Source organism: Malus sylvestris, chromosome 5 (assembly GCF_916048215.2).
Source record: "Malus sylvestris chromosome 5, drMalSylv7.2, whole genome shotgun sequence".
Classification (NCBI taxonomy): domain Eukaryota; kingdom Viridiplantae; phylum Streptophyta; class Magnoliopsida; order Rosales; family Rosaceae; genus Malus; species Malus sylvestris.
This window is the reverse complement of record NC_062264.1, coordinates 36,967,188-37,034,781: the sequence shown is the minus strand read 5'-3', so window position 1 is coordinate 37,034,781 and position 67,594 is coordinate 36,967,188. Positions and strand designations below refer to the sequence as shown.

The 67,594-nt window shown below is 36.1% G+C and overlaps 7 protein-coding genes across 8 annotated transcripts; 3 read left to right on the top strand and 4 right to left on the bottom strand.

Annotated features, from left to right (window-relative positions):
• Nucleotides 1-7,100: 7,100 nt before the first annotated feature.
• Nucleotides 7,101-13,682, top strand: LOC126624836 (copper-transporting ATPase RAN1-like). The gene is made up of 9 exons (XM_050293961.1): nucleotides 7,101-7,537; nucleotides 8,898-9,512; nucleotides 9,937-10,366; nucleotides 10,666-10,991; nucleotides 11,226-11,284; nucleotides 11,393-11,735; nucleotides 11,944-12,144; nucleotides 12,230-12,487; nucleotides 13,009-13,682. Exons 1-9 carry the CDS (start codon nucleotides 7,238-7,240, stop codon nucleotides 13,483-13,485), a joined length of 3,009 nt encoding a protein of 1,002 aa, XP_050149918.1. The 5' UTR covers nucleotides 7,101-7,237; the 3' UTR covers nucleotides 13,486-13,682.
• Nucleotides 13,683-21,902: 8,220 nt separating this feature from the next.
• LOC126624838 (VQ motif-containing protein 22-like) lies at nucleotides 21,903-22,956 on the top strand. Its single transcript, XM_050293963.1, has one exon. The coding sequence runs from the start codon at nucleotides 22,133-22,135 to the stop codon at nucleotides 22,832-22,834; it is 702 nt and encodes a 233-aa protein (XP_050149920.1). The 5' UTR covers nucleotides 21,903-22,132; the 3' UTR covers nucleotides 22,835-22,956.
• Nucleotides 22,957-30,994: 8,038 nt separating this feature from the next.
• On the top strand, nucleotides 30,995-34,447 carry LOC126623728 (choline-phosphate cytidylyltransferase 1-like). The gene is made up of 8 exons (XM_050292706.1): nucleotides 30,995-31,348; nucleotides 31,670-31,783; nucleotides 32,038-32,133; nucleotides 32,221-32,263; nucleotides 32,706-32,861; nucleotides 32,963-33,043; nucleotides 33,833-33,943; nucleotides 34,073-34,447. Exons 1-8 carry the CDS (start codon nucleotides 31,227-31,229, stop codon nucleotides 34,202-34,204), a joined length of 855 nt encoding a protein of 284 aa, XP_050148663.1. The 5' UTR covers nucleotides 30,995-31,226; the 3' UTR covers nucleotides 34,205-34,447.
• A 1,073-nt stretch (nucleotides 34,448-35,520) lies between these two features.
• Nucleotides 35,521-36,438, bottom strand: LOC126623729 (RING-H2 finger protein ATL74-like). The gene has a single exon (XM_050292707.1). The coding sequence runs from the start codon at nucleotides 36,406-36,408 to the stop codon at nucleotides 35,734-35,736; it is 675 nt and encodes a 224-aa protein (XP_050148664.1). The 5' UTR covers nucleotides 36,409-36,438; the 3' UTR covers nucleotides 35,521-35,733.
• Nucleotides 36,439-43,053: 6,615 nt separating this feature from the next.
• Nucleotides 43,054-45,993, bottom strand: LOC126623726 (polygalacturonase QRT3). Of its 2 annotated transcripts, none has more exons than XM_050292705.1 (3): nucleotides 45,680-45,993; nucleotides 45,344-45,568; nucleotides 43,054-44,216 (listed from the first exon to the last, which is right to left on the bottom strand). In XM_050292705.1, the coding sequence occupies exons 1-3, from the start codon at nucleotides 45,854-45,856 to the stop codon at nucleotides 43,170-43,172; spliced, it is 1,449 nt and encodes a 482-aa protein (XP_050148662.1). In that variant the 5' UTR covers nucleotides 45,857-45,993; the 3' UTR covers nucleotides 43,054-43,169. The 2 variants fall into 2 exon arrangements, with proteins under 2 accessions (XP_050148662.1, XP_050148661.1); XM_050292704.1 differs by having other exon boundaries at nucleotides 45,677-45,992.
• Nucleotides 45,994-50,536: 4,543 nt separating this feature from the next.
• On the bottom strand, nucleotides 50,537-53,095 carry LOC126623725 (polygalacturonase QRT3-like). Its single transcript, XM_050292703.1, has 3 exons — nucleotides 52,578-53,095; nucleotides 52,187-52,423; nucleotides 50,537-51,937 (listed from the first exon to the last, which is right to left on the bottom strand). Exons 1-3 carry the CDS (start codon nucleotides 52,824-52,826, stop codon nucleotides 50,879-50,881), a joined length of 1,545 nt encoding a protein of 514 aa, XP_050148660.1. The 5' UTR covers nucleotides 52,827-53,095; the 3' UTR covers nucleotides 50,537-50,878.
• A 4,193-nt stretch (nucleotides 53,096-57,288) lies between these two features.
• On the bottom strand, nucleotides 57,289-58,344 carry LOC126622850 (uncharacterized mitochondrial protein AtMg00810-like). The gene is made up of 3 exons (XM_050291549.1): nucleotides 58,317-58,344; nucleotides 57,572-57,903; nucleotides 57,289-57,393 (listed from the first exon to the last, which is right to left on the bottom strand). Exons 1-3 carry the CDS (start codon nucleotides 58,342-58,344, stop codon nucleotides 57,289-57,291), a joined length of 465 nt encoding a protein of 154 aa, XP_050147506.1.
• Nucleotides 58,345-67,594: the final 9,250 nt, after the last annotated feature.

Here is a 67,594-nt window from a genome sequence, read left to right as displayed (position 1 = left end):
GTAGTCCAACTAAAAATTGCCCAATTATAATACATTATGATTTTTCAATTTTACCCTTAACTTTTTTAGTTTGAGTTCCATATTTTCGTCGTTAATGGAGTTCATCGTTCGTTTGCAGACCTTCTTCTTTTTCTTTGAAACAAAAATATAGATCCTCATGCTATTTAATTTATATTTTGTATTATTTCGTTGAAATGTAAACGTCGTTGTTCTTCATAATATATTCGAGATACTGTTTTTCAATTTTCATCGTTTGTTTCTCTAGAAAATAAATTTGAGATCTGCATGTTATTCAATAATAATGACGGATCACTGTTTCTGGACTGTAAAAATAAACTGGTTCTAGAATCTAAGTCACTGTTTTTGGAATCTAAGTTACTGTTTCTGAAATCTAAGTAACTGTTTATGGATCCAAGTGAAATAGACACACTGTTTCTTAAATGTAAGCTAGAAAAGAAATAGTGAAATTCACTGTATTTGAATTCAAAACAAAATAAGCACCATGTTTTTTAAATATAATCAACTGATGCATGAAAGAAAAGAAACAGTCAAAAGTTAAAACATAGACTGTTTCTGGAACTAAATCACTGTTTCGAGAATCTAAGTCACTGTTTATGGAATTTAAGTCATTGTTTCTGGATTTTGGTTCTTTTCTTTCCAGATACAATGTTTGTCTGATTTTTTTTTTCCAGAAACAGTGTTATGTTTTAGGTTATCTAGAAATAGTTTTATGTTTTGGTTTTTTTTTTTCCATACACTTTTTCGCTGGTTTCTGCCATTAAACTTCTTTGAACTTGTTTAGGCGGCTTTGTTCCGATGAATGCTTTCTTTTTCAACTTTGATTTGGTTGTTTTTAAATGGGGGAAATTCGATTTGATAGGAAGACAGGAAGTTATTATAACGGTTTCGTGTTGGGTTGAGGTTGGTGAAGAGTCAAGATAATATCAAATCATTTATGAGTATTTATGGAAGTGTAGATTTGTAGTGGGTTGGGCTTGTAAGTTTAACTCTTGGACAATAGTTTTGGATAATTTTTTATTAAACTTTAAGCCCTTTTGGTTCAATAACATTTTGAGATGGTTTTTGGTTAAATATTTGTTGGCTCAAACCCTTTTCACTAAAACTTCCTAATTTTAAACGTTTAGCTAGCCAGTTAATTTCTCTCTCCTCCTCCCTAAATATAGCGAGCCACAATACTAAAAACTAAAATAACTAGTATGTTGGAATTGTTATTGCTACCTTTTACGTTAAAGTAGCCAAAACAACCTATTTTAGAGAAGTTGTTGGTGATGCTCTTTGATTTCGTTTTAACATTAGTTAGTTTAGCTAGTGTGTTTGGTTAGGTTGCTAACATTGAATCTAGGTGTCATGTTAAATTCCTATTTTGGTCCTTTTATTAATTATATTATCATGCACTTGCACTTGCAATATTATATGCCGAAGGTATCCACAAATGACCAAAGTTAAAATCTAACCTAACATTATATTATCGTGATTTGATCTTTATTAGCAATGGTTTGATGTGGTCTTAGTTGCTAGTATGTCATTATATATGCGTTAGTATAGGTCTATCTCGTCTTCTGTTTTGTGACAAATTTGTTTTATTGGTGCTTGTGCTAGTTTCGGTGATGTTTGTGGTTGTAGCCAGTTAAGAGATTACTCATTACACTTGTTTGTTTATCTTTAGATCAGTAATTTGGTTACTGAAGAATATGAACTCATGTTACAACATTGTATTTGCTTTTGTATTTTAATGAAAAATTGCTATCGCTTCTTGTAAAAAAACATGAGAAAGAAATCATTTTTGAGGATGACAAACTAGCTAGTTTTCTAGATCATTTGATATCATGATATTATTATTTGACAAACCCTAGCTTAGATTTGGTAGGAGACCAATTAGCTAGTCTAGTCACAAGTCACAATTGTCCATAACTAATATGGGGTGTTGATCATAGACGACGTTGCACCAACTATATAGGCCTGTTTCAGATCACCTGCTATTCACCAAGAACACAAACATATATTAAAACCCTTCGATTAGGACATCCCCAGTTTGTATGTCCCAATCATCCATGGAGGATGGCACAAACTTAAAGCAATTCTACTGGGTTAGATTTTGATGGATTTAGTTGTTCATCTAAACCTAGGGATATCACCTAATTCTACTGTGCTAAATTACCATATCGCCCTCTCTCGATCATACGTTACCGTAAAGTTCAGTTTGTATTCCAAATTTGCCACGTCGGATGGGCAGAGAAGAAGTGGGTGCCACGTCAGTCAGCTGTGCCATTAGGAGGTCGACAGAGCTGTGTTTAGGTGGAAGGATGAGCTGTCTTCTTATCTTGCTAAATTCGAGCATGCATGCGTTTGTAGTAGTGGCGTAGCCACCCACAAGGTTAAGGTGGGTTGTAGTTCATGAAGGTTTTCTATAAGGATAGTGTTATCTATGTATTCATTTTTACTTCTTACACATTTTTTTTAATTGTCAATTGTTTGGATCGAATGAATTGAAAATGATCACTGACAAAATATTAATAAGGCTGTATTGGAAGTAAAAATAGGTTTGTGAATAGATCTATTCTTTTGTAAACTCATGCTTATAGCCTACTCAATTTCAATACATATTATTATTTAATGTATATTTATTAGAGGAGAGGTAGTAAATAATAGTTTTGTTCTATGCTAAAAATTATATATTAGTTCTATCTCCAGTCCCCCTTTATTCTATTCTTTAAATAAAAATACCATTTACCTTATATAATTTAGCATTTATGCTTCTTACTCAAGAAAAGATTAATAAGTTCTTTAAATACACAATTAAATCTCTATCTCCGCAATTCCTGACTTTCCGTTGCAATTTTTCAATGAATGTCACATTTGGTACGTTCTTAATCTCTTTATTTACTTATTCTTGATTTAATTAGTAGGTTAATTATTTATATGGTCCTTGAATTTATCGGTTAAGGTTATAATTTTGAGAATAGTTTACATTATATTGTTGTTCTTTTATATTGATTATTATATATTTTATATAAGCAAAAAAATAAATATATGATTTTATGATATTATTTTCAACTAGCCTACTCAAGAAAAAAATTCTGGCTCTGTCTTTGAGTAGTGGATCGTTATTCATCCCTTAAATTTCTCTGTATTTTACACCACTTTTTCTTCTCTATCAAGTATCAAGTAAGTGGAAGCAGGTCATCTTTCCAAAATGAACGGCTCTCGTTTGCATGGCAACATGGCAAATATGGCACGCCTGCCGAAGTGAAAGCAAGTGATTTTTATTCATAGGAACTTTGTTTGAATCTGAAAAAAATCTTATGGAGTCTGTTTGATAATTATTTCATTCAATTTTTTTAGGTTTTGCTTTTATGTGGAGATAAAAAAAAAGTACATGGAAAAAAGAAAAAGAGGTAATTGCTACCTAAAGGAGTATTAGAAGAATTAGAGAGATGTGGAAGAAATTAACAAAAAAAAATACACAAAACAAAAATGATTTAAATGTTTTTTCTTTAAATTATTTTGTTTTTATTCATCTATCTTGTTTTTTTTTCACTCTCTCCGCCATCATTCTTCATTCATCTTTTCTCTTATATACTTTGATTTATCTCAAGCATAAAAGATAACAATTAAAAATGAAATAGTTATTGTACGGATACCTAATCCTCTGATTGTTAATTAAGGACGGAAAATGATCTGCATTTGCATAATGATACATGGAATAAAGAATGTTGGTGGAGAGAGGAAAAAAAAACTAATAGATTGCACAAAGTGTACATCAATTTTATGCTTGAGGTAAAGTGGAGTGTATAAGAGTAAAAAGATGAATGAAGAATGATGGTGGAAAGTAGAGAAAAAACAAGATGAATGTATAGTTAATCAACTAGTCTTTAAATTTGACAAAAAAAAAAATAAAAAACTAGTCTTTTCCCAAATGATAGTTGTCTCTACTTAGTTAAAGGAGATTTCAAATTTGATTTTCACGTATGAGAATGTGGGGTACGTTGGCAGCGTGTTAGATATCTTGTTGCGGTTAATTATACAACTATGACGATAATATATATTTAGACTATTTAGTCAAAATGATATTAAGATTGACATAATTCTTCAATTTAGTCTCTATCAATGAAAATTGATATAAGTGATTATTGAATTTGTTCACAGTAAATCATTTTGATCATTTTGTGAATAATTAGTTAATATGAACGACCACGTAATCACTTTTTAAAGTGTATTTTTATCAAACCAGCTACTCCACTTAGCAAGGATATTGACAAAATTTTCATGAAATGACCAAAATAATTTATGATCAATGGATAAACTCAGGAATCACTTCTATCGATTTTCATTGTCAGAGACCACAGTAAAAAGTTATACCAATTTCACTAACCATTTTGAATAAAAAAAACCTATACATTTTTGTAGTGCTGTTTGTTTAAAAGCATAACCAAAAGTTTGTTAACCTATCACCTAGAATAGGGAAATTGATCATTTCCGGATCCCTTACACCTAATCCTCCTCATCAAACAATTCGGATTCTTGAAATTTGATCAAACAGCTAAAGTTATTATAACTTTTAGATTGTGCCCGCGTTTGTAACTATTGGATCAAATTTTAAGAGTCCAGATTATTTGATGAGGAAAATTAGGTAAAATGGATCCGGAGATGATCCATTCTAGTACAATGCATTCCCAATCTGAAAAGTAGTTACTATATGAAGTAAATTCCCTAAACCCTAACCCTAATGAAATTCCCATCCGCAATGGATTAAGCCAAGGTGAGAAAGCGATCTGCGAAACCAACTTACCATGGATTTCAATGCCGGTCACAGCATCCGACGGCTGCCGTCTCCGCTGCAATATGCCAGCAAACTATCGTCACGCTTTTTCGTTATATCCAACAAAGACTCCAAGCAAATTCACTTTGTAGTTCCCAAACTACCCTCGCACAAGGTCGCACTTCTTTTCTTTTCCCTTTGAAAACTGAGGTAGGCAGCTCCGGACCAAGTAGGCAGTAAATTACACGTTTTCGACGGAAAGGGATCCTCTTTGGATCCATGGGATCTTAGAAATCTCACATTTTAATCGTTTATCGTATATCGTACGATTAGTTTTTGTCAGATACTATTTATATTTAATTTTAAATAAAAAAATCAAATTATTTCTAACTACACTATAAACGATGAATGATTAAAATGTTGAAATTCCTAAGATCTCGACAAAATGGATTCCGACCGTTTTCGACGACTCCTAGCCAAATAAACGTGTTCCTTTTGTTTTTTGTGTTTTGACAAATTCTAATTTTAATTCCGGATTTCATGGACAAAAAGAAAGAATAAACGAGAAGAACAATAGACCTTGAAGGGAGAAAAACACATGGCCAGGTGAGGTGACGAAAGCAAAAACTGTGGGTGCACCTGGTATTAACAAAATCTGGGATACCTATTTTAACAAGGTGCGAAAAGACATTTGTAGCCCAACTAGTTCTAAAACCCATAGTGAATTGAGATATGATAAGGAGATCCCCTTAAAAATAAGAATTTTCATAAAGTCTATGTCATCTCATGTTTTTTGCATAATGATTTATAATGTTGACACATGAATCGATTTTAAGTTGTGAGTGTCAGAGAGCCATATTTTGAGAGTGTCTCCTTAACATTCCTCATGAACTTATGTCCACAAGTTGCACAATAGCAGTAATATAATAATCTGGAATGTGACTTGGCATACTTGAAAGGCCTAAAAAATGGAATGAGGATCCTCTTTGTGAAGATCTTGGGGATTATCCAATCACGTCCATTCATCGTATATCGTGCGGCCATAAATTATTGTAATTTTTTATTTAAAACTGAATATAAACAATACCTGACGAAAACTGACTGCACAATGTACAATGAATGAATGTGATTGGAGGATTCCGTTGATTCTCATAAAGAGAATCCGGAGAAGATCCTCATTCTAAAAAATGCATTAGAAAGAAGGTCAGATTAACCCAAAATGTATAAGAAATGCATTTTGTACTGCTTGCAAACAATTTGAGTTGTTTTGACCCTCCGCTTCTCATGATCTAGAATCCGTAATGCTGTATGTTTGGTATAATTGTTAGGAAACTAATTTTCATTCCAATTTCTTTATTCTTTGTATTAATTTTTTAGATGACTCTTAAGAAGTTTCATAAAACTTTTCCCTTCATATAAGTCATAAAGGTCAAATAATTAATGTTTTTTTTTGCTAATAAAAGTTGCATAATTACTAATAATAAGGTTTAGAATATACCTAGGAAAAGAAAGCAAACAAACTTGATGTGAATGCATTTGGTCAAAGTCTAATTTGTTACCTTTAAAGTAAACAAGATATAATCATAAACTTTTTTTTTAATGGATATCATAATTTTCTTCGGTCAATAAGATACTATCACATTAGTCTAGTAGAAAAGATAGACCATCATGAAAATTTATTTTTGAATAAGTTATGTAATTAATCAAGTGATTCTTTTTTCACTGTGTAATATGTCAAACAATTTTGATACATAATCTCATTGTGCTACTAATTTATGGTCTGACAGTAAAATTATCGGTGTAATAAGAGGAGGTTGCAGAATGTCCAATATCTTAGTGGATATGATGTTGAGTTTCTACTCGTGCGACCTGAGTTTGAAACTCCTTATCTCTTAAATTATTGTAATAATTTCAAATCATGCCCCATTAATAATTACATTTACACATCCTGACCACTGGAATTAAGATTTTTGTTCTCGAAATTGTGTTGTTTTTGTAATTCGTCACGGGAGAAGAGAGACATACGCAAACAATTCAAGTCCAATTAGGATGTAGACAAGTTGAAGTTTCCCGACGAACTTAACCAAGACACGTCTTGTTGTACATACGAATACACACGCCACATTGGCCTAGAAGCCACCTCCTTCGTGCAGTACAAAGACCACCCAAGTAGGAAGTACAACTCCCAGTAGGGTAGTACCTACTCCTCGTATTTGTAATTACTAAATTACCAGAAATACACAAGGGCAAAACCGTAAAAACGCCACCCTCCCTCCCCACCAGCTCTCTCAAGACTTTGGTTAAAAAATTGCTGTCTCAACCATCTCCCTCGGAAAAGTCTCCTCCCTCCTCCCCTTCTCTCTCTACAAAAACAATCTCCGTTCTCTCTCTACAATTCGCTCCATTTTTTTCGTATAAATTTCTCGGTCTTTTTTCCTGTCGGCTCGGTACCTTACAATGGCGCCGAGTCCCAGAGACCTCCAGCTTTCCCAAATCTCCGCCCGAGCTCCGACGTCGATGGTTGCCGCCGGCGACTTCGGCGATTTGGAGGACGTGAGGCTCCTGGATTCGTATGAGAATTCGGAGGGAGTTGAAGAGGGGATGAAGAGGGTTCAAGTCAGAGTCTCTGGCATGACGTGTGCTGCTTGCTCGAATTCTGTCGAAGGTGCTCTGCAGAGCGTCAAAGGGGTTCTCACGGCCTCCGTGGCGTTGCTCCAGAGTAGGGCCGATGTGGTTTTTGATCCGAGATTGGTCAAGGTTAGTCAATTTTAGCTCTTGATCGGATGTGGTTTCTGAATGCTGGTGGGTTTTGCTGGGTTTTTGGGTGTTTCTGACTGAATTGGGCAATTGGCTTCGTGTCCGTTTTCGAATTTTTTTTGAGCTTTTGGTAGTTGGTTTTGGGCGTTGTGAAGTATGGTTTAGTCCTGCTTGCTTAATTTTTAGAAAGTTTGGTTTTTTTTTTCTTTTTAAATTGTATTTGAGTGTTGATCTTAAGGCGGATGGTATCATGGGTTAGTGAATTTTGAGCTTTGGTAGTTGTTTTGGTGTTCGAAAACTACTAGTTAGTTGTTTTGGTGTTCCTTAGTGTTCGAAAACACTGAGGATTAGTGTGGTTTTCGAATAATCCTAGTATCCAGTTTTGGTTGATCATGCTTGTTTTTTATTTATGATTTATGTTGGACTGGATCATGATTAAGGGTTAATTATTTGGTAATTCAGTTATTATGTGGTTTTACTTTATATACTTGGAGCTGCAATCATGATAGGAATTAGGCTAAAGTGACAGATTATTCTTCCGCATCCCCTCTTTAATGATGGGCTTTCTCTCTCTCACACACACACACACACATTAACTTTTTGTTGGACTCAAATTATGTCTTATATGGTGCATTTTAAAAAAAAAAATAATTGTGATTGGTTTGGTGGTACACTTTTCTTGTAAATTTTGCATAAGGATGACTCAGATATAACATATGCCCGATTCCGGGAGGCAGCCATACCCAACTGGATCAGATAGCTTATGTAGATACGGGTACTACTAGTTTTAAAAATTAAAATAATGTAAGGTTGTTATTAATCCAGATAATGTAAGAAACCTGCATTTGAATCAGCAAGTGTTGAAATCAGTGAAGCTGCTGATTACATGCCATTAGTACTATAAATGTGCGAACTTTCTCTCTGAAATTCTCCTTGCTCTTATGTCATTTGTACTTCAATAAATCAGGCCTCTTTCACATTTTTACTTTCACTAGTACTTGCTCCAAACAGTTGGATACCAGGCTTTGCTTGTTATTTTCCTGCATCGTATCTGCACTTGTTGGCTGAATTGGTTATTTTCGATCATTGTAATGGGTGATGTTCCTATGAACTACACAGAAGCGTTCAAACGATTTATATGATTGGTAGGTTGCCAATTTAATGTTAAATATTTTGTTGCCCTTCCTTGGAAATTTCTCGAGTAAAGTTCTGGCCAACTTTCTTAATCCTTGATCTTCCTTGTGTGTTCTTTGGTTGATTGCTTGAGGGGATAATCATGATTGTATACTGCTTACCAACTTGTTTTTTAGAAGTACGGAGCTTTTTAGTTACTGAGACAACTTAAGCTCTGTTCATTCAGGATGAAGACATCAAGAATGCAATTGAAGATGCCGGGTTTGAGGCAGAGGTTATACCTGAGCCCAGTGCAAGTGGAACAAAGCCACATGGTACCCTGTCTGGTCAGTTCTCAATAGGAGGTATGACCTGTGCTGCCTGTGTGAACTCTGTTGAAGGTATTCTAAAAGGGCTTCCTGGGGTCAAAAGAGCTGTAGTAGCCCTGGCAACTTCACTAGGGGAAGTGGAGTATGATCCTCTGGTAATTAGTAAAGATGAGATAGTGAATGCCATTGAAGATGCTGGTTTTGATGCATCACTTGTACAGAGTAGTCAACAGGATAAAATCGTACTTGGAGTTGCTGGCGTATTCAGTGAGATGGATGCACAGACTTTAGAAGCCATAATTAGCAATTTGAAAGGGGTGAGACATTTTCGTGTTGACAGGATTTCAAGAGAACTTGAAATCCTCTTTGATCCTGAAGTTGTCACTTCTAGATCCTTGGTGGATGAGATTCAGGAAGCAAGCAATGAGAAATTTAAACTACAAGTGGCAAACCCTTATACAAGAATGACTTCTAAAGATATCGATGAAGCCTCAAATATGTTTCGGCTGTTTCTTTCCAGTTTGCTTCTCAGTGTGAGTATATTTCTTTCTTAACATGCACATGTTTAAATGCTTTATCAATAGAAAAAATGACCCATGATTATGCTATATGTCATACCCTTAGTTTTTTCCTCTTCCCTTCATTCTTGTACAATTCTGTTTGCCTAATTTGCCTGATAGCAGTACAGTATTGAACAGCTTGGTATTGAACAGACCACTTCTATCATAAGAGAAATTAAGTTAATTAATTTTAAAGTTCAATTTTCTAAACAGAAGCATATTGTTTCTTAAGTAGTTCATTCAGAATGCATCGAGACACTGGTTATCGGGAGCTCCTTTAGACACTTAGTCCTAATATTTTCTTATGCTTTTTATGTATGCATGCATAAGTACTAAGTATAGATATGTAGATATTACTTTTAAAATCTGTTAACTGACATCAATAAATTGTCTCCAGATTCCTATCTTTTTCATTCGAGTAGTTTGTCCTCATATCCCGCTTCTTTATTCGTTACTGCTCTGGAAATGTGGGCCCTTTGAAATGGGTGATTGGTTGAAGTGGGCATTGGTCAGTGTTGTTCAGTTTGTTATTGGGAAGCGCTTCTACATTGCAGCTGCCAGAGCCTTACGAAATGGTTCAACTAACATGGATGTTTTGGTCGCATTGGGAACTTCGGCCTCTTACTTCTATTCTGTATGCGCACTTCTATATGGTGCAGTCACTGGGTTCTGGTCTCCAACGTACTTTGAAACAAGTGCCATGCTAATAACATTTGTACTTTTGGGGAAATATCTGGAGTGCCTTGCAAAAGGAAAAACATCAGATGCCATCAAGAAGTTGATAGAACTTGCTCCAGCTACAGCATTGTTAATTGTCAAAGATAAAGGTACATTGTTCCGTTCCATTTGTTTGTTTTGTTTTTCATTTTTTATTTTTCTTCCTCCATTACCAATTGATATTCCATGTCCCTGTGTATTAATATTTGATGTTGTTACCATAATTTAACCAATCGTTCTGTTTGTTTGTTTTGTTTTTCATTTTTCTTCCTCCATTACCAATGATATTTCATGTCCCTATGTTGTAATATTTGATGTTGTTATCATTATTTAACCAAATCAAAGTTTATGGTGGAATTGAATATAAAATTCTATATAAGTGGCTAATTTGATTAATTTTGTTTATTAGGTGGGAAAGTCATTGGAGAAAGGGAAATTGATGCCTTGCTGATTCAGCCCAGGGATGTGTTAAAGGTTCTTCCTGGTACCAAGGTTCCTGCTGATGGTATGGTTGTGTGGGGTTCAAGTTATGTCAATGAGAGTATGGTGACCGGTGAAGCTATACCTGTTTCAAAGGAAGTAAATTCATTAGTTATCGGAGGAACGATAAATTTACATGGAGCTCTTCATATACAAGTTACAAAAGTTGGATCCGATACAGTTTTAAGTCAGATAATTAATTTGGTCGAGACTGCTCAGATGTCCAAAGCTCCTATTCAGAAATTTGCTGATTTTGTAAGTGCTGGAAATGTAGTTTTTGAATTAGTTTGTCTATGTGATACTAATGCTATATATGAATATCATTTTCAAGGGTATTGTGGTATTATTTCTTATAAAGTTGCTTGTGAGAAGTTGCCAAGTCCCCCTATATTTTTAGCCCTTCTTTATTTCCACTAAAGCTAATTCACTAACTTCTGTAAAGTTTAAAGTAAAGTGCAACTAATGTCTTCCATCTCTCCATAACTGCAGATTGCTAGCATTTTCGTCCCTACTGTAGTTGCCTTGGCATTGTTGACATTGTTGGGTTGGTAAGTTCACCGTATTTATTATGATCTTTCGCATAATTAGTGAATTTGTAAGTTGAGAATGTTTAGGCCAGCTATCAATAACTTGTATGTTCTATTGATTCGCTTTAGGTATATTGCTGGAGCCTTTGGAGCTTACCCAGAAAAGTGGCTCCCTGAAAACGGAAATCACTTTGTATTTGCCCTTATGTTTTCCATATCGGTTGTGGTAATTGCATGTCCTTGTGCACTGGGCTTGGCAACACCAACTGCTGTCATGGTTGCGACGGGGGTTGGGGCTAATAATGGTGTGCTGATAAAAGGAGGAGATGCTTTGGAAAGAGCTCAGAAGATCAAGTATGTGATATTTGATAAAACTGGTACCCTGACCCAGGGAAAAGCGTCAGTTACTACTGTAAAAGTTTTCACGGGAATGGATCGTGGAGAATTTCTTAAATTGGTGGCTTCTGCAGAGGTAACTTTCTATTACCTCTCCAGAGAAACCTTCTTTCTATATCATTATTTATTTTAATTTGAATATTTTCTCTGGTAGCCCTTGGAAATATGACATCTAATATTGTTACATGCTTTAATATACAGTTCTAAACATTCAACTGCAGAAAGTTGACAGCTATTTTATGTCCGCTAATATATATTTTTATATTTTCCTTTTGTTGGCTCAGGCTAGCAGTGAACACCCATTGGCAAAAGCAATAGTGGAATATGCACGCCATTTTCACTTTTTTGATGAGCCTTCTGTAACTAACGATGCACCGAACAAGAGCAAAGACACCACACTTTCTGGATGGCTTTTTGATGCCTCAGAGTTCTCTGCTTTGCCCGGAAGAGGTATACAGTGCTTTATAGATGGAAAACTTGTTCTGGTGAGTTCTAAATTTCCATATGGCTTCCATCCTGATATGCTTCACCATCCATGGTTGCTTATTGGAAGTATTGTATCCTAAACAGGTCGGTAATAGGAAGCTGATGACTGAAAGTGGAATTGACATTCCTACACATGTAGAGAACTTTGTAGTAGAGCTGGAAGAAAGTGCAAAGACTGGCATACTTGTTGCATATGAAGGCAATTTAATTGGTGTTTTAGGGGTTGCGGACCCTCTAAAAAGAGAAGCTGCCATAGTGATAGAAGGACTACGTAAGATGGGTGTCATACCAGTCATGGTTACTGGGGATAATCGGAGGACAGCACAAGCTGTTGCTAAGGAGGTTAGTATATATCTGTTTATCCATTAGTCAAAATAAGTTCTGATAATTTTGACAGAAAAAAATGTGCAACTTTGACTTTTATAGTTTTATTTCGAGTTACATTTTTCATTTGGTTTTGGGTGCAATCATGTTTGACCTTATATGAACTTAAGAGTCTTCATATAAACTGAAAGGTGGAGATTATTTTTGAACTTCAAGCGGGTACTGATATTTCCTTTTCTGAAAAAAAAAAGAGAGGATTTAATTGTTAAAGTCTCACATCGGTGGGTTCAATGAAACCCAATGGGTTTCAATAGAATTACTCTACTCTAACTAATACCGAAGCCTTTTGTGGTAAAACCCCACACCTGACGGATTGGACAGGTGGTAAAGTTGGGGACAATATCGGTGTCGTTAGAGTGGGATGGGCCCGGCGATCCAAAAATCCAACATTAATAATGATTTGGTAACGTTTAGTCATGATTTCTATGTTTTAGTTGCGTAGACGTTTGACATTCATGTGAATATACATTGCTGGGCAGGTTGGCATTCAAGACGTGAGGGCAGAGGTAATGCCGGCTGGAAAAGCTGATGTCGTTTGTTCATTCCAGAAAGATGGAAGTATAGTTGCCATGGTTGGTGATGGAATCAATGACTCTCCTGCCCTAGCTGCTTCTGATGTTGGTATGGCAATCGGGGCAGGGACGGATATTGCAATTGAAGCAGCTGACTACGTGCTGATGAGAAATAACTTGGAAGACGTAATCACAGCCATTGATCTCTCAAGGAAAACCTTTACTCGTATTCGATTGAATTACGTGTTTGCCATGGCGTACAATGTGATCGCAATACCTATTGCCGCGGGGGTCTTCTTCCCATCGCTGGGGATCATGTTGCCGCCATGGGCAGCGGGTGCATGCATGGCTATGTCATCTGTTAGTGTTGTATGCTCTTCTTTGCTCCTTAGGAGGTACAAAAAACCCAGACTTACCGCCATACTGGAAATAGTTGTAGAGTAGGAAGAGAAGAAAAAGGAAAGTTCGGGTTTTCACATGTGTAGGAAGTGAAAGTAAAACGGGATAAATAGTTCAAATTGGACTTTATCCCAATTTTGTGCATTATGTTTTCTCCTTGTGTGCTTGTGATGGGGTGTAATTTTATGCCTCATTCGTTGTAAATGCCCCCCTACTTGTAATAATAAGTTCCCTTTCTTTCTTGTTTCGTTTCTCGTCGATTTGATTTTTAACATTCATGGGAAAGAATTAGAGGTTCTGTGTTTACATGAGTTTTGCCAAAGAGAGACTTGATGTATGAAGATACTTGGTAAAGGAAAGGAATCCTTTCCGGATCCCTTCTACCAAGTTCATCAAGGCCACAAATCTGGGTCTTTAAAATTTGATCCATCGGTTGCAAATAGGGGTCTATTTTAAAAGTTATGATAATTTTAGTCGTTTGATCAAATTTCAAAGGTTCGAATTTGTGGCCTTGGTGGAAGGGATCCGAAGAGGATCCCCTTCCCTTGGTAAATGGTAGGTTTTGGAGAAGGAGAACCAACTCCAGGAATTATTGGTTTACTATGCTCACCATCCAATACCTTGTTGACAACATAAGCACTGAAGGGAAGGGGGAGATTTGCAAGTTTTTTTATGGTTTGTGAAAATGAGAGAGAAAAGTAGCTAATTGATTTTGGAAAATCACATATTAACATTTGTAATTTATATGCATGTGTTCGATTGTTATTTATGTGTAACGAGAGGGAGAGAGTTGTTTGTGAAGAGGATAGGTTCCTTGCAAATCACAAATTAACACTTACAAATTTATAATGAAGTGACTTCTCAAAATAATAATAAAAAATTTGTGCACGTGTCAAACTACAATTTATTTGTAGCATGATCACCATCTGTAAAGAGGAAAAACTTCTTACAAACCACAAATTAACACCTATAATGAAGTGACTTACCAAAATGACAACGACAACAAGCTTTATCTCACTACGTGGGGTCGGTTGTACAAATCTTAAACCATGCACCTTGCACAAATTAACCACAAATTTAACTCCGCTTGCATAAGTTTAACTTACGCTACCGATCCCAAGTAGGAGGACAAGGAGCATGTTAAGTAGTCGACAACCGGCACTTTGTTTTTCACATTCAAGCCCTATGGCACGACTTATAAAATTATAAAAAGAAAAAAATGTATGCATATGTGTTAACCTGTAATTTGTTAGTAACGAGATAACAATATGTAAATAGAGAAAAATCCTTACATGTGAGGAGCTAAGACTTGTCCTCTACATATTTCTTCCTAGTGAGTTTCCTAAAGAGCGCTATTTGTCTTTGCGTCAGATTGCATTATCCTTCCTTTTGAATATCAAGGAAAGACAAAGTAGGAAGAAAATTGAACCCTGCTCCCCACGATCTTTAAAGGTTTACACCTTGTACAAAAATCTTAGACTTGTGTGGTTCGTAATCCATCAGACCTCAAGGTCATGGAGCAGAAGAGGTTGTGGCAAGTGTTCATATCAGTCTTGGCTTCTAGCAGTCCTAGACCAAGTCAAAACTAAGAAAAAAAAAATCAGATAGTGGTTGCTGGTCAAAACAATCCTTTGATAAGCATGGGGCTTTGGTTCTTGAATGAATAAAAGATTATATCATTAATTAAGTTTTTCTTTAGGTTAATTATTTGACATAAATTTATATAACCAACCTTAATTAGTACGGTAGGTTGGAGGTCTCAGTAAGCAGGTGATACTCGTTCACACACATACAATCCAATTAGGAACATCAAATAAGAGAAAGATTAAGCAAAAAGAAACATTTTAAAACAATGGAAGATTAGCACAGCTACCTTTTGTAATTAGCAACATATACATATATATATATACAACAAATAATAATAAAAATAAAATATTTTTCAACTTTCACAACCTAAACAATTGTAAAATATCTGATTTAGAACGCACATGACTAATTCTTTTCTAAACGAAGAGTTTATGTAACCTTGGAATGTATGTTTTTTCATTAAGTACAAGTTTTTATCCACTATGCCAATGACCAAAAATAATTGCTAGCTAGTTGTATTGGTTTAGTCTAAGTGAATCACCTTTACTACCAAACCAAAGGAAATTATAACTACACACGTTTTTTTTTACTTTTCACACACTATTATTTAAGTTCATATGTTGTTTTCATTTGATTTATTCAATTTAACGAAAAAAATAAATAGAGTGTATGAGAGACAAAAAAAAAAATTGTGTGAAAGGCTGCAATAGTGTGTGAAAATCAATAAAAAAAAAAAATTAATGAAAAGGATTTGAAAACTTTAAGTTTTAATGATAAGGACAAAATAAAGGGTAAAGTGAATAGTACCATGATTGACTTTTTTGTGTAAAAATATGGTTTTTCGTTAAAGTAAACAGTACCGGGTGCTTTTCGTTAAAGTTCTCTAAAAAAAAAGTCTGAACAAATGGTCATTGGAACATTATATCACTGTCCATATTACAAAAATGGCTATGTTCAACATCCATTGGAAGGTGAAATGATGTATTTCTTTTCAACAAACTAGAAGACATAAGACATGTTCAAGGGATCTGGATTGTATATATTGGTCAAACACAAATGTAAGAAAATTTGCCCTACAAGCCAATCCTAGTGGATGGGGTCCACTAGTTTTCCAAATAATATATAATTTTCCTATTTAACTTAGTTTATGAATGTCTGGATAACTAATTTTCTATCATATACAAAGATAAAAGGACAAGGATTGTCTGTCCTCCTAGTTGTGGTGTTATTTCATGCCCTCCTATTTTGTGCGATCACGGTTAAGTCACGTTAATATTTTATATTTTTATTGTTTTTTGTCTTATTATCTCATTAAAAAATTAATATAAAATATTAACGTGGTTTAACCGTGACCGCACAAAATAGAAGGGCACCACAACTAGGAGGGCAGACAATCCTTGTCCAAGATAAAAAGTAAATAAAAAACAGTAATGCCGTACGTCAGTGATGTTTTGATTGAATTCCAGAAGCTATCTAAATCATTTCTGCTGTATGGGAAAGCTTCAAAGGCTTCATCAGCAAGTAAGAAAAATCAGAATTGCGTTCAGACTTGGATTCTCCCTTTAGCTAGCATCAACTTCCAAGCTTTTTGAGACTTGAAACAGTACTGAAACGCAAAGACTGAGACTTTGTCGTTAAAAGTTAGTGTTGATTTACTAGCTATAAACAAAAGGAAATTAAAGATCGCTGCAAGTCATTTGCTAAAAGATCATATCCGATATCAACTTTGATAATGACAATTGACCGAGTAGTAGGTTGCTAAGTTCAATATTAAGGAAAGGGATATCTCCGGATCTCTTCCACCTAATCCTCCTCATAAAACAATTTGGACCCTTAAAATTTAATCCAACAACTAAAATTATTATAACTTTTAAAGTGAGCCCGTATTTTTATCCGTTGGATCAAATTTCAAGAGCCCGTATTATTTGATGAAGAATATTAAGTGGAAGGGATTAGGAAATGATCCAAAATTGACACACCCGACCCTGATATTCTCCAAATACCAGGGTAGGCACGTGCTGGCTGACACTTGAAGGTGATAAAGCCATATTCAGATGCATGAGAACTAGAAACAATTAACCGACATAAATAAAACTTGTAAATTTAATTATAATGAATGTGCATTTATGGAACGTGTTCAGAGCATACAACTAAATTAAGACACTAAAAATGAATAATATAAAATTGAATGAACAAAAGGATGGGTCCTACACTGAGCGGACTCGAAGATGCTGATGCGGGAGTGCCTTGACGCCGAGATTGTACACCTCGATTCTAAGTTCTGAGGGAGCGCAAAACAAAACATGAGTGAACCAAGTTGATATATACGTAGTAATAAAACAGTTAATCTTTAACATACTAACCCCCATGTTTAGAAAACTCGTATAGCATAATATGTAATAGGTTTTCCGAAAACCTTAGCATGCCATAAAACTTCATAAAACATATATCATATATAGTGCTTAACAATGTTATCATAATCGGCCGAAGTCACCAACCCACACCCGGCCGTAGCTATATATAAGTATCTCCCGACTGAAGTCACCAACCAATGCCCGGCCGAAGCCATATAAATATCTTCTACCCGTAGGCACTACAACCCCTGGCCGAAGCCAATATAAGTACCTTCCGCCTGAAGGCACTACAACCCCCGGCCAAAGCCAATATAAGAATCTTCCGTTCGTAGGCACAACCCTCTGGTTGAAGCCAATATAAATGTATCATTTGCCCGTAGGCAGGACCATTCGCCCGTAGCCAGTAACATATGCCCGTAGGCAGGACATTCGCATGTAGGTAGATCATTTGAATAACCACTAAGTAAGTACATAAGAACATTACCATAATATTTTTAATATATGTGGATATATATATATATATATATATATATATATATATATAACTATCTTAATCGTAGCTCAGTAGCTAAAACGTCATATCATAAAACCACGTTCATAAGTATGTATATAGTCATCAATCATATATACCACAAGGAACGTAAAGTCGATAAAGCATGATATTGATAAAGCATGGTAACTAATTCACTCATAAACGTTGCATAAAATGTAGTCATAAAATCATGTTTTTCATGTATGCATTTCTAATAGTAAAATATGCATTTTGGAAGGGGTCCACTCATCTTACACTGTTGGCGAAGAGCCGTGCAAACAAGAGAGGACGGAAACGCCATAAACAATTGCACCTAAACACATAATGGTACCAATTAATAAAACTATATCATAGCGATTGAATTTCAGGAAACGGACGTCATAAACGAATTCAGAACGTTGAAAAACATAAGGTGGACCTCAGATACCCCCACTCCTTGCCACGGGGTGGTGGCCCTGACGGCCACATGCCATTTTGGGTTACCTAAAAAGTCACCGGCAACAGCGGTGGAGCACAGTACCTTTGGTGGAGGTGTGTGTGCTCTACGCGCCAGCAAAAGCAGGCACCCACGCTCGCCCACGCTCAGGTCCATGCGCGGCCTACGCACCAACTGGGTTCTATGTTTGGGCCGGTTCAGTACTGGGTTGGGCTTGGTTCATGGGCTAGGGCCATTTAGGTTTGGGCCAGGCTTACATGGCCCAAAGGCTTAGGTTGGGCTCAATGGGTCGAAGGCCTTGGGTTGGGTTTTAAACCTAGATTTGGTTATGGTTTGGGCCTGGGTCCGGAACTTTGGGTTGGGTTGATCCGGTTTTCAGGCCGGATTCGCGAATGAGGAAGCCGGAGCTTTCCAAGCTCTGTTCAACCCCCAAACCTAACTAAAACAAGTCATGCAATATACCAAATTAAAACCCAAGGAACAAGGAAGAGATTCGTATTAATTTCAAGATGTGAGGTGGCCGAAGTTGGCCGGAAAACGCTCTAAAACCCATGGGTTCTCGCTGGAAACTAGGAAGGGTTTCCCGAGGTGTTCTTCGTCCAAAAACCACAAAAAAACTACTCAGAGACCTCTCAAAATCACTCCTAAATACGATCAAAGAGGTTCTACGAGCTTACCATGATCAGAGGTGGTGGAGACTTACCGGTTTTTCCTTTGTACCTTTGCACCGGTTCTCGTGGTGTCCAGGTTCTGGAGTCGTCACACACAGATAAGGGAGAAGGACAAGAGTGGTGAGGGAGATCAAAGAGAGATAGAGAAAGTTGGTATATGTGTGGGTGTGCAAGTTAACCTCAGGGAGGGTTTGGTGCAGCGAGAGGAAGAGGGAAAGAGAGAAAATGGAATCTATCAAGCCAAGTCTCAAATAGTGCCATACACAAACTGAAAATAAAAACTATCATCGTAACTACTCCAAAAGAGATCAGTGCAAAATCTAATCATTTAGAAACCACAAATCAAAAGAACGCAACACGTCTTTCAAGATCTAGATAGTTTGTTTAAGACTAACCAACAGTCTGCAAATAAAAATGCAATACAAGACAAACAAATTAGTACTCAAAGCCTTCACGATAACTTCACAGAATTTAGAAATGGAACACGCATCACTAAAAGGTACAAAAGTGACGACACACTGAAAACCAGAACCATGTGATTCACAACCCCCCGACTGAAGCTAATTAAATGTATCATTTTCCCGTAGGCAGGACCATTCGCCCGTAGCCAGTAACATACGCCTGTAGGCAGGACATTCGCTTGTAGGTAGATCATTTGAATAACCACTAAGTACATAAGAACATTAACATAATATTTTTAATATATGTATATATATATATAACTATCTTGATCGGAGTTCAGTAGCTAAAACGTCATATCGTAAAACCACGTTCACAAGTACGTATATAGTCATCAATCATATATACCACAAGGAACGTAAAGTCGATAAAGCATGGTAACCAATTCACTCATAAACGTTGCATAAAACGTAGTCATAAAATCAAGTTATTCATGTATGCATTTCTAATAGTAAAATATGCATTTGGGAAGGGTCCACTCACCTTACACCGTTGGCGAAGAGCCGTGCAAACAAGAGAGGACAGAATGCCATAAACAATTGCACCTACACACATAACGGTACCAATCAATAAAACTATATGATAAAAATTGAATTTCGGGAAACGGACTTCATAAACAGATTCAGGACGTCGAAAAACATAAGGGGGACCTTGGGTACCCACGAGTCGCCACACGCCATTTTGGGTCGTCGGCACTGCCGTGGACGGCGGCAGAGCATATTACCTCCTGTGGAGGTGCGTGTGCTCCATGTGCCGGCCAAGGCGCACGTGCTCCTACGCGCAGGCCCACGCGCCCATTGGGTTTTGTGTTTGGGCCGGTCTGGTTCTGGGTTTTGGGCCGATTCAGTTCTGGGTTGGGCTTGGTTCCTGGGCTAGGGCCATTTGGGTTTGGGCTAGGCTTACATGGCCCAAAGGCTTGGGTTAGGCTCAGTGGGCAGAAGGCCTTGGGTTGGGGTTTGAGTCTAAATTTAGTTATGGTTTGGGCCTAGGTCTGAAACTCTGGGTTGATTCAGTTTTCAAGCCGGATTTGTAAAGGAGGAAGTCAGAGCTTTCCAAGCTCCATTCAACCCCCAAACCTAACTAAAACAAGTCATGCAAGATACCAAATTGAAGCCCAAGGAATAAGGAAGAGATTCGTACCAATTTCAAGACGTGAGGTGGCCGGAAAATGCTTTGAAACCCACGGGTTCTCGCTGGAAACTGGGGAAAGTCTTCCCAAGGTGTTCTTCGTCCAAAAACCACAAAACTACTCAAAATCACTCCTAAACACGATCAAATAGGTTCTAGGAGCTTGCCATGATCGTAGGTGGTGGAGAGTCGCCGGTTTTTCCTTCGTACCTTTGCATCGGTTCTCGTGGTGTCTAGGTTCCGGAGTTGTCACACGCAGATGAGGGAGAGGGAGAAGTAAGGTGAGGGAGATCAGAGAGAGAGTTGGTATGTGTGTGGGTGTGCAAGCTACCCTTAGGGAGGGTTGGGTGCATCGAGAGGAAGAGGGAGAAAGAGAAAATGGAAATGGGGCCAAGGACAAAATCAGAGAGAGGGCCATATATGGCACACCATTTAAGGCCATAAAGTCACATTTCAAACAAATATCCTACAACCAAAGTGAAATTACCAAAATACCCCTTTCGTTTGGTATGCAGACGGGACGGGACGGAACGGAATGGGACGGGACGAGATGGGACAGGACGGAACGGAACATAGAGGGATCAAAAATGCCCTTCGATGGAAACAAGGAGGAAGAAGAAGGAGACTGAGAGGTTATAATTTTGTGTTCCACGGATGTGGAACGAGTCGTTATAAGATGGTGAGGCGGAATGAAAATTCATCTAAAATTCGTCTCATGGAACAGCGCGTTCCACCCGTTTTAGGTGCACTAAACGTGAGACGGAACGCCTCGTCCTCATCACAAATGTATTTTTCTTTCCTAATATAGAAAGTTTGGAGTGTAGAATGAAATTTTTAGAATGCTAATAACAATTTCCATAGAAAATCCCTAATCTCAAAATTTACCGAGGAAATTAAACTCTAATATATATTCAAGTAAAGTCAAAGAAATTAATTAGCAGTCTCACACATGCAAAGTTGCTAAGTTGCAAATCTCCTAATCTGAAACTTAATTTGATAAAGCAGGAATACCCTTTAATTGATTAAGCTTTTTTTCTAACCGTGGTTAGCTTCTTTCTAACAATTTTCTGACCAAAGAAGCAATACCATCTCAAAATTCGCTCCACCAATTGATTGGAGACCAATAGTGATGTGGCTATGATGACCTCATTTGATACTAACAGATGTAATTTCCGGGAAGCACTGCAAGCTTTGGCCATCAGCATCTTTCTATCTATGAATTGAAAGGTCAGCTAAAGACTTGTCTTAATATTGACCAAAAGTCCCTATAAATACAATAGAGATGTAAGCTTCTTAATAATTCCTTTCACAACATAATAGAGTGACATAAATCGCCCACCACTAAAAAGCACCGTTGAAACTCTGGCGTTGCTTCTCTATTATCTTAAGATCGGTACTTCTTCGAAACCAATCCTCTTTAGGGTTCATCGGCATCCAGTCACTCCATGTAAGTAAACATTCAACCAGTTTCTCTCTTGTAAGTTATTTTACAGGCAATTCAATTGCAGGCATCAAAAGTACAAATATGCCAAGTTCTAGTGAGTGGGGGCAATACTACCAACAAGCCCTCATGGATAATGGGCAGAAAACAACACCCATTAGTGGAGGGTTTTCTGATTCCACTATTGTCACAACAAGTAGCCATACTGTGACAGAAATCAGCCCCAGCAGCCCTAGTGGGGGCCAGCGCACGCCAACAGGAACTGTGTCAAAACCCATCAGAAGGAGGTCTAGGGTTTCAAAGAAGACGCCCATCACCCTCCTCAATGCCAACGCCAACAACTTTCGAGATTTGGTGCAACAATTCACAGGTTGTGCTGCTTCTAGCACACCCCTTTCCTTTGGGAGCCAAAAGGGTCCGATCAACTTGAATTTTGGATCCAATAATAACGTGACTAGTTCTGTAATGGCACCTTTTGACAATCATAACTATAACTACCAGTATCATCAACAGTTGCAGCGGTTGGCGCAGCCGCCGCTACAAGTACAGCAACAACAACAACGACAACCGCTGCTACAGTTGCAAGAAAACCAACACTTACATCAAGGGGAACAACAAATGTATCCGATTGACAATGTTAGCGGTAGTGGTAACGATGTGTTCCAATATTCATCGACTAGTGTTAATTATAATCCTATGCAAAGTGTGGAGGTTGTGGATGGTTTTGTCATGGATCAGGAAGATATAGCTTTGCATGAATTTTCTAGGGAATTTTTCTCCAGTTAGAATAAAGTACTACATATTCATGACTAGGTCAAATAAAAAACAAAAGCAATGTAAATTTCTCTTTGATTATTCGTTAATGTTTTATGCTGTAATATTAGAATAATGAAGACATCATTTTCAAATGTTGCTCATATATGCACGATATACTATTACTTTATTTTCATTTTCTTAATACAAGCGGTAGGGGATCGGACACTTGTATAATGTGCTTCCGTAAATAAATGCTCTTAACACTAGCTGTAAATTCTTTCCATGGTATGTCCACCATTTTTTTTTTGGGGGTCCAAAGGTAATAATTCATTACCACAACAAAAAAAAATATTTACAAATTGGGATCCAATTACAAATAAAGTCCAATACTAAAATTTGAATCCCCCAGCAGGCCCAACCAAACGGATGAGTCAAAGCAAAACAAAACAAAAGCCAAAAACCCTAAGTACTCAGCCGCCGCCAACACCGCCGACCACGAACCACTGCCTCTTGCAGGCACCAGAATCCACCCAAAAGAAGCCTCCAAATCGAAAATCAAGAAGGTTCCACCCGTCTCCATCATGCCCCAACACTCAAATTTGCAGCCATCCAAAGAATGAAACTTGCAGGAAAAACCTCCCATAAGGAATCGTGCCAATGAAGGCATACAAATGGAAGGTGGTGGTGTAACCACCTGAGCAAGAGCTCTACACACCTTCCAAGATAGAAGCGAGATGCGGTTAGAGAAAATGGTTGTAGAAATGAGAAGTAGTTGGATCGAGAAGGGCCAAAACCATTGGGGGTAAGTAGAGAAATGGTTGAAAGGTGACATGGATGTTAGATAGCTGCATGAGAAGAGAAAGAAGATGGTCGGGATTAGGGATGGGCAAAATACGCAAGGGTTTGGGTAACCGCGGATACCTGCCCATTTAAAGTTTACGGTTACGGTTATGGATAACCGTTTAGACAAACAAACGGTTATGGGTATAAGCGTTTATCTATGAAATTTAAATGGACGGTTATGAGTATTACCCGCGGTTATAACGGGTATCCATTTACCCATTTATTTTTGTTTTTTACTTTGGAGTTATTGGTGATACTAATTCAATTTATGCATATGGGTGTGTGAAAAATCATGGAATGTAAACCTTCTGATTATGCATATTGATGAATGGTGATACTAACTCAATTGATTTGGATTTGGTACTCCGCTTTTGTTTGCCTTTATCTTTCTTTTTAAAAAATATTTTTTATGATAATTGAGTGTACAATGTAAACCTTGTGTGATCACTTACATCTGTTGAATTTATGTTAATTGGTGTCGGTGTTCCTAAATGGGATACTACTTCAATTTATACATTTCTTTTGTAGGCCTCTTTTGGTGACAACTACGAGTCGATAAAATTTTGTGATTGAACGTGCTAAAGCATTAGTGTTTGAAAGTGTTTAGTTTCGAAATATTTTGAAGCTTTGAATCATCTAGTATTCAAGTTAATGACTACTCTTTGTTTTTAGCCGCTTTACTTTGTAATCATATGGATTATAATTAAAGACTTGCTTGGGTATAGCAGAAAAATATCGTTTGTAAACTATTAGTTCAATTATTAGAATTGTATGAGGACTTAAATGATTAAAATACGGAAATGCATGCTAAAATAGACCTATAACGGTGTTTAATTGTTAGAAAATGAAATTATGACAAATTTTTCTTTTGTAATTTTTAAGTTGTTAAAAAAAACATGTAGACGGGTGAAAAAATGGGTAAATGGGTAAGAAAAAGGATAAACGGGTTCAAAAACGGGTAAACGGGTAAATGATTATGGTTAAATGGGTATACGGTTATGGGTATGGTTTACCGTTTATAAACGGTTATGGGTATAGGTATAACCGTTTATGCAATTACCCAACCGGTAAACGGTTATGCGAGTATGAATATAAACATTTATGAGTAAATAACCGCAGTTACCCACCCGCCATAACCGTTGCCCATCTCTAGTCAAGATGAAGGAATTTCCGACAAAGGCGAAAGTTCCACTAGATCTGAGGCAAGAGGAGGAAGAAGGAAAGGCCGAAAACAGGGAGCAACAAGGAAAACTGAAGAAAAATAAGAGAAAAAAAAAATAGAAGAAAAAAGAAAGGACTGTCACCGACCTAGGCCTTGTTAGGGCCGGCGGTTGAACGGAGAAGAAAGTTCCGGTCACTCACACAAGGATGAGAAACACTCTCGGTTTGAGAGAAATAGTCTCACCGAAGGGAGATAAAGTTTTGAACAAAGCGCTTAGGGGACTTTGAACCATTATTTTGGTGTGGAGGAATCCCATGCATTCTCAGCAAGGAGAACCTAATTTATCGAATATTTATTATATGTTTGTGTGTGTTTTAGTTTGTATAAAGTTTTACAATATATACGGCTTATTAATTTATTACCCCTTAAAATTATTATTTAGTCTCATTTTACATACTGAACTACTTTTGTCCTACTTTGCTCTTGAAAACTTACAATAAAATGGTTGCTCTTCTCTAGCTTTATGATGAATTGCCATTGTCACTAAGAAGATTAGTCGTCAACTGAACTCAATGATTGGATTTGCAAGCTTAAATACCTTTCTCCTCTTTCACTTAACCTTAATTTTTTTTCTCAACTTTTCTTGCCACAATTCACATGCGGTCTGGCAAATATGTGGTGATTTACCAAAATTCCCATGTAAGTGATACATCACCAAGTATGGGGCTTATTCTGCTTGTGTGAAAAATAAAATGTCCGAACTACGTTTTGATAAAACAAATATTTGACAGAATTGACAAAAAATGGGGTGATCCAAGACTAAATGAGACGAAAATGGCAATTTCAGTGGACAAAGTGAGACAAAACTAGTTTTAAGACTTAAAATGAGATTAAATGGTAGTTTCATAGGGTAAATTAATTAATAAGCCTATATAATATTTTTTTAGAAGGGAAATTTAACGAAAAACTCCTGTTATTGTTCACTTTAACGAAAAACCATATTTTAACACTAAAAAGTCAATCATGATACTATTCACTTTACCATTTATTTTGTCTTTATCGTTAAAACTCAAAGTTTTAAAGTCTTTTTTATTTGTTTTCTTTTTTTAGAAGGGGTCAAGCAAGTAAATGCTCTAGTTAATGCATGTTAATTACAATATTTCCTTTTCCTTATAGCAAGTCACAGCAATGTAAGCACTGAAACTTTGAGATAAAGAAATAATACCTAATTAGCTTTTAAAAAATTGGATTTGATGATCCGTTTAGCTTCAACATGAACTAATCAAATCTTGGAGGTTCCAAATTCCAATGTTCCACTGTTCCTGTTGATGGTGTGCTGTAGTGGTGTGCTAATGCTGCTGCAATAATTTAACATTTCCACTGTTGATGGTGTGCTGCAGTCCTAATGCTGCTGCAATAATTTAACATTTCCGCTGCTGCAATAATTTAACATTTCCACTGTTGATGGTGTGCTGCAGTCCTAATGCTGCTGCAATAATTTAACAGTTCCACTGTTGATGGTGTGCTGCAGTAGTGGTCTGCTAATGCTGCTGCAATAATCTATTTAGTCACGATCATTGACTAATGACTATTGACTTGTAAGATAGTAGAGAGTGAAAAAAGGGCGAGGGATCTGGACAAGAAAGTGGGCTGTTGTTTTGTTAAGGACCATTTTATTGTAAGAAATATTATTATTCTGCAATTTGGGTTTATCCATAATAAAAAGCCGATCGACTCTCACTTGGTTGACCAAGAATCTGAGCTTGCTGATCGACTCGGTAGTTGGTCTATATGCGCCAAGTGTAATTCAATTTCTTGTTTCTTTGCCCCTTTTTAAAAACTTAGGAAACATTCTTCCTTTTGCATTTAACCTTACACTTGCTTAAAAATTATGTTACGTAATACGCTCTAAAATCATCTATATTCAAAATTTTTAACCATTAAGTTATTCATCAACAACACACTAAGTCACCAAAATTTAAAATCCAAAATCTTTGAAGTATAAATATCCAAAAGATACATTTCAGGATTTTTTTGGGTATATATACCGATGCCATTTAAGGAATATGTAGGATGTAGCCTTGTTTAGTTGGACTGGTTCCAGTCAATATGCTCTTTCCGAAGCGGTGTAGGGAAATTCCATCCAAAAGCCGTCAACCAAATTGGACTGATCAGATCAGATTTCCAAGTTCCTTTCCTTCTCAAATAGGTTGCTATAATTAGCTTCAAAGACTTGATGGTCACGGGTCTTTGTCTTATAATTCTAAACTGATCTGTACACATTTGCCATCTTTCAACATGCATGCTTTTTGAAATTTCCAAGCATCACTAATTAAACATTAAAATTCATGGTAATATATTTGTCAGAATGGACAAGGTGGTTCATGAGAAATAATCGGAAGTCTCCCTTGTGAGGTCTTCTGTAATTGTTATTTGACTTAGCTGCTCTTAGAAGTAACCTAAGTTTTAGCCTTTAAACTGCTGTACTGGTTACTCATTCATACAACAAAAGTTGATTAAGACATTGTGTTCGTTTCTTTATATTAAATTTTAAGTCTATTTCTTGATATAGTAGTTTGAATAGTTGCTAATCTAATTTGTTAGGACAATGTATTTATTGTAAGCAGCATGAGGTTTTAAGTTCGACTTTTACGAATAACGAATTTTGACGTTAAATTATGTTTAATTGTCTGGCCCATATATCCATCTTCCAATATCATTGTATAAAAAAAATTGTAGTTCAAAATATAGGTTTGCGACAATTTTGGCTTTTAAACTAAAATGATCTCTAAGATTGGTATAACTTATCACTTTGGTTCTTGAGATTTAAAATCGATAGCACTTGTTTCTTAGTTTGTCTACCATCAATCATTTTGGTCGTTGCGTGAAAAATCTTTGTTAAATAAGGAGAAAATAACAAAAAAACCCTTCATTTGTCAACTCATTTTAGTCTATTGTTAATTAAATTGAGTGTATTTTTATCATTTTGATTTCTTATTTAACTGTGTATTTTTTCAACAGAACAACAAAAATGATTGATAGTAGACAAACTCAATGAGCACTTCTATTAATTTCAAATCTTAGAGATCAAAATGAAGAATTATGTCAATCTCATAAACTATTTTGGATAAAAAGCCGGACAAATTTTGATGTTAAAAATTCACGAGAAATTAAACTGTGTGAAGATGAAGTGCATAAAAAAACATCTAAGAAAAAAATTGAAAAAAAGGGGAAATGAGATGGGCTAAAAGAAGGGTAATAGGGTTGAGGGAAGCTGTTGGGCTCGGTCTCGGGTTAAGACCCGTTATGCAATGCGGTTCGCGGGCTTTTTGCTGCAAACTGAAAATACGAAGCCGCGAAGAACAGATGAACTCAGCAGAAAACTCAACACTCGAAGAAGAAGATTGAGAACTGAGGAGGTATGTGGGCGGCAACGGTCTCCTTCCCATGTTATGCATGCCCGAAACGAACTTCTCTCTCAAATCGTACGGTCGCCAAACCATTGAACCTCAGAGTCAGAGCTTCGTTCTTCGACTATCCTCTCGCAAGCAAAATCTTGGTTACAAGTATGGATTTTTATGTTTACTTCGTACAATTACTGTGAATTAGGTTGGTTTTCCATTTGGGTTTTCTTCATTATGTGAATTGTGGTAAATTTTGATTGATTTATCGGTGAATTTTGGTGTAATTCATGCAGTGGAGTGGCTCTTGTTCTGAGTTTTTACTGTTTTATCATCTGGGTTTTCTTAAAGTTTAATTTTTGATGCATTTTATTGATTTATTATTTAATTTTTGACATAATTTCTCTACTCAATTGTGTTTGGGAAGTTTTGTGTTGTTATCATTTGATTGGAAATATATTAGCTTGTGAACATACATTGAGTACAGTTTATTTGGATTGAGGTTAGCAGCACACACTCGAATTCGCTGCGATGATTCAAATGGAATGAGTGTAGGTTAGCAGTTAGTACAACTCAAGTTTAAGATGAGTGTGAAGATTATAAGGGAGTAGTTTAAGACTGATACAAATAGAATTTCCAGGGTGACTAATTTCATTGTCGTTGTTCAATATTTTTTAAGAGGAAACGGGATGAGAAGAGGTTATTGTTTACAAGAGGAAGTGAGGTGGTCCATTTTGCCTATTCCTGTACATGTGAAGTTAAGTAGGCACCGGCAAAGCCGGAAAAGTAAAATGATACGGCTAACACAGGTTGTTCATCTGTGTTTCAGATTCAGACATTAGCAACATTAGCTAGGATGATAGTTAACAAGGTAGCATTGAGAGTCATGGATGGACAATCTTCTTTGGAACATTGTTAATGGCTAAGCCTTTTGTGGATCTATAGAATATGATTAGGTTTACTTAAGCTGCTTCTAGGTGCGCAATTACTTGGTTCTCCATCCAAAGTAAGCTCACTACAAGCAGAGATTGTCTTGGCACTAACTAAATATCTCACTTGTGTTTTTTGCAATCATTGCTTGGAACGAAATTTAAGTACCATTTGCAGTTGTAGTCAACAATCGCAAGAGCAAGGAGTTGGTAGCAGCTGTAGCAATTTCTTCACTGAGGCCTCAGATCCTTGCATTTTATCATGTATTCTAAGTTTATAGCCTTTTTATGTACCATAGTATAGGTTTGCAGCAGCAGCTATAGCGAGTTAGTACTTCACAAAGATAATACCAGATAACCGAAGATCCCCAAAAATATAAAGATACTATGCAATTTGTCTTTAACTGTCCAAGTTCTAATGTACTTGCTCACGGACATCATTCTTTTTTCTGCATTTTGTCCCTAAGTTTAAGAGGTCCCAACATTGATACTTTGTAAGCTGTGAATCTGCTTGATTGTGGACATGACACAAGTAGGGTAAAATTCCCAACCAGCCTGCTTCGGATTTGGAAGGGGTGAATAACTGTGGTTCGCCACTAGTTGTCTCTGTTTTTTTTTTTTAAATAATAATTTCACATGATCAATTGGTCTAACAGCACTCAGTTTTCACTTTGTTATGTATTAAATATTAGAGAAATCCTAAAAACACTCTAAAAAATGAGGCTATGAATCTCCTTAACATTTCCCTAAGAGCAACTCCAGCGGGAGCTCGTGCTCAAAGGATGGACTGCGGAAAAGGGCCTGATTGCCCGAGGGAGGAAGTCCAGCGTTGGCTGGCGAGCGAGCCCGAGCAGGCCCGAGGAAGAGGCCTGGTGATTCGTGCCGGCCCGAGCGCCCGAAGGCAATGTGACGTGGGCTGACGTCAGGACGACGTCAGCCATAATATAAAAGTAATAAAAATTAAAAATTAAAAATAAAAACCTAGGTTTCGAACTCAACGGCTCTCGCCGGAGTTCGTTGCCGAGGTTGATGATACAGCAACAGACAAATGGCAAAGACTAAACCCAAGGGTTTCAACTCGAAACACATAAAAAACCAAAGAATAACTCAAGCAATTGAAGTAGGGCAATAACCTCATTTGGGTTTGAGCAATGGAAGCTTGAAGCTCTCGGCTTCAATGGTGGATCACCCAAATGGTGCTCTGATGATGCATGCAAAGATATATTCAAGTTCCTCTCATCTAAGGGATTGAGATTTCAAAGTTTGTTAGTTTGATTTGCTTCGGTTTCAAAGAAGAGGAAGGATGAAAAGGAAAAGGAAGGATATATGGATTGGAATCTGAGCCTGTGCCTTGGCGTCGGTCCATTTTGTTATTCATATGAGAGAGAGAGAGAGAGAAGGAATAGGAAAAGGAAGAGTGTTGTAGAAAAAAATGAAAAGGAAGAGTGTCGTGGAAAAAGATGAAAAGGAAAAGTATGAAAAAGGAAAAAGGAAAAACATTTAAAATGATTTTGTATTATTTTATAAATAAAAAAATAATAATATTTTATCATCAATTATCAGGGCTATTTAGTGTAAAGGTAAAGATGCAAAAAATGATTACTGTTTATTAAGGACAGTTCACTGGGTAGATAACATAGTAGATAGCGCTAAGGGCCTCCACCACGCTGGAACTGCTCTAAATATTAAGTATAACATAGTAGATAGCGCTAAGGGCCTCCACCACGCTGGAACTGCTCTAAATATTAAGTTGTGACATATTATCTCCTCTTATGAGTAGATTAACGGCCAAAAAACAGTACTAACTGATTTTTGGATGCAGGGATAACCGTTAAGACAACAACAACGTTGGCGGACGGAGACAGATAACCATCATAGTTAAAGCCCGAACACTTGAAGAGAAACCAGCGTAGAAGGGTATTTGTACGTTAACTACAAAACTCCAAGTGTGTGGTCCTTCAGAGAGAGAGAAAGAGAGAGAGAGCGAGTGAGTGCGAGAGGGAGAGGCTGTGAAGCTCTCTATTTCTGTGAGAGAACCAATTTAGCAAAAAACCCCAAGAATTTGCAGTTGAGAGAGACAGAGAGTGATGGAGGAAGAGAAGCAGCAGAGTGTTGAGGAGGAGGAGCGTCCAGTGAGAGTGTATGCAGACGGCATTTATGATCTCTTTCACTTCGGCCATGCCCGTTCTCTCGAGCAAGCCAAGAAGCTGTAACTCTCTCTCTCTAGAATTCAACTGGGTTTTCATATTTTCAGTGAAATTACATGCTTTTTCTTGGATCTCAAGCAATTTCCCTGTCAAGGCTTGAATTTGTTTCGGGGTTTAACTGGATGTTTACTGTCTTGAAGATTGGTTAAGTAACATTTTTTAATTAATTCTCTCTTTGCTTGTGTCTGCCTTGGAATTCGAATTCGAGGCCAAAAAGTTTCTTTCCTTGTTCTTTGTTACTGTTAGTTGTAAATTTCCAAATTTGATAAGTTGGATGAAGTGTGATTTGGGTTTGGATTGTTTCGTTTATGTCTAAAATCTAGGTTTCCGAACACGTACCTGCTTGTTGGCTGCTGTGGTGATGAAATTACCCACAATTATAAGGGAAAAACTGTTATGACTGAGAAGGAGCGCTATGAATCGCTCCGCCATTGCAGGTTAGTTTATCAATTTGCCTAAAGTTTTTCACTTTGTTAGGTTAAGCTAAACACAGCGAAGGGTCGGATGGAAAGTACTTGTTAATCTTCTGCTTATTGCTGTTAAAACCTTTTTATGATTGCTTTGCATCTAACCAAAAATGTAAATTCGTAGTGTTGAAAACCATACTTTGCATCGTCACTCTCTCAGTTACCTACTTTACATTTCTCAATTGTTGTTCCTGAAGCATGGTGTTGTAATATATATGCTACAGATGGGTGGATGAAGTTATCCCCGACGCACCATGGGTGCTCTCGCAGGAGTTTCTTGACAAGCACAAGATTGACTTTGTGGCACATGACTCTCTTCCGTAAAGTTAACCCACCCCAAATTAATTACGATTTGCAAAATTTCTGTATCATCAATCTGATGCTTCTTTTTTGTCCTAAATTTGTAGCTATGCTGATGCAAGTGGCTCTGGAAAGGATGTCTATGAGTTTGTAAGTTCTGTTGATAACCGAACCCACGTGTTTATTTCCCATTCAGATCATTGTGGCCTTCTCTTTTTCCTTTTTGTATCTGTCAAGGTTTTATTTGTTCTCTGTACTGTCGTGATATAACCACTTAATATTGAGTAGATTAAATTCTGGGTGGCGATAGGAATAAACACTTACTGTCTTATATGCCCTGTTTTCTTCTAATTCTTGCTGTTAGGTTTTTGCTATTAATTTATATCCTCTTCTTCTAACTCCTAGTCTTTATCTGTCATCTTGCTTTGTTTCAGCCACTTATGCAGTTGTTTATCGGTAGTTTACAAGTGTGGATGCTTCCAGTGTGTTAACTTTTTGTAGCAGTTCTTATTCTGTCGATATGGTTATTCATCATTCTTGATTTTCATAAATGGCATGTTTTATTTTGTAATTGACATAAACTGCCACACAGGTTAAGTCCGTTGGTAAGTTTAAGGAAACAAAGCGAACTGATGGGATCTCTACGTCAGATCTCATAATGAGGATAGTTAAAGATTACAACCAGTATGTGATGCGTAATTTGGACCGCGGGTACACAAGAAAGGATCTAGGTGTTAGCTATGTGAGGGTGAGTTCTTGTTTATATGAATATCTCATGTTAATGTGATGGCTTGCTTTTTTGTTCTGGTGTGAAAAGTGATATCCGTCATCCTTATCTCCTACTATTAGGAAAAGCGACTGAGAGTGAACATGGGACTGAGAAGATTGCGTGAAAGGGTGAAGGTGCACCAAGAAAAAGTAGGAGAGAAGGTATGTATTCCATGATGCTTAATAATATTTCCTACCTTCTCATATGCATCATTGACTGGAGTATCTGAGATTGTAATCCAGCAGGCTTCAGTACCCTATACCGTTCCATTACATAATGTACGCGTTACCACAACTTACACCATATATGTAGTTAGTAACACGCTTCAATACCCTATACTTTTTGTATTGCTATCAGTTTGGAATTTCCTTTCATAACTGCATCATTGGTGTTTCATATACTAAATAGATTGGGTTGCATATATTTAGAAAACAACGCATGAGAGAGACCAACCATTTGTTAAGTCCAAAAAGAATCGGATACGTGTATTGCCTTTTTGGTCTGGCCTCTCCGAGGGTACCTTCCTGTACTTTTACTTATGGCCTCACTCTGTTTGCAATTTATGCTGCATACTTTTGCAATTAGAACATATTTTTATCTTCTTAACGGACTATTGGACTTTGACATCTCTAATCTTATTTGCTTCTGGCATCATTTTTTGTTTTCACATATTTGTTGATTATTTCCTTATGTTTGCACTCAGCTAGAGTGAACCTGTATTTTAGAAAACCTTTAGGCTTAGAAATACCAACGAGACTCAACCTGCGGACTTAAGTTCCCTGATAATATTGATAATCTTGGTTTTGCTGGGCCCTTATTTTTCATGCACTAGTAAGAGCACTTAGAGCTGCAGTAAACGTGTTTTCACTTGGAGCAGCAGTAAACGTGTTTTTGCTTAGGATTTTCGAGTCGTAAGTTGATTGATATTTTACTCCGATGTGAATGTGCAGATACAAATAGTAACACAAACTGCCACAATGCGTCGTAATGAATGGGTGGAGAATGCTGACCGGCTGGTTGCTGGATTTCTTGAGAGGTTTGAAGAAGGTTTCCATAAAATGGTGGGCTCTCTTTCCCTTATCTCAGTTTGTTATACCGCTTGTGTTTGTATGCATGAGCTGATTTGAACATAATCAGGGAAGATTTATCTCATTTTCTTGACTTGAAAACTTGTCCTGGCCTTCCATCAGGGAACAGCCATAAGGGACCGAATTCAAAAGCGAATAAGGAAGCAGCAGTTCAGAGGGCTTTTATATGAAGAAGAAGATGATGAATTCTATGATGACTCTGAAGAAGAAAACGAGGATGAAGACGAGAACTGACGTTGCTTCTGTTGCTGTCAATTAGGAGCTGAAATACTTGTCCGTTGTATTAATTAATGTAGAACTAAGTAAGAAGTCGATAGCATTAGATTCCTTGATTATATGACTTCAGTTTGTGAAACGGCCAAAATCAAGGCTTGGATTTTCAAATTCAATTATAGTATTCTGTCATTTTCGTTTCGGTAGGTGCTTGTTTGATGTAGTTGACACAAAATCTTTATGAAGATCACAGATTTCTGCGAAGTCGTTCGAGTTTCCACAAATTAACAACTTTTCATTTTTCGGTTTCTTGTTTCGGAATCTCTCACATCAGATGAGGGTGATACCACCATCACTACATAGGAAGCTTTTTACAGAATGCACCCACCAAAACCAAATGCTGGAAAGGTTTCCTTGCAAGTTCAGCAGAACGAAACTGGGACATGCCTTTTTCTTTTCTTCCTTCAGCATTCCTCTCACCTCGTTGAGTCTATCACATGGGGAATAAAGTGCAACGGCTTTGTCCTTGAGAGCTGAGGAAATTTTAGTGCTGGTGGCTAGTATTTTAACGCCATCAAGAGACATACATGTGCTACATGGTTATTATACGAGATGGAATGACTTTAAAGTTATTTGGAAGATTCACGATTGATAAAATAAAATCATATTAAAATCAATTGTTTTTTTATTTACCAACTGTTGTCCGTTCATGTTATTTGAACTTAGGACATCTTCCAATAAGACGGAGACTGAGTCTACAAAACAAGTAATCGTTGACATCGTATTTCAAACATAATTTATCTTTTACAAATAATTTGAAGTTCAGTTGATTAAAATCATCTAACCATTCTACTCGAGGTCCTGATTTAAATTTTAGGAAAACTAATGAAAATGACTTGAAAACTTTAAGTTTTAATGATAAGGACAAACTAAAGAGTAAAGTGAATAGTACCAGGTTTGACTTTTTAGTGTAAAAATATGATTTTTCGTTAAAGTGAACAGTACCATGGACTTTTCGTTAAAACTCCCTTTAAATTTTTTTTCCTCAATATGACTCGTACAAAAGAGCAATTAACATTGATCTAATCGAGTAACTTTTAACTGTGTTGCACAACAGGAAAAAAGATATGCTGGAATCTGGACAAAGATTTGAAGGTCCCAAAAGTAAAGCTTGGATAAGTGTGAGGTGTAATTTTCATGTCTTTCAAAAGTATTGGTCCGCATTCACCCTGAAAAGAGAGCTGACATTTTTTTTATTATTTAAAGTCAATTAATAAGTTCATGTTTAACAGTTTACACACACACAAATGAAATATGGCAATAGCAAAAAAAAAAAAAAAAAAAAAATTAGAACAATTAATAATATAGTTTGCATGCTACAAAACTCCTCCATTCTCAACTCCATGAGGAAAGAATGAACTCATAAAATAGGTTATATAGGAAGAGAAACTAGTAAAACCAGATACTAATATCGAACCCTAATACAAACTCATGAGTTTCTGCAGTCATATCCACTCAACTAAGCTCATGACTTCTCTGTAGTGAGTCTCTTAGGTTGTGACAATCTCAGAAAGAGAGGGCATGGAGTCACTGGACTTGAGCCTATGCCGGCAAGTCGGACACGAAGAGTGGCAGAGCAACCACTTGTCAATGCAGGCAACATGAAACCGATGGTTGCACTTGGGCAGCACCCTTAACTTGTCCCCATCACAAAAATCTGCCAAACAGATAGCACAGCCTGAAGACGATGAAGATGGAGAAGTAGTACCTGAATCAGCGTAAGTTGAAGTAGGCAAAGCCACCATTTCCTTCTTCTTTAGGCCTGAATTAAGCCGGCGTGAAGCTACCCATTGGACCGGTTCAGTGAGGGTGCGATTCGTGCATTGAAAAACACAGTGTAACATGGAATTGAGACCAAGAGCACACACAAAGGCACAAAAGATTGCTGCCAAGATTACCATAAAGTTGAGATGATGAGTGGGTTGGAATTGATCATGATTAGGGTCTTGATCACAAAGTGTTCTTATTGAGATGGGACTGGGAATTGGAGGAGGGGGTGTTTGAGCCATAGAGATAGATATGAAAACTGAAGTGGTGGAGAAAATTGTAAACTTATGAGAGTAGTAGTAGGAAGATGGAGATATAAGTTTAATTAGTGGGAAGAAGGGGCATGAACATAGTTTTGATAGTACATGCTGAAAGGGAACGTAAATTTGAGGGAACATATAAAGAAAAGGCTATGGCTTAGTTAATGTAGGGTGTGGAGAGCAATGTGATTTTGGACATATGCAAAATACTTGGCTCATTGAAAAAGTTCTCTTACTAGACAAATTAGATTTGACCTGTATACATAAAGTTTTTTGTTGTGACCTTAAAACATATATGTATAAGATTGTGATTTGCGATTAAAGAAAATATAACTCTTGATATTGAAGAAGCCAAACATTGTTTTATAAGAAAAATAGTCCTTAATTAAGAGAACTTGCATGACATAGATTCACCGTTACATGACTTCTCATGCCCATAACACAAAGACATTTTCTTCTATAATTAGCACATACATTATTGTGACGGTAAACCTGTGTCGTACAAATTGTTCTCCTCAATTAATGGAGCGTGGGGAGAGTAAGGTGATGGATGAGGAAAATGGTGGCATGTTTGGATATGCTTGCTTGGCAATCCACTGTCTTCTTCTCTTTTGTTTAATGCGCTTCAAACCGTACCAATTCCTATTGGTTGCTTGTTTCCCACCAACTTGCAAGTAGTGGACAACACGTAATTTTGGAAATGTAAATTAACTCTACTAAAGACCCGAAACAATTGGATATGATTAGACCAATCTCCTTCTAACTTCTTGGCAAAATCTGAATGAACTACCTATGAATCTTTTCCTGTGGTCGTTGATTGAATTAATGCAATATTTTTCTTTGACAAAAGATCTGATATGTAAAAAAGAAAATTCAACAAAATACTGAGTTGTGTCATTATAATGGGACGTATTGAACTCATTGCGTATATTATCGTCAATCCCATTTCAACAATTCATATACAACTTTGAGCGATACAGTAAAAGCATTTTCTTTTCTCTTCTTAATTGATTTATGTATAGGATTCCATTCTCTTGCCAAAAACCCTACATAATGGAGAGAGAGTTGGAGAAGTGACAAACCCCTATACTTTTCATTTCAAAACCAATAAACCTGAAAAAGATATATTTTTTGTGAAAGAAATTTTTGCCGTACAAAAAATAGCATTTGTGCTTTTATGTAAGTTAAATTTGAAACAACATCTGACTAAATGAAGATAACCACCACTAAACCAATGTTAATTGATTGAGATACCGGACCTTTTTGAATGAGCTTGACTTAAGTTGAGTCACAATTGAAGTAAAATTCTAAGTCTTCCGACCGAGTTGATTGCATAACATGTTTCATGTAATTATTAGATGAATTATGAAAAAAGTGACTATTGACAGCATTTCTTATATATATATATATATCGGCTAAGCCACACAATGAGTAATCTAATTTGGTGTTGAATTCGTCATCCACGAGATTCAAACCTAAGACCTGTCACTTTTAAAAGAAGAGAAATATCATCATATCGTAATATTGAGTGACATCATTTTGTATATTAGATACACATTACCCAAATAAAGTTCGAAGTGAATAAAATAACACAGCTGCGCGCGTGCAAATAGTAGCATCAACACAATCATCAGTATCTTAAGCGTAAAGAAATCGCACAATAAGTATGCTCAATGTTGGTGTAATTGGAAAAGAATACACTTTTGTTGTTTTCTGATTAATGCTGATCTTTGTTTCTGTAGTTTGGGCATCCCAATTCGGAATTAACTTGGCTACTGAATGAATGAGAGGAGTTCCTCTTAAGATGCATTGTTATCAATTAACATGATTTTGTTTTTATGATCAAAATTCTTCATATTATAAATTAATTTGAAAATATAATTTCTGCACAAAATCGATAAAATGTGAGATCGTTTAGTCATTGAACTGTATAAAAACAAATGGTCGGATACTGTAAAAATATTATGAACCGTCTATCTATTTGCTACAATTGATTGACTAAACAATTTTATTTTAAATTGACTTTTGCAGAGATGATCTTTACAGAGTAATTTATAATATAACAGTTTCGATTATAAGCACGAAGTTTTGTAAAGCTGTTACAAAATATATCAAGAGGAACTCCTCTTCATTCTCAAGGAGTCAAGCTTTCCTCTCCCAAGTCCTTTTCCCAACTTCTACAAATTTATCATTTAAAAATGTTTTTATCTTTTCTAATTTAGCATGTCTTTTTCTTTATAGTATTCTAATTAGGGTAGGTGCCTTGGTAATTCAGCCAATCTTGACAATTAACTGGTCAAGGAATTAGAGTAATCCAAGAAGAAGCATCGCAATGACTACTTTACCTTTGACATATATATTTTCATTTGAATTAGGGTTTTTATCACAAATGGTCCTTGAAATTGACCATAATCATTAAGATGATCCCTAAAATTGAAAATCAATCAATGTAGTTCCTGAAAATAGATGTCGCAAATCAATGTGGTCATTTCGTCACAATTATGTTAAAAATTCTGTTAAATACTGATGTGACACATAAATGGGCCTCATAAGTAATTTTTTCTCACAAATGGTCCTTGAAATTGATCTACGACATCAAAACGGTCCCTAAAATTGACCCGTGACATCAAAATGGTCCCTAAAATTGAAAATTGATCAATGTAGTCTCGCAAGTAAGTGTCTCAAATCAATGTAGTCCTTCCCAATTCTGTCAAAAATTCTATTATGTGCTAATTGACACATAAATGGGTCACAGAAGTCTAATTATATTTAAAAAAAAATTTACAAATACGCTTAATAATTTAATAGTTAATAAAAAATTGTCAACCCAAAAACCCAATCCTACAATCACCTCTGATCTCAGTCCACATTTCTCTACCTCATTCGCTCTCTATTCTCTAGAAAAAAATCTCAATACACTCATCTTTACACACTTCGACACCCTTCACCGAATTGAACTTGGATTGAGATCACCCTTGGTGATGGCTTGGCCCATTGGCAATGACTTTTGGGATATTACCGTTAATATTTAGGCGATCAACATCTTCATAACCTAAATCTTGGAGAGCTTGTTAGGCACTTCCCTGGTGGTCTGGTGATGCAAAGAACGACGAGGTTTGCCTTGAGATAATAAGGTTATAACCAAGGGGCGTCTATTATTGGTTGAAAACTATTTCCATATCCCCTCTTAGGCCTTGGTTAAGCCTTGTGCCTTTGAGAATTTATGGAAGGGATATCTCTTCGGAGTAGGCCTTACTATAAAAAATAAAAAAAAATCCATTGTGCAAAAGTGTATTTAGATAACCTTTTTTTAATTAATTATTAAACTCATATCAGCTAGGGGTGGGCAAACGGGTAGTGGAACCGCAGGTTGGGGCGGGTAATCTAGGTTCGGGGTGGGTACAGGGCAGTTCCAATTTTTTTGGAGAGTAAACGGGGCGGGGCGATGACAATTAAGGTTCGGGCCCGAGTCCAAATATTGAGAAGAACGGGCCCCTGGACCGGCCCAGCCCGTTTCTTAGTCCATCATCTAGGATCCAATCCCCCAGTCTCCTTAGCTACAAACTCAAGACTCAAAAGATCTCAATATTATCCTTGCAACCTGCCACCGCTTCCATAGTCCCACTCCACCACTATATGCGTGACCCCAATGGATTTCTCCAACTACAACCCAACCCAGATGGCAAGAAGCTCCACATGTTATACAGAAGCAGTCCCTTGAAACCTCGTCACCACCGCCGCCCTGAATAAACCACCAATCCCCTGAATCACTCATCCAACACCCCCCTAAGACTCTTTCTCGTCTTCTCCCACCCACAGACTATGTGTCACTCGTCTTCTCCTCCTCGACCTCGACGACATTAAACTTAGAACCGCCGCTGCTGTCGCACCACCCATCTCTTGATTCTCCTCCTTAACGAAGACCCCCATCATCAGCACCTTGAGATGGTCAAACACCACCATCGTCAGCGCCATGCGAATCAAAATCGACCAACATGCCCTCTGTTCTTAGTCTTCCAGTATCTCCTCTCAGATCTTAATTTTCCGCAAGATTGGGCGTCTAGCCTATCTGGGTTTTCATTAATCTGCAGGTACCGTATGGTGGGAAATCTGAGATGGGTTTTTGTTTCTTCTTTTTTTTTTTTTTTTTTTTTTTTTGAATTTGTTGTGGAGTTTAGACTTTTTTTGAATTTGTTGTGGAGTTTAGACTTTAGTCTCATCCTTCTTCAATTTTGTTTCTAATGTTTAGATTAAGGAAAAATTGAAGGACAATGTCTCTTGCATGTTGTTATCTGTGTAGGGATCTTGCAATCGAAGGGTATAAACCCAGATCCCTTTTGTTGATCTTGAAAAGGAACTAGAGACAAAAGTGATTGATTTTGTTGATTTTGGATAAATGGTGCCATGATTTTATATGTATGGATCCACAATGGGAAGTGCATACAAGGCGGTGATGGAGTTCGGGTTTATCGTGACGGTGAAGCAGCTGAAGGACTTGAGGAGGTACTTGAGGATGGAGGAGACGTAGACTTGCTAGGGAAGCTAAGGCACCCACATTTGAACCCGTGGGGACCCGTAGGAACAGGCCTGTTTCAAAAGGGCCGGGTTAGGTCCGAATACCATTTTGAAAAATCCAAAACCCGCCCCACCTTGCCCCGTTTTATTTACAAACAGGTCCGGTCCGGTCTTGTTCCTTCAATTTTGGGCCCGGCCTGGCCCATGCCCACCCCTAATATTAGCACATAACAAATTCTTTCACAGAATTGTGGCGGAAATATCATATTGATTTGCGACACCTATTTTCAAGGACTACTTTGATTAATTTTCAATTTCAGGAACCATATTGATGGGGTGTGTCAATTTCAGGGACCATTTGTGATAAAAACCCGTATATCTTGTGGGGCCCATTTATGTGCCACATTAGAACTTAATGGATTTTTTAACAGAATTGTGACAGGATGACTACATTGATTTGCGACACATATTTTCAAGGACTACATTGATTGATTTTTAATTTCAAAGATCATCTTGATGGTGAGACTCAATTTCAAAGACCATTTGTGATAAAAACCCTTTGAATTATGAGCTATACAACACCATAAACTTAAGTTATAAACACTACGAAATTTCAAAAATTTGAGAGTACTGATTGCTGTGAGTGTTTTATTTAGGGCTGGAAAAAAATCCCAAAAATCCCAAACCAAACCAAAAAAATCCCGATCCCAAACCAAAAAAATCCCAAACCAAAATTCCCGAAGTTTTCGGGATGTAATCCCGAACCAAACCGAAATTTTCTGTATGGGATTCGGTATTGCATCTCCATTTTTCGGTATTCCCATACCGAACCGAAAAAAAATATATATATATATATATTATTTTTTAATTATAAGAATTATTTCAACCGTTGATTATTTTGGATTTAATCTGTGCCGTTGATTTGTTTTTAGGTCAGATCCAAATGGTACTCTTTCTTTCCTTTCATTTGTTTCCTCCATCCATCGAAGTGATCTGAGTCTGACTGTCTACCACCACCGGCCCTCATCTCTCATCTAGAAGTGATCTGACTGTCTACCACCACCGGCCTACCACCACACAGCCACCGCGCGCTCTCTCTCTCTCTCTGTCCGCGCTCTGCCTCCAAATATTTCACTCACTTTCGCTCCCGCTCTCTCTCTCTCTCTCTAGAAGCCGAAAAATACATTCACCAGTAAGCGCTCTCTCTATCTCCATATCTCTGAGCTAACTCTGGTTAGCAACATTTCTAGGTTTTTGAAATTTTTGTTTTGTACGAATTCTTATTTTCTGGGTAATTTTATTCCAGCTCCGTGGCTTGTTCGAATTCTTATTTTCTGAGATTTATTTTGGCTGTTTGGTCCTCCAGCTCTGGTTCTCCGATCATGCATTTACTTAGATTTGTATTTTTTGTTTTGTTTGGGGTTATCATTTTTGGATTTTTTGTATTTTATGTATATGTTTGGATTTTGGTTGATTTTATTGTGCACTGTGAAAATAAGAAATTGATGGGAAACTCACTGATTATTCCGTCTAATTGATGGGAAACTCACTGTATATGTATATGTTTGGATTTTGGTTGATTTTATGTATATGTTTGGATTTTGGTTGATTTTATTTTGTTTGGGGTTATCATTTACTTAGATGTATGTTTTACAGCTGTTGGATATTAATCACTTACTTTCTGATGCAGGGTGTTGGATAGATTTGTACACAGATTTGACATGTTCTACTTCACTATTGCTACATCCACTCAGCTGCTCATTTAATCCTACAGCAGCAGCTGCCCAAAATTGTTTTTTGTTGAATCAGGTTAAGCCCATATGGGCTATGGGCTGTTGAATTGACTACACAATTGGACATATTCATTACTGGGCTGGGCGGACAGATTCTGGGCATGGCCCAATATTGGCTTTTTGTCCAAAAGCCCAAAAGCCCAATAGCATTTCGGGATTCCCGATTTGTCCCGAAATCCCGAAACTATTTCGGGATTCCCGAAAATTGGGATTCCCGAAAATTTGGTTTGGGATCGGTATTGAAATTGGGATTCCCAAAAATTTTGGTTTGGGAATCGGGACAAGGGTTTCGGTATGGGATCCCATACCGAACCACCCCTAGTTTTATTCACTCATAGTTGATCTCCTTTCGTAAAATTAAGATACCCCTCGCGGGTTGATTTTGATACTCCAATGACGTTGAGAAAATTTCTATTTCGTTTGTCCGTCATGTAATGAGTTAAGATTAGTTTATTTCATAAAGGGGAAAAAAGGATTGTCCCACTATAAATCTCATTTTTCTTTCATATATTAATCAATGAAAAGTATTATTACAAGCAGTAAATGATTAAACTTATGCATCGAACTTCTGATCTGATTAGATATATTAATCTACTGGTGAACAACCAGAGAAACCACAGCATTTACAACCTTTTCACTCTCCACAACCACCGCATTGTTCAAGATATTTGTCACAGCATGTGCTGTAAACTTGGTGTCCCCTTTTGTATAAAACGAGTACTGAAAACCACTAATCCTGTTGGGAAAGACCAACACAGATGAAAAATCAGCCGTCCATTTCGTCCCATTGCCCTCCACATTCAACCTTCCCACCGTTGATTTCAAGGTCATCCCATTCACATTGTTCTGATCAATCACCACCTGATCAATATCCCCGAATTGCCCCTCTAACTGGACCATCGGCACTTGTGAGCCTCCCCCTGTAAACATATTGTTTACAATATTTAATCCAAATATTTTTCCATTGACAGATTTCAACACTATATTTGCACCACCTAAGAAGAATCCATTTGTGACATGTACTTGCACCGGATCTTCCATAACTATAGCATTATAATCCAGGTAGCAATTATCCAATCTGGTTTGTGAATTTCCTGCTAATTTTACCAAAATGCCTATGCCTCCAAACCCTGTGGCCTTATTGTAACAATGTACACCAGTGACCATGTTAGCCTGGCCCCTCAGAACAACACCAATAGCAGCTGAGAATATTACCACGTCAGTTATGGCATTGTCATTGCTGGCTAGGTCAATGGCAGTCCCCGTAAATTGCCGCTCGCCGCTGTCACCACCAACCGTTGAGTGTTGCCCTAGGAAGGTGTTTGATATGTAGGTCTCATGGCCCTTTTGAACCAAAATGCCTTCTGTTGTGAAGTGGAGGAAGAAGCAGTTGGTTATTCGGATTCGGGCTGAATCGACAATGAAAATGCCTCCTCCTCGGAAGCCCGAATCGAAGAGAACGTCTCGGAATGTGATGTCCTCGTAGTAGATTGCTTCATTGTTTTGGGCTTCATTTGTGAAATAATTATTGGCGATGGAGGATTTTTGTTTCTGTTTTTGGGAATTTTGTGACCATAGTTCAATGAGATGGCGGTCCCCTGGAAATGTGGATGAGGCACGAAGGGTTCCTCCTCGTACCTATAGTTTGAGACCATATAAAATATTTTCATGTCCCCGAAAAAACATGAATATCTAAGAAAAGTAGCCAGATCGTTCGAGTAAATATTGGGTGCACATGAACGCATACAGCCCTATTGATAATATATTATAAAAGCAAAATCTATTTGCTGTATTTAGGAGAATCTTCTTTGTTAACCAAAGACTGACGAAGAGCCTTTGTCAAACTTTCATATATAAAAAGAGAGTTTAAATTGTTTAACAGAGAGGAAAACTTACTTTTATTTCACTTTTAGATGTAACAAGTTGAATAATAAGATTGAATTGTAATGGTAAATTAATTTCTATTAAACTCTTGCGTCACATATGTGCGTTATACTTTATGAATAAATTTTTTAATATTTGTACATTGAAATATGTGGCCGTTAAATCCTTAAGTTAGAACCTAATCAACATCAAACGACAAAAGATATCGGAAAATATAAAATAAAAAAATAAAAAAATAAAAAAAAACAAAAAAAACCCTCCCAACATCTAAAACAAGGATCATGGGCAAAGTCTAAACCAGAGTTCATTTTTAATCAAGCGAAGCTTCTTCCTGACAAGTGACAACTACAACGTCTGCACTAATGTATCATCGAAAATTGAAGTTGAATTAATATAAAATTGAATCTGTTGGGGTTTGCATTTGGTGGGTGCATTACTCCAAGCTTTTAATTTTCAGGACGGAGAGGTTGGAGAGTCGATTTCAGTTGAGAAAAAACTTTAACTGGACTATTACTACTTAACCTAATAAAGCTCTATGTGTGAGTGTGCATCCATGCACGAAAGCTGGTGCACAAACTACAACATGGCAACGTGGGAGTCACCCATTTGCCAAAGTTTTATTCTTTTTCTGTAAGTAGCTTTATTTACCGGCCACGATGAGTTTTCAATATTTTATTTCTCATTGGTAATTTTTCATTTTACTTTTTCACGGTCTAATTTTTACGAAAAGAAAGAACAAAAAAACAAAATATTCTTGAACTTGTTTTGTTTGTATGTTTTGTTTGTACCCGATGACACAGATATGCAGTTGAGATTCTTGAACTTGTACGACGTGATGACACAGACAATATGAGAGAGATAAAGGGAGCGAAATTACTGACCACAACATTGCCACCACCTGACGGAAAAATCAAAGGCTGGCTAATTTTGTAATTTCCACCTTGCAGATCAATGGTAACTCCTCCCAAGTCAGTGATTCCAGGCAGCAATTCAAGCTCAGATTTCAACTGAAAAGCTTCCTCCACTGCTTTGAGTAGGGCAGCTGTGCTGTCCTCCTCACCAGTCGGGTCTGCCCCATACCCGATTGGGTAAAACACCCTCCCATTCTAATCATACATAACCCACATTAATTAGTTAATTAATCAACCTGAACTTAATTCAGATACAATGAAATTAAAATAAAACAAAACTGCATGAACATTGTAATTTTTTACCACTGTGACATTTGAAGCTGCAGAAAATGAGAAAGTGGATGGTTTTTGTTGGAGCTTTGTTGCTTGTGCTTGGAATGCTGATAGCATTTGAGGCCTGTAGGAACATGAAGCTTCTTCTGCTACCAACAACAATAACAAGAAGAAAAACAATGCTGCTGATGACATCATCATATTTCTCATTTTTCCTTGCTCTGAACAACTCTTTCAATGGGGCCTTCCTTGAGTGAGAGAGTTGGGGGGGGGGGGGGAATGTCAGGTTTTTTTTTGGGTCTTTTGGTCTTTGGAATTTTGAGTCTCTTGAGCCTTGGTAAATATACGTTACTTGTTCCTATTTATATATAACTTTGGTGTTGAGCCTAATAGAAAAAGGTTTAGGCATATTTTAATAAGTTGAAAAATAAGGAGAAAGGGAACAAAATTTCAGTCTTTTTCTTTCTCTCCCTTTCGGTTGTTACTTAGTTTAATGGTTGTTATTATCTGTCATCATATTTGTTAAATTCTTTTTTTTTTAATGTTAAAGTTTGTATGTTATTTACCACCATTTGCTTTGTTGGTGAAATTTTTTTAGCAACCTTTACAAGCAAGAATTGATGAAATATCATCCATTAATTAATGTTTTACTTACATGATATGAAGATATATATGAATGAATGAGGTAATAGAAGGAATAGGGCTGTGGATGATTGCGTATGATATGATCAAAATATCATCCATTAATTAATGTTTTACTTACACGGTATGAGAATATGAAGGAATAAGGTATTTGAAGGAATAGAGCTGCAAATGACTAGGTATTGATATGATAAAAAATTTATCCACTAATTAATGTTATGGTATGAGGATTTGAAGGAGTGGGGTATTAGAAGGAATATGGCTATGAATGATTGGATGATCGATATGATGAAATTTTCATCCACTAATTAATGTTTTACTTACGTGTTTTGAGGATATGAAGGAATGATGTATTAGAAGGAATATGGATGTGAATGATTGAGTATGAGATAAACATACTCAAAATTGATGGGACTCACATAATTATGCATATTCCTTTTGTGTTAGTATACGCATGAGTAAGAAACATACTCATACGTTGTAAGTAAACATGCCATGATTAGAATGTAAGTCTCTTCGCCAATGCAAATCGACATAATATTAATCTGGCATTGCAAAGATGTAAAATCTATGCGTTTCTTCTTCTATAAATAATTTAAGGGGTTCTTGAACTTGACATCAATTTTAATAATTTAAAACTAAATACCACTCGTCTAAGAGTTGATTACTTCAAATTAAGCATTTTAGTTGATCAAAGAATCATAGTTAAAGCGTCTGGATACAAATCTTTAAGTACATTTTGCCGTTTCAACATCCGAATCCTCTTTCTTATCCTACATTCCAATTTCCAACCATATATTCCATAAGCATAAAGCACGTGTTGACAACCAGCTTAGCTGTAGGAAAGAGATGATCAGAACCGATCCTGCAAAAACCCCTTTGTTTTAGTTAGTTTTGCTTGTCCTTTCTTTCTCGTTTTTTGCTGCATGGAAAGCAAAGCACTAAAGAGAGGCCTTTTACACTTTATTTCACAGAAAAACACAGAATAAGTTGGCTTTCGATTAATTAGGACCACTAAGCAGGTGGTTGAGACACTTGTATTCTATGCATTTGCTATTTCTTGTGCGGTTGTGGGCATGGATAAATTTTTGTGCATACCCGAAAAATCGTCACGTGGTACTATTGTTTTATTTGTTATAATATGAGTAACCGATAAAGTTGATATATTCCATTTGTAGATTAAAATTAGAAACTATTATAACATTGCGTGGAGATGTTACAAGTATACTAAAAAATTACTCGTGAGCATTGAGGAGTTGGTGATGTATACCATAAAAAGCTTAGTGTTGTGACAGTATCATACATAATGTACTTAAATGCACATTGATGAAAATTAACTCACATTTAAGTTAATTTTCAGGTTTAGTCCACTGACTCTACTCTTGCAATTATGAGTCCCATGTTCACAAGTTGGTTCGTGACCCATATCTTCATCAGTGTGCATTTAAGTACAGCATGTATGATGCTTGTCTATGATTGACAAACTTGTGCTTGAATTTATGATATATAATTTGGTTATGACGGTGCTTTAGTGAACAAAATGTTTATTTTAATTTCTCAATATTGTTTAGCGAGACAATCTGATATATTATGTTTAGAGTTCAGGTGGTGAACATTGATTTGTTAGGTTAGGATAATAGGATTAAACGTTTGATAAGTGAATATTATCGGTTTTTACATATAAGTATGCATGCAAAATCGCACCAAGTTTTGCTTGATATAAGTAGGATAGTGTTATTCACACACCTATTTTTACTTCACAAACACCTTTTTTATATTATAGTCATTGATCATCTTCAGTTCATTCGAGTTGACAACCGAAAATTGAAAAGGGTGTGTGAGAAGTAAAAATAGATATGTGAATAAAACTACCTATAAGTATATGTTTTTTTCATTTGAGAGAAATGAATTCTGCACCGTTTTTCACCTTATAAAGATCAACCTTTTATGCTTTCATCATTGAATTGAACAAATCAAAAGAGACTTAGAGCGAAAATTCAATAACGAGAATTAAAAAGAGTGTAGAAAGTAATAAATGGCATGTATCAATCACTTCTCTTTTTTCTCAGATGAGGATCCTCTCCAGACCCTCTTTGTGGGGATCCAGGGATCAATCAATCGTGTCCGTTTATCGTACATCGTGCGATCAGTTTTCGTTAAGTACTACTTATATTCAATTTTAAATTCAAAATTCAAAATAATTTCTAACCACATGATATACGATAAACGGACTCGATTGATTGATCATTCAGATCCCCACAAAGAGGATCCTGAAAGGATCCTATTCCCTTTTCTCTATGTACACGACGTTTTTTCTTCGTCGGTTAAGATAAGCATTTGGACCGATAACAGATAAATAAAGGGTTAAATAGATCGGACGGTGAAATTATGTACTCCTGGATGTGCCGACAATTATGAATTCCCAATTCTTTATTTATTTGGGCCTAACTTCTTGTCAAGTTAGAGATCCTTATCAACTTTAGTTAGGATATAGCCCAAACAATTTTGGGCCTCAAAATCCAGGATCACATATATGGAAGGTATTTGGATAAAAAAAAAGAAAACTTTAACGAAAAACACCCGGTACTGTTCACTTTAAAGAAAAACCACATTTTTACACTAAAAAGTCAATCCTGGTACTATTCATTTTACCCTTTATTTTGTCCTTATCATTAAAACTCAAAGTTTTCAAGCCCTTTTCATTAGTTTTTCTTAAAAAAAAATCTACCAAAAAAAGTCAAGAAAAAAAGAACGTAGAAGGAAAGTATTGAAACACGCAAAGTCTAATTGATATCAAAGTTAAGGAATATGTACCTCCTCTACTCTTGTCCAATTCACAATCAGAGACAATAATTGTAAAAGTTCCTGCATCTCAATTATAGTGTAAAAATTTAACGAGAATGATTTATCTTTTGAGTAGAAGACAAGTGAATCAGAATTGAGATCACACTTTCAGAATGAAGCTTGAGAAAAGTTTTCGCCGTTCAACGTGTTGATCTTACGCAGAATACAAGAGGTTAGAAAAGTTTGAAAATTTTGCATATCTCCAACTAGGCAAACTCCACGATCAGTCACAATTCTATTAGGGCTTATTTGATGCTTGATTTTATTCTTAGTTTTTGGTTTTGAATTTACACATCAACTACTTGAGTTATATTCTCTCAATAAATCTTCAACGGTAACATTAAGGGCTGGTTTTGTATTGCTGTGCTTTGAAAAAAAGCTGCTGTGAGAATAAGTGATTGTGCTGTGAGAATAAGCGGCTGTGGAATAAATCAGCAGAGTGTTTGGTAAACTTTTTTGTAAAAGTGCTTTTGAAAAAAAAAAAAAAAAAAAAGCAGTCTGATAGTGGGTCTTTTCATTAAAGGAGCACTGTAACTCCGTGTGCTATGAAAAAAAACCAGTTTTCCAAAGCTGCAAATAGCAGCTTCAGCTTTTTCCTTTGATTTCAGCTTATTCTCACAGCAGCTTTCAAAATAAGCTTTTTTTTTTCAGTTTACCAAACACCTAAAACTCTCACTGCTTTTTTTCATGGGTGCTTTTTTTTTAAGCACCTCACTCCCAAACCACCCCTAAGTCTCTATTCTCTTATTTGAAAAGTCCATCAGTAGTTAATAGTAATTGACTAAAATGGTAAAAAAATTAAAGATCTTGATTGCCCAACTAATTATACGTTTTTAGTGACTCATCATATCATCTTAGTAAACCCACTATTTCACTCCTATAGATTCATTTTTTTTTTTTTTTGAATTGGTTGGTTTAACACTTGGATGTTGTAGAATCATTAAAACGATCAATTTTTCAAAAATATTTGCCCAAGCATCGAGGTCCTGTGTTCGACTATCTATTCAAAAAATAAAACATTGACGAATGAGTCATGACTAATGGCCAACCACCTTCGGCATATATATAGAAAGATTAGTTCCACTATCTATTCAAAAGCTTGGACTTTTGGCCATCTCTGCTTCCACTCCATGCAACTTCTACCTGACATTTGTTTATATAATCCCTTATTATTATGTGTACACGTCCACACCCACGCTATCACATTGTCATGTTTCTCATAACTGCATGTAAAATATCGTCACTAGATTATGAAATGAGTTTACTTTCACGTGATGTTCCATTCCACATAAGTTGCTCTCGTTTTATAAATTCTCTAAAATTGTTTCTGAATGATTTTCAATCCCTTGTCATCTCTACTTAATCATTTAATATTTTGACTTGTGTTGAAATGTTATTGTCACGTGTAACAAGAAAAGCCTTTTATTTGATTCGTCAATTTCTGGTACACAAATTCAGCAATGAACTATATTCAAAACATGACCTTTGACAAAGCAACAAGACATTGTGGCCTAAGTTTTACAGATGTATCGTATTTGGTTTATTTCTTTAACTCAAACTACTATTACAAGTTACAACATGTATATGAATATATTTATATATCTTCTGTGGTATAATTAATAGTAAAATCATGACTAAAAAAAGGTAAATGATAAAAAAGAAAATGGCAAAATGCTGCCATCTTCCCCAACCTATTCACAATTTGTCCAGTCAATAATCTTGACACAAATTTAGGTCAGCTAGCTTTCAGTTTGCCACTCCTTGATCAACTGTCACAAAAACAGAAGCCGGAACCGCCACATTCGACTCGATTACAACACGGTTATTCGACATATTCCTGAGGGCATGGTTCGGGAACGCATTGCCACCGGCCCTTAGCGTGTATTGAACGTGCCGAATAAGGTTAGGAAATAGTAGAATTGGATTGAAATCTACGGTCCATGAACTCCCATTGCCTTGCACAGACCTCCTTCCAACCGTGCCCTTTATGTTCATACCCCTCACATTGTTCCTGTCCACATATACTTGTTCAACATCTTTGAAAGGCCCATTTGTTTGGTCCAATTGAACAATCCCTATCCCCTTATTGAACCCACTAAACATGTTGTTTACAATATTGACCCCATTGGCAACCCCTTTTATTGATTTTAGGACAATGTATGCATCACCAAGGAAAAAACTGTTGGAGATATCAAGCTGCACCGGATCTTCTGCAACAATGCCGGTGTAGTCCATGTACGAATTCACGATTCGTGTTTGTGTCAACCCGGGCAATCTTAAATAAATTCCCGTGCCGCCAAATCCGGTGGCCTTATTGTAGCAATGGACCCCGGAAAGTAAGTTGGCCGGACCTGAAATCATAATGCCAACGGCAGCAGAAAAAATTACCACATCTGTCACAGCATTGTCATTCCCCATTAGGTTAATCGCAGTCCCCGAAAAGTTCCTTTCGCCATGATCACCACCGGCGGTGATGTGTTGCCCTAGGAAGGAGTTTCGGATGTAGGTTTCGTGGCCACTTTGGACTAGGATCCCATTGGTGGTGAAATGTGTTATGTAACAATTGTCTATGCTGGTCCTAAGTGAGTTTATGACAGAAATGCCCCCTCCCCTGTAGTTAGAGTCCAACAATAGGTCCTTGAGAGTTATGTACTCATAGTTGTAGGATGATGATGAAAGCTGTGCAGACATTGAGCTCTCTTTTTTGGTTTCTTCTTTCATGTTACCGGATGATGTTGGCGATAAATCGATTAGGTAACCCTCAGCTGGAAAATCATCCGAGGCACGTAACGTTCCTCCATGAATCTGTTTCATAAAAACAAGAATGTTCAAGTTAAACAAGTATTACACAAAGCTAATCACATTGCTTAATTCAAATCATCATGCTGACATGTATTTGACCAACAATTAGGAAACATATATTAGACTAGGAAAATTCCACAAGGTGAACCATAGGATGACCATCTGACATAACGCACGTGTATCAGAATTTCGTGGAAACTTTATGATAGACTTTTATCAATATTTAAGAAAATAACGTAAATTGGAGCATACCATAAGGTTTCCTACTCCAGCTCCAGGCAACCTCAGGGGCCTGCTGATCAGATAAAGGCCACCCTCAAGATCGATCTGGGCACCTCCAAGATTGGCAATTCCCTCTATCAAGAACCCTTCAGTTGGGCCTCTAAATGCATCAGCCATTGCTTGAGCAAGTGCATCAGTGCTGTCTCTGCTCCCCGTCGGATCAGCGCCGTACGATGTCACGTGATATACACGTGGACTAGTGCTCCCCTGAACCAACCATCACCAATTTTTCAACAACATGGACCAACAAATTACAAATAATTTCAACAACAAAGACTCCAACCCAACATTTTAACCAAGAATTAAACAACCAAATTACAAAATAAAAATCTATAATTTATGCGCAAAGGGATTGACTTACCGTCGGTGGAGCAATAAGGCTAGGACTAGGAGAGGGTACGATTGAAGATGGTGCAACAGAAATCGAATCATGGCGGAGGAGTGAAGCCTTGAACTCTTGCAGTTTTCGCAAATGATCGTTGTAATCGCCACCGGAAAACTGACGATATCCCATTTGAGAATCTTCTGCGTAGACATGAATTACGATGAAGATACAAAATCCCATGAAGATTGACCATATTAGAGCCGTTTTCGGCAATGTCGCCTCCATACCTAAACTCCTCTGTTTTTCCTCTGTTTATCTCTGCGTTTCTAGCAATGTCAGATGCAAGAAGTTGGGATATATCTGATCGCTTTATATGTGCGGGAGAGAGAGAGAGGAAAAAAGAAACAGAGAAAGGTAGAGTAAAGGGACATGGAAAGAGAAGGGGCTAACTAAGATTTGCTAAGAAAATGGTACGAAACGTTTTCCTAGATAATATTATGGGATCACACAAAGGACACCACCCTTCAAATGTTGGTATTTATAGAAATGAAATGATGATGAGAAACCCTAAAAATAATTGCGTCTTGTCTTTGTTGTTTTTATAACTGATGAGAGATTTTAATTTTTGTTTTAATTAATCTTTCTCTAACAGAAAAGTAAGCAGTTACCAGATTCTTACTTTTGGGACCCCAACAAGTTTGTCAAAGTTTAAAAGGTATTTTTACAAAGCAAGCCAACCTGCTACCTGCAGGCTAACCTTGTACTTGATTTGGGTCCAGTGTAGGAGTTCCACCTCATTGGGTTTGATTGATCTATTATTGACTTCTAATGACACACTTCACACTAACATATTCATAACCAATATTTATGTCGACGGTATTACGAATCTAAGCCGCACTAAAAGAAAATTGTTGTTTGAACTTGAGACACAATTGGTTGAAAAGAAATGCCCTATCTACAGGATATTCATCAACATATTTTGAAACACTAACTTTCGTCCTTTCCAAAAAAGAGGACTTTCCCACTAACGTGGCATCATTTTACCGCCGAAAAAGGATAATCGAAACCGATCGTTTTATTTGTTATCATCTAAAGATCAATTTAAAAAAAAAACATTCGATTTAGATATAGTTTATGTGTAAAACAAGCCAACGATCATGGTAACAAGTTATGAATTACCAATATCTTATATTGATATGAATTAGTAAATTAATGATTTCTTAATCGAATATTTTTTTTTTTTGAAAATAAAATGTTGAATGATAATAAAGAGAATGAACAATTTCGATTATGAAGTTTGTATGATATATAACGATTCAGGTTAGTGGGAAAGAACTACAATATTTGTTTTTTACATGTCAAAAGTCAATTTTTTTTATTGTAGAGAATAAATTATATGCAACGGGGTGATCTCAAGAATAAGTTCAAGCAAAGAGAGTGCAAATGTGGTTATATTTTCATTATATTGTAGTTTTTTTTTTTTTTTACGTCACAATGTAATTTACAGATGAGAAGGAAATGCGCATTACCCCAAATATGGTCAATTTATTGTCATGAGAAAAGGCGTTTAATCTAATTGCTTTTGGGATGGGTTCATTGTTTGAGAAGAATCATGTGTCTTTGGTGCATAATTTGAGAAGTAAAACGACAAAGAATGCCTATGAGGTTTTGGTTCTTCCTCCTTCTCTTTGGGCTATGAAGGAAAAGAATGCCTGTTGTAATTTGTAATCTGTCATCTGTAACTACACATTAAATAGAATCAGCACACGATGGCCATTGATTATAATTTTCAAATAATGAAATGCATGCCTACTCGATCCAAGCTCAGACTCCATGCAGTCAAGGACTCAAGATATCAATATATTTTACAAGATTTGAAAATTTTTGGTTAAATGTTTTGTTTTGTTTTGTTTAGATTACTATCCTAACCAATAAGGGATTGTGGAGTGGGGGTCAAACCCTAGAATTCTTTCGGTCACATCTACCCGTGAATAAATTTACGGTGGTCACATCTTATGAGAAAAAATTAGTAAAAAACTATAAGTTGAGGATGGACAAATGACATTACTATATATACCACATAACTTTTTTCCTAACTTTTCATTTTCAATTTATGGCATGTTTACTCTGGGTTACGAACTTTAAATTTTGTCCTTAATGCATTAATGTAGTGCCTTATAATATACCATGTAAGAGGGGAAACAAAGTTAACATTCTCCATTTTGGACTTGAAAATTTATTATCCTTCTCTTTGGCAAAAACAAAGAAAACAGTTATGAGAAAGTTGGGTGTATAATACACTTGTGTCTATTTCTCATCATGCGATTTAACAAGTTACGAGAAAGATCGATACACTAAGTTTTTCTACAATAGTACACTTACGGAGTATTTAGTCGTGCCGTGCCTTTAATGATAACCAGTGGTCAAGTAGAAAACAAACATTTAGTTCCGACCATTTCATCACAACCCTAATTTATTAAAAACTTTACCATTGTGTCTATGCAAAGCCCAGCAAACCATATGATGGAAGGACAAACCGAAGGTCACGGGCATGCATGAGTACATTTTTTCAGTGTGTGAAAGGCCACCAAGCTGCATCAAAACAAAAGTACTTTCCTCCTTGTGGGTCAGTTTCAATACGTACATGAAACTATAATTGCTTGGTCTTTGCTTTGTCACTTAAGGTCACCAAATATCAATTGCATCACGACAATCAAGTAGGGGAATATTAGGTAGTTATAGATATCCTAACCCTCAAACTATATTCTTAGTTTTTGTTTGCCTTGCTATTACACACATCACTTTGTTTTTCTAATTTTAATGTATAAGTAAGTTTGGTTGTTTTAGTAGACAAGCAAACCCTAAAAAATTATCTTTTCATGTACACAATCATAATAACTAAATGAAAATGATATGCTTGTTTAACTGTCAAATATTCCAAATTAGTCATATCGATAGAGAGGGAGATCGAACTCTGATGTAAAGAAATAGAGAAACTACTATGGCGAGTTGGCCTAGCCCATTGTTTGATAGTTATTGATTAAGTCCACAATTGTAATAATGTTATAGATTAAATAGATTAAATACGAAATAATTAATTTACATATATAAGATGATGAGTGGAGTGAATGATTGAGGAAGGTGAGATGAGAAGATAAAGAATTCCATGGTGGTGCCTGCCTTCATTGATGCTGTTTGGTGAGGTTACCTCAAATTCGTTCTTCATCTTGAAGAAACCATAGAAAGCAAAATGAAACTTGGAAACTTGCTTTGCTTGTGGCTGACGCCAACCCAGTTACCCCACCTAGCTCCTAGCTTTACCCTTTTTAGGAGCAACTCCAGCCCTATCTTTTAGGCTAGCTCTCAAAACAAACTCCTCCACCCCTAAAAATAATTCAGCCCAAAGTCCAAGCCAGTTTGTAGGCCGGTCCAAAATTGGTTGAGGTAGGAACCGGCCTATTTGGCTTTATGTTGACGCCAACATAACGTCAGTGGACAACACAAATTTTTTTGTGTCAGGCGTGTGGGAAACACTCTCGCGTGGCCGTGCGTCCCCGACAAGGTGATAGGCGTTGGGCCCGCGCTGCAGGCGCACTAAAGGGCGTGGGACATGGGCCACGTGGCTAAGCCTCGGCCGTTGGATTTCCAATGGTAAAAAAATAAATTTGAAATTCAAATCCAACGGCTAGTGACGTGGCATGATCTGGACTGTTCGATTTTCAGATCAACGGTCCATATTTTTTGGCCAAAAAACTTTTAAAATAAATAAATAAATAAAATGTCAAAAATTAATAATATTTTTTAATAAATAAAGTAAATGTCAGAAATTAAAAATAAAATTATTTTATTATTATTTTATAATATTAATAATATTTTAATAAAATGGACTAGGCTATTTAGTTTTAGGAGTAGAGATGCACTTGGCCAATTACTATTCATTTGGGTGGATTAAATGGACTTTGAGCCAGCTCATTTTTTAGAGATAGAGTTGCTCTAATGAGTTCGATCATATTGAAATAGTACAATATATATCAACTGTATATTTAAAGCGTTGATTATCATATATATTTGAAGACTATATTCAGTATATGATGCATTTGTAAAACTTAGGAATACTCAAGGTTTCACTTCAATTGCATGCCTTTTCAAAGAGAGGCTGCATGTATTTATATTCCACTTCAAATTACATCAGGGAATGAAATCCCTATTTACAAGGCTATTCAAAAATTCAAAATTACAACAGAAGATACAAAAGAAGCATATCAGAGAAAGAACAAACATTTAAAAGAGTTGTATCCTAAGCTAACTCTTCGTAGATAAGAGTTTAGGTTGATCACAACCTCCTGAAGTCGCGGGAACATAAATCAAACACGAACTTGGTCTAACATCCCTTCGCAAGCTGATAGGCAAAGAAACAACTGGAAGCTTGGAAACAAGAAGCTTGAATCGTGAAGATGACAATCATTTTGGTAAAAAGATCAACAATGTGGTCTTGAGAACATATGAAATTCACAAGTAACTCTTGTCGAATCACCTTCTCGCGAACATAATGATAATCCACCTCCAAGTGCTTTGTCCGTGAGTGAAACACTAGGTTAGAAGCTAGGGTAGTTGGGGAAATATTGTCACACCAGATTGTTGGTATGTCAAGATGTAGTTGAGGAAATATTGTCGCACCAGATTGTTGGTATGTTAAGATACAAGTGTAAGTCTCGGAAGAGAGACCTGAGCCATAAAAGTTCAACAGCTATGCAAGCAAGCTGTCTGTACTCAGCTGAACTCGACTTGCTGACCGTCTTTTGTTTCTTAGAACTCCAAGACACGAGATTAGACCCGAAATAAATGCAGAAACCTTTAGTTAAATGTCGTGTATCAGGATTGCCAGCATAATCAACATCGAAAAAAGCCGTGAGGTGTGTAGTACCTGGTTTATATATAAGACCATGATTGTATGTGGCCTTAACATAGTGAAGGATCCTCTTGATTGCCATCCAATATGTATTATTTGGAGAGTGCATGAATTGGCATACCTGGTTGATTGCATAGAAGATGTCTGGTCTCGTGATCGTCAAATATTGAAGTGCACCCACGACACTTCGGTACATCTCTGGATTGTCATATGGCTCACCATCATAAGCACTAAGCCTTTGACTGCAAAGAACTAGAGTAGAAATCGGTTTTGCATCCAAATTTTTTGTACGTTTAAGCAAATCCAAAGCACACTTTGCCTGATTCAAATGCATTTTATCACCAAAATATTTAACTTCAACACCCAACAAGTAATTAAGAGGACCCAAGTCTTTCATTGAGAACAAAGTATCTAATTGCTTGACCAAGCTAGACATTTGGCGAGGGCTATTTCCTGTCAACATGGTATCATCCACATAAATCAATAAAATCAAATAGACACCATGGTGATTAAAAACAAATAAACTATAATCACAGGTGGATGCTTGAAACCCCAATTAAAGCAAAAACTCTGAAAAATATTGAAACCACACTCGTGGGGCTTGTTTTGAGCCATATATGCTTCGTTGCAATTTGCACACTTGATTTGGATGATGCTTATCAATTAAACCTGCAAGTTGTCGCATGTATATGTCTTCCTTTAGAAATCTATGCAAGAAAGCGTGATGTACATCCAGTTGTCTGACATGCCATTTTTTTGAAACTGCTAAACCGAGGACAAGTCTTATGGTGTTGTGCTTGACCATAGGACTAAACGTCTTTGTGTAATCAATTCCAGGCTTTTGATGAAACTCATTGGCGACTAACCTGGCCTTGTGCCTCTCAACCGAGCCATTTTCCCTTATTTATTTATTTTTTTTTTATCTTAAGCATTCACAGGAGCAACCTCCACAATAGGAGCAGTTTGCTCAGCCATTCTTCTCTCCGTTGTCAGAATGAAAGCCTCAAGTGTAGGGTATGTGATTGAAGTGTCACATGCTTGAGTAACATTCACAATCATTTCATAGGCAGGCCCTAGATTGTTCAAGATGATTTGGACAAGCTCATCATCATTCACTGATTTGCTAGCTAGGGCAAGGTTATCAGAAATCAAGTTCATTCGATCAAGATAATTAGCAATAGACATATCTCCTTTCTTGGTTTGCATCATTTCATTTCGAAGAAACAAAATGCGATTTTGGGACGAAGAAACATACCGTTGCTTGAGAGCCTCCCAGGTATCACGAGAGGATCTCTTACTAGCCATGACAGACAACACAGATGGCGTAAGGGAGCCATTTATCCAACTTAGTATCATTTGATCATGCTACATCCAAGTTGTGTATGCTGGGTTGAGGGTAGCGACACCCGGGAACTGTTTGGGAGGGCATTCGATGGACCCATCAGGTCATGACTCTTGAGGATTGGTAGGATCTGAGCTAACCACATAGGATAGTTGGTTCGATCCAGTTTTATGTTAACAACTGTAGTCATGGATAAGAAGGGGTTCATGGTTGGGTTGGGAATGGAATTGGTTTGGGTTGTAGCACCGTTCATGTTATCAGCCATTGGAAAAAAAAAAAAAGGATATGTGTCATTAGACTGCTAGGGCTCGTATACCATGTAAAACTTAAGAATACTCAAGTTCACTTCAATTGCATGCCTTTTCAAAAAGAGGCTGCATGTATTTATATTCCACTTTAGATTACATCAGGGAATGAAATCCCTATTTACAAGGCTATTCAAAAATTCAAAATTACAACAGAAGATACAAAAGAAGCGTATCACAGAAAGAGCAAATATTTAAAAGAGTTGTATCCTAAGCTAACTCTTTGTAGATAAGAGTTTAGGTTGATCACAAACTCCTGAAGTCGCGGGACAGAAATCAGACACGGACTTGATCTAACAGCATTTCATCTCTCCAAACATTTCACATGCATGCAGCTCCAGTTTCATTGCACACCTGTGTGGAGAGTATTAAAAGACAGTTCTCATGTCAAATTTATATGATCAAAGGTGAAATCAGTTAACTTTATTTGTAAAGATCGGTGTCTCCATGGTATAGGGTGTGAGAAAAGTTTACTAAACTTTGCATCTCCTTATAAGGATTTATATTATTTCTCATATCACAAATTGGTTTTTGTTTTATGAAACCTCAACTGTTTTCAATAGATTATTTTATAATTTCAATATGATTTGTTTAAATGAAATTACCATTCACACTGTACTTGTAGGTTTTAATTACTTTGATAAGGTTCCTCCGTAAAAAGGTAAAAGAAAATGTCTAACGCCAGCTAAATGTACCAATTATACAAATATTAAATAATAAACCTTCAAGAATGAATTGCTTCCTTGGTCATCAATTGGATATAAAAATCTTGGAAAGGTAATTTGGCTCAAGAATTAATAGTGACAGGGGTCCTTTTTCATGGTTGGGTTAGCGACCAAAGTTGAATGAGTTGGCATGGATTTACATATCGTATACAATATAGAAGCAAATTTGTCATGTCTATGTACTAACAAAGAAAAAGAAAAAGAAAAAGAAAAAGAAAAAGTTATAGGCGGGTGGGAAAAACTCGGTTTTTATACACCATCTTCAATTCATGGAATATAATTTAAAATATAAGCTTTAAAACCCTTCCAAACCATCTCCAACTATGGGCTAAAATAAGCATTGGGGAGAAAATATATCTTTGGGTTAGATTCTCCTAGAAATTAAGTCTGAATTAAATTATTCTGGACGCATCAAACGATCATATTTCTAACCTTTTTCTTTTGTTTTTTGCTTATAATCCAATGACTGTGATCAAATGAGATCAAACCTAACGGTAAAAAAAAAAAAAATTGACGGTCCAAAATTAAATCTAACATCTAAAATAATTTTAAGAAATAATTTAAATCAAATTTCACTTAAAACTTTATAAATACCTATGTATTTGTATGTTTTTTTTAATTATTTGTCATAATTTAAATATTTTTATGCTAAAATGTTCATAAAAATAAATTAGGATAATCTAAATAAATTTTATTTTCAAAAAAGTTACCAAAAAATGAAAATTAGGCTAAAATTATTATTTAATAATCTCGGGCTAAAGATTTAAGCCATAAACAGTTTCTAGGTTATGGTCTTGGTGGGAGGGGGCGTTTGATAACTATTTGGTTTTTAGTTTTTCTCACATTTTTGAAATTTGAAAACCAAGAATTGAAAACTACTTTGTTGAGTATTCAAAATTTGGCATTGAGTTTTCACTTTTTGCTTTTCAGTTTTTAATTTTTCTTTAAACTGAAAGTAGTTACCAAACAAGATTTCAGTTTTCAATTTTGAAAACGATTGTAGCTTATTTTATCAGACAAAGGGAAGGGGGCCGACAACAAAGAGAGAAGAGAGAGATGTGTTTGTAGAATTGTGTAGAGGAATGTGTGTTATTCCCCCTACGTAGTGTTTTTATTTATAGTAATAAGAGGGAGAAGAAATCCTTCATCCCCAAGCAATACAAGTCCATATAGGAAATAATAGCTATAATCAAATCTAATCTAGGATTTACACAATCACACTTAAACTAGAAAGTTTATAACAAAAACGAAATAGTTATCAGACGCTCGTAAGTTACGCATATGGTGATGGAGGAAAAAACTAAGAAGGAAAGAAAGAAAAGGGCATGTGTGGAGCATGACAACTGAATTCACAAAATCACAAAAGCTAGTAGCCATGATGTTTTGGTGAACAGATGCCTCCATAGACTAATGAATAACTATTTACACGAAGTTCATAATTTTTTATAAAGTTTTATTTGAACATGTCAATTATTTTGAAAGAAGAACTAATAAAAGGTACCTCACGAACAAAAATTCGCCGGAAAACACTTTGAAATTTTTTCTTATTATTAAGGATTTTTTATATTACAATTAAGGACAAAAAACAAAAAAGAAGTTGCACTTCATAAGAGTTTTGAATTAAAAAAGTAATTAATATTAAAGAAAATATTTTTTTAAACAAATGATATTATCTACACTAAGGTGTGAAGGGATAAAGAAAGTGTTTTAAATAATAAACAAATGTTCCCTAAGTGATAAAGAAAGTTCTGAGAGTTTTCTTTTAATTTTTTTTTACGAGGAGCTTTGTATTAATTTTCTATATTTTGAAATAACCAAGTTACTAGAAGGGGAAGAAAATGTTTGCCACACCATTTGCCAATGTCAATAAAAGGCTAAAAGTCTTTATTATTTTTTTAAGCAGTATGTAAGTCCATAGAATATAGAACTTTTAAATCTTATTTTTTGATAAAAAAAAATTATCTACATTAAAGGGTGGGGAAGTGAGACAAGTCTCACAATGTACTAGCAATAATTTGGTTCAAATTCGCCTTTGACGAGAATTGAACCTAAGACCTCTTACTTACAAGTGAAGACGAATATCATTAAACTGTAGTACTATGTGACCCATAGAATATAGAACTTAAACTATGATGTACGTGTAGCATACATATGTGAGTTAGACTAGTTGATGAGAGGTAGTGTACTCATTTTTACACTTGTTGAATTGTCTCTTCATAAGTTAAAGTAAAAGTTTAGAATGTTGCTTTGTAAAAAATAACATGATGTACATGTATACAAAGTTTGTAAACAACTAATTATGTTGAATTAAAAAAGTTCCTTAATAATAAAGAAATTGTCTTTAATAATAAGAAATGTGCTCTTGATGATAAACAAAGTTGTCTGAAAGTTTTTTATTAAGAAAAATATTTACAATGAGCTGTCTATTAATTTTCTACATTTTCAAACAACCAAGTTACTAGAAGGGGAAAAATTTGTCACACCATTTGCTATAATGTCAATAAAAGGCTATGTCTTTATTATTTTTTTAAGACATAAGTAAGTCCATAGAATATAAAACTTAAAACATGATGTACATGTAGCATATATATGAGTTAGACACTCGAGTTTGATCAATTCCATCTCCATAAATTAAAGTATTAGTTTAGAATGTTGCTTTGTTAAAAATAACATGATGTCATGTATATATGGTTTGTAAACAGCTAAATATGTTGAACTAGAATAATAATTGCTTGTATATATAAGTAAGGAGGTTACCCAAGATCTCTACCCTTACGGCCTTAACCCAACTCAATTACTCATAATACTTGAGTTAAAACTGATAGGAAGAAATCATATATTCTTTCAGATAAAAAGTAGAACGTAATTGTTTTATTCATCTCATGAACTTTCATTTATGATTCAGGTAATCACGTATCTCAGCTGGCGAATTAATCTATAACAAAAGACTGATCACATGAATTTCATGTTTTAGTTACTGAAATGGTGGAGAGTATGATTGTATATTCCAACATTGAAAAGACAAGATAAATTGTTTTCTGACGTTATATCTCTTGCCTGTGCATCAACAGCATGCATGACTTCCGTTTGAATTATCGTGCATGCAACATCCATCCCCATTAATTAAGGGCGCTGGTCCTCACAATTTATGGTGGCATGAAATTTTCTTATTTTACTTCTGTCTAGTTGATGACTGATGAGTAATTTTAAGTAGATTAATTTGCAAATTATGCGACGTGTCATCGATAGAAAATAACACGTTAATCAACACTTACTAATAATTCAATCATCAACAACCATATTATATAATTTACAAAATATGGTTTAAATAGATAGTCCCCCTAACATTACCCTTAGTAGATATATTACTAAGAATTTGGTGTTATTAATGGAGGACAAATCAATATGATTATTGAAAAATCTACTCTTTTTCTATATAATTAATTAATATGGATTTGGGATTCTTACAATAAACTAAAATTTAGGTATAAAATCTGGAAGCATTAAGGGCTATGAGATTTCTCTGGCTTTGAAGAAAAACGGTTTGTGAAGGATTGTAAAAGTAATCAATTGTGAATGAAGCTGTTTAGTATTTAGTATATAGTCAAATATGAGGAATCTATGTTCAATATATCGTTTTCAAACCGTTCTGGTTCTATATACGTTTGAATACGGGGAATATATACTATTATAGTCAAATGTTTGTCAACAAACGATGCATACGTAATAACTATCTCCAGGAGGATGTGATGTGTTACTAAAACTACATAAACAAAATGAGAGAAATACAGAACCAACTGCATCTTCAAGAAAGTAGCTCATGTTATGTCTATTTTATGTCAAGAAACTCATGTATTCAAATTTTATTCCCATTCACTAGCTAGTTTAACTGTTACTGGCTTCAATGAAGAGTCAATATCAGGTCAGCTTCTAAGCAATAATTCTCAACACAGAGAAATCATCCAATTACATATTCCTACAAATACATGGTAAAAAAAATAGTCAGAAGGTGGTCAATATGAGTATAATATTAAGAAAAGATGAACAATGAACTAATTGAAAATTAATCATATGCTAAAGGATGTGGATGGTTAGGGATTATGTTCTGGTAAATCATGGATTCGATTATTGAGAACCATAAGAATCTCTTCATCATTAAGATCACCGTCTTCGTCTTCATCTTGGGTTTTTACAGCCATGGATGATCTGTTATTCGTCTCGACCAAATACGCCGCAAGAGCTAGCTTTTGTTTGTCCAAAGACATGCAGCGTCTGTTAGGACTCTAGCTTGGACTATCACTTATTATGATAAGGTTATCATGATGTTATAATTAGATTAATTAGAGTCAAGTTCAAAGTAACTAATATCCCTATAAATTAAGTACATAAGGTTGCACACGATAGAGTAGTGGATGGAACCAACTACTTCAAGCTCAGTTTTATGTGGGCATCGACGTAATCCCTTGATGGCTGGAATACGGTTAAGATGATTTTCTATATAAGGAGGTGTCCCTGCTTACCAGATTATTCATTCCATAAGACACTAGGGCTATCACTAGTTGGATATACGGTTCTGAGTAAGCAGAAGGCATTCTTTGTGAACTAGGGCTTTTAGGACTTGACAGGCTTCATCCAGGAACATGTCATCTTCAGGTAATCTTATGAACTTCAATGCCTTCCTTCACTTGTTTGCTGGTTCATATTGCAGCACGTATATATAGTGATGATAGAGCCATCTATGCTCGCAGTACATATTTAACTCTTGTATATATAATTGCATGTAATCTTTGTATTGAGCTAACCCTAAATATTTAGTATTAACAATTGATATTAGAGTCATAGGGCAAAGGACGCTGTCACAAGAAGGATCAGAATACTGAGAATTCTAATCAAGCAAACATTGCATAAGACAAGTTTGTTGTAGTTGTATCTGAAGTCAATTTAATGACTAATTCAAATGACTGGTGGGTTGATACAGGAGCAACAAGGCATGTTTGTGTTGATCGGAATTTATTTGTTTCTTACCAATCAGTTGATGGTGGAGAAAATCTGTACATGGGAAATGCAACTACATCTACCATTGCAGGGAAGGGAAAAGTGACGCTCAAACTCACTTCTGAAAAAGAGCTTTCACTCATCAATGTTCTGCATGTTCCTGATATTCGCAAGAATCTGATTTCTGAATCGCTTTTGAGTAACAAAGGTTTCAAATAGTTTTTGAATCTGATAAGTTTGTAATCACCAAAGGTAGGGTGTATATGGGAAAGGGCTACCTAGCTGAGGGGCTCTTCTAATTGAATGTACTTTCTGCTGATGCTATTAATAATAATAACAAGTCTAGTGCTTCTTTTGCTTACTTGATTGAGTCCTCTACATTATGGCATGCAAGATTAGGTCATGTTAACTTTCGTTCTCTTCAAATAATGGTTAACTTAGGCCTATTGCCCAAATGCTCTATGAACAAAGTATCTAAATGTGAGATGCACAAAATTCAAATATGCAAGACACTCATATAAATCAGTGGAAAAATCCAACAAAATACTTGGTTTGATCCATAGTGATCTTTGTGATTTCAAATCCACACCAACTCGTGGAGGAAAGAACTACTATATTTCTTTCATTGATGATTGCAACAAGTACTGTTATGTCTATTTGATTCATAGTAAAGATGAAGCTTTAAACATGTTTAAGACATTTAAAGCCGAAGTCAAAAATCAACTAGAGAAAATAATAAAAGTCTTAAGATCGGATAGAGGAGGTGAATATGAATCTAATGACTTTGCATAATTTTGTTCGACACATGGAATAATACATCAAACGACAGCACCATATACTCCTAAAAAAAACAGAGTGGCTAAACGAAAAAATCGTACATTGAAGGATATGATTAATTCCATGTTGAACAGTTCTTGTGCACCACATAATTTATGGGGTGAGGCACTCCTTGATGCCAACACGATTTTGAACCGAATTCCACATAAAAAGACTAATCAATCTCCTTATGAAATCTGGAAAGGTAGGTTACCTACATACAAAACCTTGAAAGCTTCATCATGGAATTGTATATTTATTGGTCACGCCAATAATAGTTCGGCATACAGATTTTTGGTTCATAAATCTGAAATTGCAGACATTCATGTAAATACAATACTTGAATTTGCAGAAGTTGAGTTCTTTGAGGAAATTTTCCTTACAAAGATAGGTCATATGTTCTGAATAAAAGAGTACATGATGATACTAGGAGAAATGATGACGATAATCATGCTTCAACTTCTAAAGTCCAAAGCCAAGAATTAGAACCACGAAAGAGTAAAAGAGCAAAATGTGGGAAGGATTTTGGTCCTGATTTCCTCACTTATCTAAACGAATAGGAGCCTCAAGCTGATGAGGCTGCATTAGAATCCTCTGAAGCACCTTATTGGAAAGAAGCTATTTAAAGTAAAATGGAATCCATCATGCAAAATAATACATGGGAATTGGTTAATTTGCCTCCTAGAAATAAACCAATAGGACACAAATGGATTTTCAAGAAGAAATTGAGACTGGATGGTACTATAAACAAGTATAAAGCTCGTCTAGTTGCCAAAGGGTATTGTCAAAAAGAAAGACTTGACTATTTTGACACTTATTCACCCGTAGCTAGAATAACATCTATAAGATTATTAATAGCTATAGCGTCCGTGTACAATCTTGAGATACATCAAATGGATGTCAAGACTACATTTCTAAATGGTGAATTAGGCGAAGAAATATATATGGAACAACATGAAGGTTTCATTGTCAAAGGTCAAGAAAAGAAAGTTTGCAAATTGATTAAGTCATTATATGGTTTAAACAAGCTCCTAAGCAATGACATGAAAAATTCGATCATAATAGGATCACAAATAGATTTGTGATCAATGAAAGTGATAAATGCATTTATGTTAAGCAAACGAAAAATGCTTATGTTATTGTATGTTTATATGTTAATGACATGCTTATATTGGGAACTAACAAAGATGTGATTAACTCCACGAAGAAAATGCTAAATTCTAGCTTTGATATGAAAGATATGGGAATAGTTTATGTGATTCTTGGAGTTCAAATTCTAAGGAATTCAGATGGATATGTCCTAACTCAATCACATTATGTTGAAAAGGTTCTAAAAAGGTTTGGACATTATGATTGTAAACTTGCAGTAACTCCATTTGATCCCATTCATAAACTTACTAAAAACGAAGAAGAGAGCGTTTCGCAATTGGAGTATACCAAAGTTATAGGTTGCTTGATTTACATTATGAATTGTACAAGACCTGATCTTTCTTATTCAATAAGCCGACTAAGTAGGTATTCAGGTAATCCTGGAAGAGATCATTGGAATGCTTTAATAAGGGTATTAAGATACTTAAAGCATACAATGAACTATGGTTTGCATTACACTAAATATCCCCCAGTATTAGAAGGATATTGTGATGCAAATTGGATTTCAAGGAGCACAAACAGTAAATCCACAAGTGGATATGTATTTACACTTGGTGAAACAGCTGTGTCATGGAAATCATCTAAGCAAACATGTATAGTACGTTCGACAATGGAACCAGAGTTTATAGCCTTAGATGCAGCTGCTGATGAAGCTGAATGACTTAAACATTTTCTGGAAGATATTCCATTATGGCCCAAGCTTGTGACTGCAATATGTATACATTGTGACAACATGGCTGCACAAGGTCGAGCCAAAAAACACTGAATATAATGGGAAGTTAAGACATAAAAGGTGACGACATAGAACTATT

Bases quoted from the DNA above. Each gene is read 5' to 3' on its own strand.
- LOC126623729 (XM_050292707.1), bottom strand. From the start codon at position 36,408: ATGTTCCCTCAAATTTACGTTCCCTTTCAGCATGTACTATCAAAACTA.
- LOC126623726 (XM_050292704.1), bottom strand. From the start codon at position 45,856: ATGAGAAATATGATGATGTCATCAGCAGCATTGTTTTTCTTCTTGTTA. The intron at 45,569-45,676 runs GTAAAAAATTAC...ATGTATGATTAG, and splicing joins CAGCTTCAAATGTCACAGTG to AATGGGAGGGTGTTTTACCC. The intron at 44,217-45,343 runs GTCAGTAATTTC...CTCAAACTATAG, and splicing joins CAGGTGGTGGCAATGTTGTG to GTACGAGGAGGAACCCTTCG.
- LOC126623728 (XM_050292706.1), top strand. From the start codon at position 31,227: ATGGAGGAAGAGAAGCAGCAGAGTGTTGAGGAGGAGGAGCGTCCAGTG. The intron at 32,264-32,705 runs GTAAGTTCTGTT...ACTGCCACACAG, and splicing joins GAAAGGATGTCTATGAGTTT to GTTAAGTCCGTTGGTAAGTT. The intron at 32,862-32,962 runs GTGAGTTCTTGT...TCCTACTATTAG, and splicing joins TAGGTGTTAGCTATGTGAGG to GAAAAGCGACTGAGAGTGAA.
- LOC126624836 (XM_050293961.1), top strand. From the start codon at position 7,238: ATGGCGCCGAGTCCCAGAGACCTCCAGCTTTCCCAAATCTCCGCCCGA. The intron at 7,538-8,897 runs GTTAGTCAATTT...CTGTTCATTCAG, and splicing joins TTGATCCGAGATTGGTCAAG to GATGAAGACATCAAGAATGC. The intron at 11,285-11,392 runs GTAAGTTCACCG...GATTCGCTTTAG, and splicing joins TTGTTGACATTGTTGGGTTG to GTATATTGCTGGAGCCTTTG.
- LOC126624838 (XM_050293963.1), top strand. From the start codon at position 22,133: ATGCCAAGTTCTAGTGAGTGGGGGCAATACTACCAACAAGCCCTCATG.
- LOC126622850 (XM_050291549.1), bottom strand. From the start codon at position 58,344: ATGGCTCGGTTGAGAGGCACAAGGCCAG. The intron at 57,904-58,316 runs GTTAGTCGCCAA...CCATGTTGACAG, and splicing joins GTTGAGAGGCACAAGGCCAG to GAAATAGCCCTCGCCAAATG. The intron at 57,394-57,571 runs GTATGCCAATTC...ATTTAACTAAAG, and splicing joins TCTTCTATGCAATCAACCAG to GTTTCTGCATTTATTTCGGG.
- LOC126623725 (XM_050292703.1), bottom strand. From the start codon at position 52,826: ATGGAGGCGACATTGCCGAAAACGGCTCTAATATGGTCAATCTTCATG. The intron at 52,424-52,577 runs GTAAGTCAATCC...TGGTTGGTTCAG, and splicing joins GCCTTATTGCTCCACCGACG to GGGAGCACTAGTCCACGTGT. The intron at 51,938-52,186 runs GTATGCTCCAAT...TTTATGAAACAG, and splicing joins CTGGAGTAGGAAACCTTATG to ATTCATGGAGGAACGTTACG.